This window comes from Protobothrops mucrosquamatus, unplaced genomic scaffold (assembly GCF_001527695.2).
Source record: "Protobothrops mucrosquamatus isolate PMUCROS unplaced genomic scaffold, P.Mucros_1.0 scaffold_270, whole genome shotgun sequence".
NCBI lineage: Eukaryota > Metazoa > Chordata > Lepidosauria > Squamata > Viperidae > Protobothrops > Protobothrops mucrosquamatus.
In genome coordinates, this window is record NW_015386346.1 from 233,715 (window position 1) to 302,207 (window position 68,493).

The 68,493-nt window shown below is 51.6% G+C and overlaps 4 protein-coding genes across 7 annotated transcripts in view; 2 read left to right on the plus strand and 2 right to left on the minus strand.

The window, feature by feature from the left end:
• Positions 1-2,865: 2,865 nt before the first annotated feature.
• GRIN1 (glutamate ionotropic receptor NMDA type subunit 1) lies at positions 2,866-30,638 on the minus strand. Of its 4 annotated transcripts, XM_015831646.1 has the most exons (21): positions 30,390-30,638; positions 27,092-27,226; positions 26,299-26,475; positions 23,001-23,063; positions 22,040-22,140; positions 19,831-19,952; positions 19,268-19,442; positions 18,869-19,013; positions 18,548-18,631; positions 18,122-18,257; positions 17,574-17,701; positions 16,419-16,583; positions 15,728-15,846; positions 15,168-15,280; positions 14,778-14,926; positions 14,348-14,505; positions 13,730-13,891; positions 13,033-13,142; positions 11,824-11,969; positions 9,010-9,120; positions 2,866-3,208 (listed from the first exon to the last, which is right to left on the minus strand). In XM_015831646.1, exons 1-21 carry the CDS (start codon positions 30,636-30,638, stop codon positions 3,140-3,142), a joined length of 2,817 nt encoding a protein of 938 aa, XP_015687132.1. In that variant the 3' UTR covers positions 2,866-3,139. The 4 variants fall into 4 exon arrangements, with proteins under 4 accessions (XP_015687132.1, XP_015687133.1, XP_015687134.1 ...); XM_015831647.1 differs by lacking the exon at positions 23,001-23,063; XM_015831648.1 differs by lacking the exon at positions 9,010-9,120.
• A 2,622-nt stretch (positions 30,639-33,260) lies between these two features.
• Positions 33,261-39,627, plus strand: LOC107302524 (cholesterol 7-desaturase-like; the record flags this gene model as incomplete). The annotated part of the gene is made up of 7 exons (XM_015831637.2): positions 33,261-33,510; positions 36,524-36,712; positions 36,982-37,160; positions 37,498-37,623; positions 38,214-38,333; positions 38,552-38,728; positions 39,258-39,627. Coding segments are annotated over 7 exons (1,203 nt in total), but the record flags the coding sequence as incomplete, so codon positions are not given.
• An 819-nt stretch (positions 39,628-40,446) lies between these two features.
• On the minus strand, positions 40,447-41,857 carry POLE3 (DNA polymerase epsilon 3, accessory subunit; the record flags this gene model as incomplete). Its single annotated transcript, XM_015831669.2, has 5 exons — positions 41,806-41,857; positions 41,519-41,593; positions 41,301-41,386; positions 40,825-40,943; positions 40,447-40,634 (listed from the first exon to the last, which is right to left on the minus strand). Coding segments are annotated over exons 2-5 (459 nt in total), but the record flags the coding sequence as incomplete, so codon positions are not given.
• A 24,610-nt stretch (positions 41,858-66,467) lies between these two features.
• RGS3 (regulator of G protein signaling 3) overlaps positions 66,468-68,493 on the plus strand; it is a 15,495-nt gene continuing 13,469 nt past the window's right edge. The window contains exon 1 of the mRNA XM_029287248.1: positions 66,468-66,481. Within this exon, the coding sequence (XP_029143081.1) occupies positions 66,468-66,481 (14 nt within the window). The remainder of the gene's footprint in view (positions 66,482-68,493) is intronic.

Here is a 68,493-nt window from a genome sequence, read left to right on the forward strand (position 1 = left end):
AGCCAGTCCTAGTCTGGGCTGGGGGTGAGCTGGGGGGGGGGGGTCTGACCATGCCGTGTGAAGCCCAGCTTGTCAAGGGAACCGGAGGGCCCTCCGTGCCTCCCCTCCTTGCTGGAGCCTGGCCCAACAGGTACTGACTGCCCTGGAGGGACGGGACGGCTGCCGGCCATTGGCTCGCCTACCTCGGAGTGGCTCAGGGAGCAGCCCGCCTTCTAGACTGGCAGTCAGAGAACGTCCCCCTGCCTCCCAATAAGCACTTTGGTTGGGCTGGTTGGATGGGGCTATGTGGCAGATGTTTGTGTTTGTTTTCTGAAGCCAAAAAATGGTGCCCCTTATCGGAAACAGCAAAGCTCCAGCTAGGCCACATCTTGGCATCAGCCCTTCCAGCCATGATACAGATGCTGAAATCCAGTGCCTTCCTGGTGGTCGGAGTCACGTGATCTGGGAGATCCAATCCCATCTCCTGCTTTGTCTCACCATCATTTCTTCAGGTGGGAAAAATTACCAGAGGCCCCTTTCTTGTTTTCCCCCAGAAGCAAGCGAGTAAGCAAGCCAGCCAGGCCTGCTTTCCTTCTTTCCTTCCTTCCTTCTTTCTTTCCTTCCTTCCTTCCTTCCTTCCTTCCTTCCTTCCTTCCTTCCTTCCTTCCTTCCTTCCTTCCTTCCTCCCCTCCCCTCCCCTCCCCTCCCCCTCCCTTCCCTTCCTTTCCTTTCCTTTCCTTTCCTTTCTTTCATCAGGCAACCCTTCTGCTCCTGCTGGGCCTTCAGTGGGGTGTCTTCTCCAGCCTCTGCAGGGGACTTCCAGCTCCAGCTCAGATGGCCTCTGTGCATCCAGCTACTGCAACCTGTCAGGTATTTCCAGCATTTGTTTTTGCCGAACCATCCAAGAATTCAAGAGTGGCCGTGGTAGGGGGCCCCCTTGCAGCTCACTTCTAAAAGCTCCCTAAACGGGGCTGTGTCTGGGGAATCGGGAGCCCCTCTACCAGCCAGCCTTTCCCAGTGCCTGTAAGGGGCAAAGACATTTCTGGCGAGTCTTTGTGAGGAAGGAAAATATAGGCTGCTGCCTCTTATTTTTCCTCTTTGCTGGGAATTTAAATAAAGAAGGAGTGTCCTTGCAGGTTCACATGCATATACACACAGGCAAGAGTATGTCATTTTAAATTAATTGATTTAAATTCACTATTACCAAAACCCATAGCAGAACTATACACGATAACTCTTAATTACTGAACACTGCTTCTTCAGTGCCGCTCTGGGCCCCTGTCCAAAGTCATATGCTTTATTTCAAAAAGCCTGGTTAGAAATACAGTTCCATCTCTACTTACCCAAGAGAAGGTCCCAGTGAATGCAGTGGGCCCTACTTCTGAGTAAGCATGTACAGAATCTGTGTGTGGGTGCAAGCAGGCCAGCTTCGTAAATTAGGATTCGGATTGAAGGGTACATGGCGGGGGGGGGGGAATGATCCAGTAGGAGGAGCAGGCGGTGGTTGCTTGTTGAGGTGCCTCCTCCAAGTTTGGAGTTCTTGGGATGCATCCCAAATTGGCCGCTGCTCTGCTAACCATCGTGGGGGGCCCTGGGCAGTTGCAACGTGAACCATGCAGCCTGGGTTTGCTGACTCTCGGAAGCGCTGGCAGCGTCAGAGCAACACTCTGGCCTCTCTGGCTCAGAACTGCCCAACCTCCATGCCGGCCCCTTCTGCCTGCAGCCTGCCCTGGGCTTGAGCTCTGACCTTGAGGCATGGAGGGGAGCAGGTTGAAGGTGCTTCTGCTTCTCAATAGAGAGGATAATCTTTGGGCAAGTGGGATTGTCTTCATCTGGATTGAGATTCTGCACCCACGAGTGCAAAAATGAATTTGGGGTTCTAGTTTAACATCTGAAGGGTATTTTTATAGGGTTACCTCAGTCAAACTCACAGCCATCCTAGAAGACAGGCCAGTGTTACATGGCAGGGAGCCTCCGGAGTAGCAGAATGAAAATATTGTGAGGCTCAAGGGCCAGAGATGGAAGCTCTGGAAGTAACATAACTCTCAGCTGGAGAGTCAGAAGGCCTGGCTTTCTTTCCAGAAGGCAGTGGCACATGCTGGACCGCAGGATCATTGGTTCTGAGGAGCGCCATATTGGGGCCAGGGGAGGGAAGAATCAGGACCCTCTCTGTTTAAAAGGCTGGCAGATCTTGGGCAAGTGCCTGTTTGCCAGAGGAAGCTTGTTAGAAACCTCCATGGTTGCAGCCATAAACCCTGTGAAAACAGAGGAACAGCTCTAAGGCTCCCCCTGTCCCCAGCCCAGGAGAGGAGAGGAGCAAAGGGGTTAGCGCCAGTATCCATCCGGGGCAGAGACTGGAAAGCACTTCTGCAGAGGAGGAGCAGAGCTGGAGGTTTGGATAGGCAGCCAGCAAAGAGTTGCAGAGAAGCTGGGAACTTCCCATCCTACCGGAGATGTTGCTTTACCATGTGGGAGGTGTGGAAGGAGTTGGCTAAAACTCTGTTTCACAAATGAGATAAGAAATAGTCAAAACAGAGAGACAGGGGAGATTTCCCTCCCCCCCACACACACAAACACACACCTACATCAGATAAAACCTCACACCGGCACCTTCACGGTGGCAGCCAAAAAAAGGCCACAGGGCTCTCTGGGTGGGAGGTGATGGACCGACAGGCCTTTTTTACAGAATGCTATATATAAACATAGAGAATCGTGAGCTGTGGGGCTGGGGGGCCTCTTTACGGCCCCCTGATACAGTCTGGGAACAGTCGTGTGAAGTAAGATGGGCGTGAAAGGTTCTGTGCATGCATGTAATGATGACGAGACTCTTCCCCTCAGCAAGAGACCCAGTCCACTTCACTGAATGTGCCATCCAGCCTCTCCGTGGTGGTGGTGGGGGGTCTCCCTCAGAACTACCTTCTTTGCGTGTCTCGGAGGAGAAGTAAATAGAGGCCACACTCTAGAAAGAACGGAGGTGCTCCCAGGCCTCATCTTCAGTAGTTCACGCCAAGGCCACGAGATTGGTCACCCTTGGAGAAAGCTGGGATCTACCAGGGCTGGAGGGAAGAAAGCAATGCAGACGCCGTGGGTGGATGTCAAAGGCTTCCCTTTGGTGTCTCCAGAAGGGCCCTCAGAGTCTCCATTGGTCCGTCCCGAGATCTCACACCACGGTGCTGACCGAGGGGTCAGAGAGATTGAGTTGCCCAGTGATGTCTGTGGGGTGATACTGCTGCAAGAGACAAACAGACAGACAGACGGGCCAGATGTTAGGCGGGGAGGGGTTGGCTGCGAGCAGCTGATGCAATTGAGACGCACGTCCTGGTGGGAGATCGCTCAGGGATGATGCACGGGCCGTCTCTGCCCCTCGCTTTGGGCCACAGGCTGTGCATGCTGAGTGCCGGTCGAAGGTCCCCTGCACAGGATGCAGCCCACGGAGAGAAGCTGGCCAGGGCTGGACCCAAAATCTCTCCCCAGAGCCACCGGGAATTGGTGGCACTTTCCTCTCCCTCTTAGTTTTAGCACCCTAGGATGTGGCTTCAGTGGCCAGTGAGTAAAGAACGAGGCAACTCAGTCAGCTTGGTTTATGATAAATTGGGAAGGTAATTGCTAAGGGAGAGGTCCATGTGGAGGCAAGGCCTCTGAAAGGGTCTCTGCTGTCCCTGCTGGAGGAGGGAGGGAGGGAGGGAGGGAGGCAGGGCCAGAATGGCCTAGGAAAGCCCACTCAGCTTGTTTGGTTTCTCTGAGGAAAACCTTTTGGGGAACAGTAGCAGATCCCCTCAATTTATTAGTAGGACATTTATTAGAGAGTTCAAAGCTACTTGCTTGCCCGTAGCAATAGTTTGTGGCAAAAATAAACTTCAAATTGCCTCAGAGATTTTAAAAAAATGCTGTTGTAGCCACCCTTTTTTAAAAAAGCATGATCGGCACACATGAGCTGAATGCGAAGGGAATGCCGCCCTAGCGGGAAGCCGGTGGCCTCCTTTGCCGCTCCTTGCCTGGCGGCAGAGCTGCAGTCGTTGGTCCCCCCAAGCTGGACCGCTGCTCTTCCCTCCTGGTCCTGCTTGCGCCTTCCCCACCTGCCTGCCAGGACAGCATAGACCTGCATCATCTCTCAGGGATCCCCGCCTGGGACAGGGTGGTGGGGTGGGTGGACGTGTTACATGACAGCCTCTGCGGCCCTCCGGTTCAACCACCTGGAGAGCAACTAATCCCCTCCAGGCACGTTTCAGCCATGACAGCCCTGGAGTTCCACCAACTTCCGGCCAATCAGCATCTCTTCTCTGTAGGCGGGGGACATTTCAGAGAATGCTCGTGCCCCCCCTTCCCCTTCTGCCCCCCTCCTCCTGGCGCCCCCCTCCCGGGGTCTCTGGGGCCTGCCCTTCGCCCCTGCCTGGGCCCTCACGCTCCTTGCCCGTTACAGACCCCCGTAATACAGGACGTGGGTACAGGACAAAAGTCAATCAACATTCAGGACAAGAGCCCACCCTGTGCTGAGCAGCTCCTGAAGCCGGGACTCTCTACAGGGCTATCTGCACTGCAGCTCACGGATGCTGGGCGTGGTGACATCGCGGGGCTGTCTGTAGGGAGCAGGCGCATGAATGGCACATTGTCTATTACAGAGGCATTGGCTGCAGAGTTCCAGAGTTAAAGGCAAAACCCAGCTGTGCAAAGAGCATCGACCCTCACCACGGTGCCCCACAGGATGCCACCTTGCCCACCCAACAGACTGCAGCATTTGATCTTCGAGAAGCCTGAGCAACCCATCAAGAATGTCCCTTTCCCTCATCGCACGTAGACCTGTCCATCTTCTTCGCTCAAGACTGGAGTCTAAAAGGAAGGATTTTTCACCTGCCTGGCCTTTCACGGTCCCCAAACGCAGCCACCCATCTGCCCACTCAGCTAGCTGGGGTGCCTGTTTCTTGTTGCAGAGACTGCTCCCTGGTTGATGCTGATTTTATCCCTAACGAAAGCCCTGAAGGTTCACTGGATTAGATCCAGTCCAACCTGCCCAATCCGGCCTCCGGTTCCTATCGTGGCTGGACAGAAACTTGGGAAACCTGGTGGAGTCGATGCCCCCAGCATAATCGCCACTGGGAGGGCTCTGCTTTGTGGCCTCTCTTGGTCTTTGGGCTGAAAGCGGTCTGAACTAGAGGTGGCCATGAGACCTCATGGCTGGGAAAGCTACGGGCTAATTTTGTGGCATTTTTCCCCTGCCCAGAACTGCCACACGGATCGGTGTTGATCCGCTGATCCTGCATTCTAGTAGGATGGAAGAGGGAACCCTGTTTATAAAGATGTTTACAGGCATAACCAACGGCCGTCAGCCCTTCCCTCCTTCTCAAGACCATCTCCAGCCCATCCCCTCTGGGAAGCCTAGAACTGGAAATGCCCTTTGACCCCAGGGGACAAAATCCTGCTCTCCAAGGTGGATCCTCGGATGGCAAAGCTGTCGTCCTAAGACTCCAGGAGGGAAGGGCTGCCCTGTCCTTGCTGGGACCAACGGATTGCTGATGGCAGTCTCACCCAGAGGCTGGCACTGGACGCAACTCGGACTGCCTTAAAAACTCTAGGCCGGCCTCCAGGATTGGATGGCTGGAATTGAACGGAAGGCTTGGCTGCAAAGCGTAAGGCTTTCCCCTGCTTTTATTTGTTTGCTATGAGCAGAACAGGCTTGGCCAGCTTTGGCAAGGCAAGGCCCAGATAGGCGCTGCCCTGCAGATGCCAGGCTCTCTTCTTGCAGAGGCCCTTGGCAAACAAAGCTAGCCCTGGGGGCCTGCCAAAATTGCACAGCCCTGCGCTCTGAGGAGGGGATCTGGACCTCCGCAGGGCTCATTTGCCAGAGGCCTGGCCTGCCTGGCCCCTGCCAAGTGGGGCTCACTTCCCTCAAGGAGAAGGGCACTGGGCCTTCCCCAGAGAGGCCCGGGCAGAGGAAGGGAGCGCCAGGTTATGCGCCCCGGGGCCGCATAACGCCCCTCCCAAGAGCGGGTCATGGGGGCCCTGCCTTCGGTCCCCTTGTGGGGGGTTTGATGGACATTCAGGCAGAGCCACCACCCCCTTACAGAGGGAGGGGCCCTTTTGGTTGGGCTTTACCTCCCTGGCAGGTGTAACCTTTTGCCCCCTCCCCTGACAAAGCCCCTTCAGTCCTCGTGCTAAAGACCTGGCAGGGGAAGGGAGACAATCAGGAAGGGGGGTGGCTGTGGGCTGTCTCAGTGGAAGGAAGAAGGTTTCAGGGGGGTCTTCCCAGCATCCAAAGCCCCCAGGCCTGCTTGAGGGGAAGGCCACCGCTTGGAGCCTGGCCCGGCCGTACTGATGATGCCAGGCTGTCTCTGGGTCCCCCTCAAGCCAGCCTGATTCCCTGGGCAGGAACGTCCCCTTCACTGGGGCAGCAGTGCACCTGTCTTAAAGGGCGGGGGAGGGCTACCTTGGCCAGCCGCCATTTTGCATTTTGAGCAGGGAGAGGGAGGGAGACAGCGGGAAGATGCTGTCCGTGGGGAAGCACACCGCGGGCGCCTCCTCTGGAAGCTGTCCCCCCCCCCAGCAGGGGCCATGCCGGCTTCAAGTGGAGGACAGGGACCTGCTTGCAGAGGTTTTAGCGGGGTGATGGTGGTGAGTGGTTAGGGCAAGACTGGCCTGTGATTTGGAAGAGGTGCAGGCCTCCCCCAAACTTTGGGTCAGGCAGTGTTTTCCTGGCTCCAGTTTTGACAGGAATTAATGTGCTGCCCATTTTCTCTCCCAGGAAATGTTCAGCCGGCCCCACCTTTCCTGATCTGCTGTTGCAGCTGGAGGCTACCCAAAGGGTGACTCAAAGCCCGTTTGCCAAAGTCAGCTGCTTCTGCTGGAGGAGCCCCAGGCAGGAGACTTGGGTGCCAGTGGAGCAATTGGGTGAGTTTGGCCTCTGGGCGTTGAGAACTTGATGCTGAAAGGTGCCCATGAAAGCTTTCCCCAGGGCTGAGCTGAGTGGAATTTTAACCACAGATTGGGAGGAAAATCCAGTCTCAGCCCCTCAAAAAAAAAAAAAACAATTTTCTAAGGTGCTAATAGGAAGGGGGCTGTGTGCAATGGGGAAGCCACCCTGTTAAACTATGGTCGTCTTCCCCTGTCTGTCCCACTTAGGACAGAAAGGGTTTTAGGGCTGTCTGTGAGAGGGCAGTGGATGTCTTGTGGGCCAACACAAGGTTCGGCCAAGTTGCTCAATTCCTGAAAAAGCCGCAGGAACAGTGACTGGGGCAGCTCAACTCCCAGGCGGACTGCTTTTGAAGCTGGCTTTGGTTTGAGGGAAAAAGGCTCCTTGCCCGGAGCACAGTTTTGGCTTATTTCCTGGGACGTACCTATCCATCCATTGTGAGGGAGAAATGGCCAGGAGACCTTCTGCTCCCGACTCTGCCCCAGAGTGCTGAAGGCTGCCCCAAGAGCTTTGCGGACCCTGTGGAAGGAGGCCGTTTAAAGCAACCGGGGCTAGGGACTGCTCTGAGGGGCAGGGTTGGAGCTGAAACTCTCCCTAAGGCAAAACAGGGCCAGCATCCTGGCCCCGCTCATCCTGGGGGAGCACCGACAGCACCCTAGCCCTACCTACACTGCGCTCATTTGTCCTTAGCAAAGGACAAATGGCACCCGTGAAGGAAAGAGCTTTACTTCAGGGTGTATTTGACAGAGGTAGTTTTGGGATCTGAATGTCCTTTTGCAGGTCCCGAGTTTTTCTCTTTTTCTATCGGTTCAGGTTTTTGTGTTCCACGGCCAAACCCAGCCCTGAACCTGCCAGTCTACAGAAAGCAGGGAAACATTCTCGCTCTTCCTGCCTTACCCTGGGGGGAGGGCTGGGGGGGGGGGTGTCGCCACCTTCCTAGTAGCTTCCTGCAGTTCAGAAAACACTCTTTATGAGCTATACCCTCCCTTCAAAGGAAATTTTAATTAAAAATAAATATGTATTTAAAAGTTTTATTTAAGCTCACTGCAAGAAATGGTTTCGTGAGCCAATTCCTTGTGTTGTGCTGCAGAGCAGAAAAGAGAAATTCCATTTCCTCCGTCCCAAACATTTAAACATGCAGTACGTGGGATCCAGTCCAGGTCATGCAGATGGGAGATGCCCTCTCTTGTTCCGTTTGTACATGCAACCTGGTGCCCCTACCTCACTGGGGGGGGGGAGGGGATGTTGAAAAGCAAAAAGCTTAGAACAAGCGTTCCCATGAGTCTCTCCTTTGGCAGGATATTTGGGTTTAAAACAGAGGAGCATTTTTCCTAAGTGAGCTGGATTGCTAGGGTTTGGGGGAGATACACACCAACACACAGCAACAACATTTGCTTTCTAGAGCTCTATCACTCCAAAGAATTATTTGATTGCCAGCCTGCACAACTCAGTCCAGAGTGTTACAAGCAGAAACTATTGTTGCCACTTAATTTACACAAAAAATAAAGTAAAACAAAATTTAAAAATGTCCTCTTTCTTTTGAAAAACACAAACAGAAGTTACAAGTAAAGAATATGATGAACGTATGGCTCAGCGTGAGGTGAGACATTGCCCAGATTGGTAGAATTTATAGGGGGGGGACTGTGAGTGCAGGAGGGGTCGGTAACCGCTTTTAAGCATATAGGGACAAACAGGTACAGGAACACTCAGAAAACGGGGGGCAGGGGAAGCTGATTTTTGTTGATATCAGTAAAGTGAGCAAAACTTAAACCACAATTCTAAACAGAATGAAAGAAAAGAATTCAAAATAAATAAATAAATAAGTAAGTAAATTAGAACAAGAAACTCATTGCAGTTATCTCCAAACTCTTTACAGAACACTACAAAGCATTCAAAACCTCCTTTGCCCTCTTCGGCTTTGAAAGTTGCCAAGGGACACGGGACTGACTGACTGACTGACTGACTGACTGACTGACCGACCGACCAACTGACTCTTGACGGACATGAGGCTATGGTAGGTCACACGGGCAGCTTCGGGATGGGTGTGTGGTAGTTGATGGGATGGTAGAAGAAGAAAGAGAGAGTGAGAAAAAAGAAAGAGGGACAGTTGTTTTTCTTCCTCTTACCGTGTCTTTGGATGACCTACGTCTCTTGAAGCTGGAGGCCAGGGTAGAGGTGATGGACCTAAAAGTGGCTTTCTTTTTAGGGTCTGGTTCTGCTCTACCACTTTTTCTATCCTAAAATGAATATGTATATAAGCGATTAGATCTCCATTGGGTGGCTTGGATCTCTACACCTAGATGAACACAGCCCCATGTCACGATCCTGGATATGTCTCTTGTCTGTCTTCTATGGCCAAGACAATGCCTACCATCTCCTGATGGCTCTCAGTCCCAGACATACACATGGCCCTGACACTTGGCTTGGGAATTACGCGAGGGCCGATCAGTCTGAAGGTCTCCTTTGGAACTAAGGTGAGATGTGGCGGAAAGGATCCCCTTAAGATGGGCACAGTGGGCAGAGTCAGCAGCTGGGTTTTTGCTGCATTTTATACATTCCAGAGGCCTTGGCTGCTCCACTGGCCTCCCCATGAGAAACAAGGACACGGCATCCTGGGTCCCTAGAGGAACATCTCACTCCCTGCCCCTTCCTTCCTTCCTTCCTTCCTTCCTTCCTTCCTTCCTGTCACGGCTGGTCTAACTAGAGAGAGAGAGGTGAGACACTTTCACCTACCACTAAATAAAAATGCTCGGGGCCTTTTCTGAAGGTGAATCCTACGGCCACAAGAGAGAGAGAGGACTGCATTGGAAGAGAAGGTCATTGTATGTTAAAAAAAAGGTATTCCAAAAATTTCAGTGATGCTTGGCGTAAAACTTGAACTGTTTTTCAACATAAAATAAAATAAAAAAATAAAAGAACAAAAATCTCTTGAAATTACAACTTAAGCAAGGAAAAGAAAGGGAATAAGCAAAGCATTGCAATTCTGGATGATATTTAAGGATGCCAGGAACTCAAAGAAACAGAATGAAGAGGGGGAAAAAAAGACAGCTGTTGGGTGGTAGGCAGTCAAACCTGGTCAGCACCGTGGGGAACTTGCTTTTCTTGTGGGGCAGGTGAGTGGGGCAGCCCAGCCGATCCGAATTCTTCCCATTCTTTTTCTCTTTCACCCCTTTGGGAGAGGAAAAGGTGAAACCAGGTGTGGTTCTACCAGCCCGCGGTGGGGTGACCAAAAATGTATCCCGCTGATGCATGGAGCATGCGCGGGGGATACATTTACTCCTCCTTTCCAGTGATCCTCCGTGACTCCGACAAGCATGCACAGGAAAAGAAAAGCTAGCAAGAGGAGGGGAGGGGAGGGGAGGGGAGGGGTTTCGTTTTGAGTTTTCTTTTCTTTTCTTTTCTTTTTTTTTTTTCCTTCCCATGGCATTGCCAGAAACGGCCATGGCAAAACTGTGATTTCCCCAGGTAGCAAAATAAAACCAAACAAAAGAAGTTATAGATATATTTGCTTTTTGTATTTTTTTTTTCTTGAAGAAAGAAATCTTTCCACTTGCCTACCTTCTAGCAATGTACCAGATACTAGTGGTCTGAGGAATCCTCCTGTGAAAAAGTCTTACATTGTCAAACGGATCTCTTAGCATCGTTCTCTGTTTACTTATCACCCCTGGGGTGGCATGCTTGAGTGACCGCCCCACAGGTTCTTCCCCCCCCCCACCCAAGACCCAGGGCAGGACTTTTTCTAGAAAGTTGGCAAGTGAAAAATGGCAGTGACTAAAGTGCTCTTGTTCTGGATTAACCCCTTCTGCACGGCTGCGGGGTGGGGCTGGGAAGGGAGGGAGGTGTGTGTGTGTGGGGGGGGAGCTGTGCAGGTCTCTACAATGTCTCCTTGGAAATGGGCCAGCCAGACTCTCTTCCCTTTTCCCTTCTCGGTACAGTGGGCTTCTTTGGGCTGCCTTGCAAAGAAAAGGGTATTGCTCTGAAACCGCTTCCCTTGGGCTTCTCTGTGAAATGGGGGTTGGCCTGTGGGCACACTGTTTTTAAGAAACGGTGCGGAAACCAGCGGCTGGGTGCCCTGGTCTGCTATACTGGAGGTGGCTGCTGGTGTCCCGTCCCCCCCAGTAACAGGCATTCCGATTGGATGGCCAGAACCCAGTTGGTTTTACAGGTAGGGTTGGCATGAAGAGGCTTGCAAGGGGGCTCTGGCAGATTCTGGCTTAAGCCCTGTACAGACCGTGGGGGGAAAACACCAGTGACGTGAGCCACTGATTGGATCCATTTTGCTGGAACGTGAAAGGATAGGCAAGATGTGAGTGCGCAGGTCTGTGTTTGTTTGAAAGGTTGCCTCTGGGGCCTGAATGGGGTGAATGGGGGGGTCAGGAAAGATTTCCATCTCTTCTACTCGCCTCTCCTGACAACAGGGGATGCCAGAATGGGGCCATTGGTTGTGTGAATATCTTTAGCCATGCAATTGGAGGCCGTGCACCACAAGGCTGGATTGTCTGAGGCCTTCTTCCTGGAAGTGCTCCCGATCGCAGCCTTACGGTGCCACCATCTTTCCCAGCATTGGACCTCTGAATGGGTGGAACAGAAACGGGGGGAGGGGGGAAGGGCACTGCCGGCAAGCGCAGCAGTTGGGCCACAGCCAGGGAAGAGAAGGCTGGCTGAGGGGCCCTGGCCTGTCCGATCTCTGGATGTGCAGAGTGCCCCACTGGCCTCCCCAGAAAGCAGGAGATGGGCTTGGGACGTGGTGTGTGTAACCCTCCCCCCTTCCCCCCCCGCCCGTGGAATTGCTGCTGCTGCTGCTGCTGTCAGGGGCAAGCGGGAAGGGAGGCCCCTAGGCGTCCCACGTAGCACGGTAGTCACTGATTGGGTGAAGTAATGGGAAACAAAAAAAACCGCACCTGTTTTGGAGGTGTTGCTCTAAAAACGGTCTGTCCTACCTGCAGGTTTTTCCGCCACACATTAACTGCCGCGAACGCCAGTTGCATCTGTTTCCTCCGGGCGTCTTTATGCCTTTTGTATGCTATTTCTATGAATATTAAAAATATCCCGGCCACAATACCTCCAGCCACCAGCATGAATACACCTGAAACAAGCAGGAAGGTTAACCCAAAGGAGACACCTGGGCAGAGGCTGCAGTGCCTTCTCCAGCTCCCTTCCATCCTCCTCCTTCTGCCCTTTGGGAACGCCCCTCTCGGGCCTCCGTGAGGAGGTCTGATCTTGCCCAGGTTTCCAGATCCGCGGTCCCAGCCCAGGACTCCCGCCGCTGCCTCTGGCTGGGCTGCTGCTCTGAGCGGCAGGAGGACAGGGGGGGGAGCATCCCTGGCAACGCTTCCCAGGTAGAAAAGGGGTTCGGCTTTCAGAGATTTTCTTTCCTGGCCGAAGCGTTTGGGCCTCCTCGTCGGTATAGAGCCAAACTCAAGAAACGGTTTGCTCCGTGGTGAGCGGCATTAAAGCAAAGCCGCATTTTGTCAGGTAGTTCCACGGCTCAGCTAGGGGTATTATAGCCCCCTCCTGGCTCCAGCTTCCAGGCTGCCAGGAGCTGCAGATGGCTTCAGTCAGGCAGTCTTGGAAGCTGGCCATTCTCCCACCGAGGCCGTGGCCCCCAGCCAGACTGAACCCTCCGTTCCGCTTTTCCACGTGGCCGATGGCCCGGCCAGCCTTCTATCCAAGTCTGGCTCTTGGATCTAAAGGATAACTTGAGGGTAGCGTGGGCTCGCTTCCCTTTCCCCAGGAATATGGAATTGAAAGACCAAATCTGGGCCAGTTCCACTATTGGGTCTTTGGGTGCACCACAGCGGGGTTCTGCCTCACCCCCACTGCCACCCTGTACATATAACCCTGCCAGTTGAAAACCTTGTGGCTATAGTCACACATTTGTTAATACTGCTCAGCTTTTGAATGGATAGGACTTCAATTGCGCAAATCCAGTTCAATTGGTTAGTTTGTTTTTCAGAGTATTATGCTGATGCAGGAAAAGGTTAATTCACTACAACCAGAGTCAGTATCTTGTGTGCTAACAGCTTACATGTTACTAAAGTCAAACACACATTGAATTGGAAGTAATTAAGAAGACCTTTTTGAAAAGTTTGGGGAAGTGTAAAGAAAAAATAGGGGATTGTGAAGCAGGTAGGAAGCAACCAAGTTACCTGCCATGTTTTCGAAGGTGAGTGTTGCCGGAGCATTGCTGCGGGAATCGCACTCCTGATATCTCACCCAAGTCTTGTCAAGTTCTTCCATAAAGCCATTCTCATGGAGGCTGGAAGCAGAAGAGGGGGGCGGTGATGATTCACTTCTCTGTCCCGGTTTAAGCTTTCCAATGGGGAAAGAATTAAACTGTCCCCCCCCCCGTACTCTTTTCTCTTTCTTCCCAGTAAGGACTTCTCCTCCCCCCCGCCCCCAAGAGGTCTACCACAGTGTTTTTATAGGATTGCTGAAAACTCTTCCATGTTCCTTGTATGAGGATGGATTGACTTATCCAGCCACAGGCCACGTAGTCAACAGAAGTGGGCTGGACGGAGGCAAGGGCAGAGGGTTGCAGTGAGTGAAGCAAGGAAGTACAGAAACAGTGACTCTCTGCTGCCATTTAGCCACCGCTTGGATGTTTAAACCGGTCTGAGTGAGAACCCTGAGTGAATAGCCCAGAGTGGCAGGTGCTTGGGGCTCTGACACAGGAATTTGTCAGTTACTGAACTCTAGGAAGTCTAGTGTTTTGAGGGGCATGTTGTCTTTCTATTGTCTTTCCCACAACGCTCAAAGAAGCATCCTGGCCTTTGATCCTACCCACCCCCTTCCCAAAGCCCTCCACTCTCCCCCCCCGCTCCCCCCCAGATAGAGAATACAGACTTGAGGATGGCCAGGGAGACGTTCTGCTTCCAGGGACTGTCTTTGCGCATTCCGATGCCGAAGCCGGAGCGGAAGAAAAGCTCCCCTGTAGTCACCAGGTCACACTTCTGTGAGGCTTCAAATTCCAGTACAGCCGAGTCCCAGATGAAGGCGTGGAGCTTGCTGTGGTGGAGACGGAAGAAGAGCCATAAAGTAAATATGGAAGAGATTGAAACAAGGCATCATGAAAAACTGGGCTGCCTCGCAGAGAAACTCGGCCAGTTGCCCTCCGTGTCCACCGATCAGAAGAGGGAACCGCCTGCCTGCTCGTTTCTGTGGAGGGAACCCACTGCAGCCGGCTGCCTCTGCTGTGTGGCCAAATCGGTGGGCTTAAACTGGCTGCAGAGAGCATCGGTGCCTGGCCTGGTTCCTTGAGTCGGGGGAGGGGGGGACTGGGCGAGCTTCCCTTCCCAATCCAGCAGAGCTCTTCTACTCTAAAGGCAGCTGGACGGGCCCCGTTGGAAGAGCCAGAGTGCTCTGAGCATTATGAACGCAACGGATCCATCATTTACTCCAGGAAAAAGAGCTGAGAGAAGAAGCCGTAGGAGAGACAGGAGAGCTCTGCAGGCAAACACTTACTTGTCTCGAACAGCCTGGATGGCTTCGGCGGCGCTTTCATAATTGTGTTTCTCCATGTGCCGGTACATGGTGCTCAGCTCCACCTGCCTCCGGAAATAAATGTCTACCGAGCTCTGCTTCACTGTGGCGTAGATGAACTTATCCGAAGGGTTTCGCAACTGGAAAACAAGAACAAGAAGATTTTATCCTCTTGGCTTCCCCCCCCCCCTTGGCCCTCCATCAAATCTGAACCAGGGCTATACTGGATGATCAGAGCTGTGGAGACTTCCTTACTGACCACGCCTGCTTTGCGTTTCTCTTGTAGTGATCATTAGAACCACACCCTCTCTTTCTGGAACCTCTTTCTGGTTCTATGCACTGAAGTGTTTGAGTGCCATCTCCCGAGTCACAGGCCGCCCGCCGAGCTGGATGTCTGTTTGGAGGTGATTACCCGAGGGTCGTTGATGCCAGTGATTCGTTCCTCCGGTCTGTCTAAAACCAGGAAAGCAGCCAGGTTGGCAGTGTAGGAGGCCACGATAATCATGGCGAAACCAGCCCAGACCATGCCAAGGATCCGAGCTGAGAAACTTCTTGGGGCACCTGGCAGAGCAAAGGGAGCAGAAAAAAGTCTCTGTTGAAGTTGGAGGGTGAAGGACAGAAAGTTTTTCCTGTGGTTGACATGGAACTTAACGACCCAAAAGACTCAAGATCACGGGAGGCATTCCTAGGGAGATCCTCCTACTCATGCCTCGTCTTTCCCCTCTGAGGAATGGATTCTGCCCTCTGAGGGCTCAAAGCGGCAGTTTTGAGGATCTTCCTTCCCAGGGTGTCTGGGGCTCACCTTCTCCAATGCCAGAATTCAGAAGGACCCCCCAGGAAAACCACATGGCCGATGAAAGGGTCAGGGCGTCCTCTTCCTCTTCTTCGCTGTTCACTTTAAATCGGCCAAAGGGACTGCAAAAGAGCAAGCCACAACGCTTGGCTGGGTTCTGCCCTATCTCTAGCACTATCGGCAGGGAAGTGCCTGTCCGTTCACGAGCGGGTTCTGGTTCATTTTACTGCCTGAAAGTCTGGGGATTACCAAATCCTCAGAAATGGGTACTTAGACCTTCCAACTGGGAAGATAACTCAAAGGGTTGGAGCAGAATATAAACTTCAGGATTTCCCTGCCCCTCCCTCCAACTGGATGCAGCAAAAACCATGCAAAGGAAGCATATCCTGAGATGGTTAAATGACTGCTCAGTGGATTGATTGTGATGGCTTTTGGATTTTCCATTTTGAGCAACATATTGTCAACTTTCTGGATCCCAGTATCTCCATTTGCAGAGACTTTTCATGGCCAGTCCCCTCCCCCCCCAAACACACGCTGTGTCTCCCTCCCCGTTGTGAGTATTCAGGTACCTGAAACGGTCCAGCAGATATAACATAACGGCCACCACGTGTACCGACAGCCCCACCAGGAGCCACAGAGTGCTCTGGAATGGCTGCATGAATGAATCCAGGGTGCTGCGGGGAATTTCCTGTAACACAGAAGGAAATCACGGGTGGAAAAAGCCTGGAATGAGTGGGCAGTCTCCAGTCAGAATCAGGAGATCTGCTTAAAACGGTGTGGATCAGACCAACGCGGCCTAAGCTGGTTTCCCATCACTGCCACTCCAGTGCCGTAAACAGGGCAGGAAAGTGAAAACCTTACCCTGCCACTGTTGTCCCTTCACAGAGCAAGAGAAATTCAGGGATTGGCTGCCCCCAAACATGGGGGGTCCATTTCAAGAGGCATGTTTAGCATAATCGGCTGGAAAGAAAAAGGACCTTCCTCACCCTGTCAGGGAGGTTTCTGTTGAATTTCATTTCTGCATCTCCCCTTCACTTATTGTTAGGATTACAATTAACTGTGGCTGGGTGTCATTGGACAAGGATGGCTTCCTTTCAGAGGAGGCAGCTGTTGCCTCCAGGGCAGCCAGCGGTTGACCCTTGACCCAGGCCGTTTGGCTCAGGGCTCCGTCTTTCCATCCTAACTCAGGGCCTGGGATTCGCTCCCACTGCTCTTCGTAGTCCTGGCTACCATTTTGCCCTACCGATGTTCGTGCATTACCTTCTTGACGAGGATGGTCAGTCCTTGATACTTAAAAGGCTTGGAAAACTCAATGTACTGAGCGCGCTCGTTGTTAATGGTTAATGGTGCCACGATCATGTCAGCCTGGCCACTCAGCAGCTCCCCCATCATCCCATTCCACTCCTTCTTGTTGCTGTTGTTCACCTGCAATTAGAGCCCCGGCCAAGGTCATTCCGTTGCACAGGTGTGTCCACAAAAAAGCCTTTTCAGCTCTTCAGTGAATGCCTGAGCTCCTCCCTGCGAGGTGAGTCTGGAACTCTGAGCAGAGAAGGGAACTGCAGTTGCTAGTAAGCCTTAAGAGTGTTCGATCTGTAGAGTCCTGGGTGCTGTCTGAGCTTGGTCGTTTCTCGCAGATGTCCCAACTTGGGAGTATACCAGTGAAGCTCCTGCAAGCAAACCTCCAAGCTCAGAGAGCACTCGGGATCAACAGATCAACCCAGTGCTATAGGTATTCTCTACTGCTGGTAATCTTTGATCTGGTAGAAATTTTGGGATCCCTTGGCCTTGGAGAACGGATGCAGCTAACACCCCCTTCCTCCATTCCTTTTCTGAACTTCAGATCAGTTGCTCAAGCTGGCGGCTGCAAGTTAAGTGGGATTTCAAGTCAAGACCTTCAGCTTCCTTTCTTTGGAGAATGCCGGCTGCATCACCTTCTCCAAACCAGGTAGGTTAATATCTGTATGCCAGTAATACCTTGGTAGTTCACCTAGCTGCCACCACATCCTGTTTGGAATCTATAAGGCTCTACAACACCTCACCTCCGTGCGAGCTGCTTGCTATAAACCCCTGCCTGCTCGCAGCACGGGATCCCTTGCCTTGCTTTAGGTTCTTTATCCACTTGTTCTGGAAGCTGGTCCTTCTTTGGGCTTAAACCACGTCATTTACCCCTGACCCTCTCTGTACGCTGAAACTAGTCCTGTAGCAGTCTGAACATGGTTGAATGCTGACAGGGTACAACCTCCAGATGTTGAGGCACGGTGGTTGGCCATGACGGTAACAGACTTACACCACCCCTTTTTTTAATGGAAAGAAAAATAAGCAAGAGTTATAGATTCAGAGCAAATTGAGAACTATTGCCCACTTCGAATGTTTTGGCTCACTTACATCAGACTGAGAGAAAGGCAGTATTCTTACCCGTTCTTGTGTGCCAAATTTACCGTCACCCACTAGATGTACTTCGTAGGTAAAATTCATGGTCTTTGCAAGCTTGATGAGTAAGTCGATGCAGAAGCCATAGCAACATAACATTACACTGGGGCGTCCTGTGTTGCAATGAGGAAAGAAAGAAACAAGATAAGCCCTTCACAGTCTGAAGATCCGACTCTGGGTTTAGCTACTTCCGGTTTCCCTTTGTGATGCAGCTAAGAAAAAGGTGGGAATAAAGGCAGGCAGATGTTGGCAGAACTGGGCTCCTGGGAGGATATTTGACAGCCATGTAAATATTTTGCGTGTTGGTTTAAAGCACTACAATTACCCTACTTTTAGCTCCAAAGAAAAGTGAAATACTATTGAAAATTAGTGGAAGCAAATAAAAAAAGGACCCCGGGGGTCCCTCACTATTCAACTCATTAAGTTCCTGGCAGCAACTTTTGCCAGTGCAGAGAGAGTGGGGGCCACAGGCCTCCACCCGGAAGTGGTGGATCTTTGGGGGAGAGACTTAGCTTCCGGGCGGAGGGGTTCACCTGGCATGGTCTCGTTGGGCCCCGTACAGAGCACCTGCTGCACCAGTCCCCCCGTGCTGTTGAGCAGCGGTTTGCACTTCCCATCGGCCAGGGTGGGCTTCACGTAGACAAATGGCTCCTGGTGGATGGTGACTATCTGTGGAAAGAGAGGCCAGAAAGGCTGCTTGGGAGGAGAAAGGTTCAACAGGGAAGGCGGCAGCCACAACACACACCCACACACACCCACACACATGCCCACCAACTGTCAGGGACAGCCCTTGGCTGCTCTCCCTCCGTTTCTTCCTGTTTGGTGAAGGCGGCAGAGGCAACTCCTCTAGGCGTCGGTGCTTTGTCAGAGGTGGGGCAGTCATTCCCCCTCCCCGAAGGCTCTCGATTTTAATTCTCCTATTGGAAGTGAGACAACGCACACCTTTCCCCAGAGCCTACCTTTAGTTTTGTGGACATCTCGTAGCCCTGCGGTGTTTCTGTTTCTCCTCCCGGCCAGACGATCTTTCGGTCATTGGGCAGAAACTGTGAAGGTGCAATTCAGGCAGGATGGTTAAAAACTGCTCCAGCTATACTGGGCAGAGGCTGCAGCCACTAATTACAGGCGGGCAGGACACGCTTTTTTCCTTTTAGCTGTGGCACTATACGTGTCTACGCCGCATTTTATTCTTTGGAAATTCACAGGAGGCCCCAAATTCAGGGCCTTCCTTTTCAGAGCTGAGCTGAAGGGATTGGAAGAGTCAAGACATTGGCTGCACGTACGTGGCTCCCGTTGTAGACTCCGACCTGCACCAGCTTGTTGTTCTGGAGATTCATGACACTATAGTTGGCATATTTTCTGTCCCCGTCTTCATTAAACTCCACCCTGCCAGTCACGCCTTCTGCATATTTGGTCTGCATCAGCACCCTAAGAGAAGTAGTCTCCTTTAGGCTTTGCAGGCTGCATGGCCTCAAGGCAGCAGCGTTTCAGCTCCCTTTGCTTCTCAGGAGAGTCCAGGGGAAGCACTCTGGGTGGTCTTGGGCACATAGGTGAGCACTCCGTTGGGCAAAGCCTCGGGAGCCGGCCCTCCCTCTCCTCCCGGAGCATTTGCTTGGCCCACAGCAACCAGCCTTTGCTGCTGGCCCCGGCCTGAAGAGCAGGGGCAGGAGAACCGCTGCTACCTTTTGAAGAGGGGCCCCGTCTTCCAGATGTTAGTGTTCCCCACACATCCCCGGGGAGGGTCGGTGATGTTCTCTTTCTCAAACAAGTCGTGCACAGCCTGGGCCACCACAGCAACTGCGTCTCTAATGTGAGCAGATTCATTCTTCCCGTTCATGAGCTGTAGACCAATCAGTCCTGAAATGGTCCAAGAGAAGAGATCCAGAAGAGCCCTCGGGGGGGGGGGAGCTCCGTTTCCGCTGGCCAGTAGTGCCTCTGGAGGCACCGAGGACAGCGATCCTGAGCCATTTATCCCCAGAATCCGCCTCTCGGAGTGGGGCTGCCTTCAGACTGGGAGTCTCTGAGCCTCGCCTTAATTCCTTCCCACGTGAAATTAGATGCCCTTAATTTTTACAACTATAAAAGGGGAAGACGAATCTCTCTGTGAAGTCATTCTGTCCACACTGGGCACGGCACTGCTCCGGTTTGCCACATTACTGCTGACCCCCCCCCCCCTTGTAAATTCTCTCAGAAGCGTCAGCAGAAGCGGTGTAGCTTGAGAGGATAGTCAGAACAGGATGGGTACCTTCTGGCGCGTTGCGCAAGGCGTTGCCCGAGATCTCCCTTTCTCCCACCAGCCATACGTAACCCGGACCAGTCATGTTTTCTTTGGCTGCTGCCATATATACGGTGGTGGCATCATCCTCACTGGAAGAGAAGAGAGATGGCACTGGCAAGAAGTCTCTTGCCCTTCCTTAATGCTCCCCCAACTCTATGGACTCTTCTGCCGAGCGAATCCTTTGTGGAGACCCCAGGGGGAGAGGGGAGCTCCTGAAGGCTTCCCCAGTGCAGAAGGCAGGAGGAGTCCAAGGCCGGGGCCGTCTATTTGTCTGGCCGGGGCCCACTTCAGGAGGGAGGCATTAGGGAAGAACGCTTTCACAAACCGTCTGGCCAAATGGACAAATGATCGGATGGTCAGTGACCCCAGTGAGGCAGAGCATCAGGAGCAAATGGTGCAGTTTAGGGAAATGGCCCCGTTTGGGGAGCGGGCAGCAAAGATTCCTCAAGACTCCGCATTCTCTTGGAACATTTCCTGAATTGGGGAAGGCGGGAGGCTCCCTGGAGGACCTTCCTCTTAACACTTTGTGGAAAGAAGCAAAAGACAGGTTGGAAACCCAGGAGAATTACCAGTGCAAACCCACAAATGTTTGGACCCCCCAGAGGTTTCTCTGAGGGGGAGCCCTCCAGCTGTTTGTGGGAGAGCCTTTGTGTTCCCAGCCTCCAGTTCTCCGTTCAGTCAGTGCAAAGTTGCTGGATGGGTGAAGGTGCTGCATAAATTGTGCCAATCACTGCAAAGTGTGAAATTGTGTATTTTATTTAGTAATTTATTTATTTATGTAATAATCTTAAGAGGTGATAGAAAACTTGGGTCCTCAATTTAGAATTTTAGAGTTGGAGTTAACATGCTTAAGTAACTGGAACTATACTCCTACATTTTTAGAACGTAAGCTTATTAAATACAATGGGGCTTCATTCTGAGTAAATGTGCAGAGGATTGCAATACACTTCTTCTAAATAAGTTTGGACTTTAAACAGTGGGTAACTTTAATTTTAACTCTGGTAGAAATCCAGACCTTGGAATCATAGAGTCATTGTCTACAGTTGGAAGATCCCTTGGAGGTCTTCTAGTCCATCCCCCTTCCCAGGGCAGGAATCCTCAGGCCATCCTAGACCAATGGCTGCCCAACCTTGGCTTGAAATCCTCCAGTGATGGACCACCCGTAGCTCCAGGTGGCAGACTATTCCTCCACATGATAGGTCAGGAAATTCCTCCTTATGTTGAGCTTGGTTCTCCCTCTGTAAAGCTCCCCCCACTACTGCTTCCGGCCCCGTCCTCAGGCATTGTGGAGAATGTGCGCACCCCTCTTCTCTGGGACGCCCTTCACCTATTGGAAACTTCCTCCAGGCCAACCACACCCACTTCCTTTAGCTACTCTTTGGAAGGCCCTCACCATCACCATCAGTTGCCTTGATCAGCATCCCTTCCAGGATCCTCCTGGTATTGGGATGACCAGCACTGGACAGGATATTCCAGGCGTGGTCTGAGCAGTGAAGCAGGGGGTGGGGGCTATCAGTTCCTGCGATCTTGACACCGTCCTTGGTGATGCAGCAGCTCTTTGGGCAGCCGTGACCACTGCTGGCAGAGGACTACTCTCCCTGGTCTGCCTCACGAGCCCCACTGGCACCCGTGCCATGCCTGGGCATCTGGCTGTTCCTTGCCTCAGGGCAGAGAACATCGTGGTGTCAGATCAAGACCGAACTGATGTTAGGCAGGGGGCGTCCCAGGCTGGGCTACGGGTGAGGGGAGAGAGAGAGGGCAGGGGGAATAGAAGGCCTCCCCCCCCCTCATGCTCTGCGGGGGGGGGAGTGAATCCCGAAAGGAAGCCAAAGGGTCTGCTTGCTGGAAGGATGGCGTTGCTGGTCCCGGTGGGGCTGCTCCCATTCTATAGCTCCTCGGTTGGGACGCTACGCTGTTGTCGCCTGGCCAGGTGTGCGGCTTTTTCCTGTCCTGTCTGTGGGCCTGGGGTTTCCCTTGTGACTGTGCCAGGAACCAATCTGACTTTGACTGGATTCCCATCTGGTGTTTCATTTACCTCGCGTCTACTGCTTCCCAGTGCTGTAGGACCAAAGGGCCCCCAGGAATAAGGGGCTGGGACATCGTTGGACCCACCGGTCCCAGCATCTGCGCGTGAGGCCTGAATGCTGAAAGGCAGGCAGTTAGGTTCAGGGCTTACCTTGCGGAGAGGATAATCACCCGAGCCTCCAATTCCTTGGCTTCCAGCAGCAGTGAAGTCACATTTTTTGTTCCTGGTTCGAACTGAAGCACCTTCTCAGCCTGCAATTGGTGTGAGCGAGAGGGATTAGTGCAAAGGCCGCAGAGCTGAGTCAGAACCATGCTTTTTAGGAAAGAGAATTCCATCCCTCTTTCAAAGCACTGCTAGGCATGGAAAGGAAGGGCAGAGGGAAGTTATTTTTCTTTTCTTTTCTCTTTTTTTTCTTTCTTTTCTTTTTCTCTTACGGTTTTTTCCCCTTTCTTTGATATTAATCGATACTGTTTTCTCTTTAATTTTTAAAAACTTTTGCACCGTGCATGCAGTCACTCAAGACTCAAAGAGAGGCGTGCATTTGTAGAGAAAAGAGGAAAAAAGGCATGTATAAGTATCATAGATACGTATTTGTTTATTTGCAATGCAATTGAAAACTCAAACCAGCGTTGTTTTTCAGAAAAACAAAACCAAACAATAAACCAGGGGAACTCAAAATTTTTGAAAATGCACAAGGTTCATCTTGGGAGCGTGGGGAATCAAAGTGAAAGTTTCACACCAAGGAACCATTTCTTTTTGGCAGGGGGTGGAGGGGGAAGAGGAAAGGATAGGACAGCAGGAAGGGATTGGTTCAATTTTTCAAGAAAGAAAGAAAAAAAATACTTGCAAGTTGATTATTGCTTTACATGCATGTCTCCAAAACAAATATTTCCAGGGCTGGCTTGCTACATTTCCATTCTCAGGGTCAAACAAAACTTATCCCAACATAAAATAACGTGCTACCAAAAAACATGGAGTTTGCTCGCTTGCTTGGTACATATTTTTTGATTCTGATTCTGATTTTTAATTAATTTTTCCTTGTGCCTGTGGCCAAGTTCATCATTTTGCTAGTTAGGTTGGTGGGCGGCGTGCATTGTCCATGCAAATATACCTTGGGTCCTCGCTTGCTGTCATAGGATAGTTGTTCGAGGCTGTCATAGTTCCTTTTTTTACTCTGATGAATAATGTGCACAGAAAAAATATGTAGACACAGAAGAATATTATAAACAGTTGAAAAAAATGACGTGTAGTAAAGCAATCCAATATCCAACTCTTTCTCCACTGTTTGTGAAAAGGGAATGCTATAACCCTGGAGCACGCAAAACCCAGTAGGAGGGGGGGGGGCATCTGGCCCCTCCCCAGCTGAACCTGGCTCCGTCTTGCCTCCCCTCTCGCTTGCTACATCTTTTCTCCATCTTTCTCGCTGTCAAGCTTTGGAGTATATGGCCAGTATTAGTTTCCATAATAGGCACGTACAACCTGAACTATGAGCCAACCATGATCACTTGTCCCGGACCCACATCCATTTGGAAGCCAGGAAAGCCAGAGGAGAAGATTGGATAGCTGGCTAGCTGACCTGGATAAGCAGCTTTCCAGATGGCTGTGCAGACATCCCATGAGACCTCAGGGGTCAAAAGGAGGCCAGATGCAGGCAGATGTAAGAGCGGTGGATGCATAAATGTATCAAAGATGAAATGGAACATTCCTTCTCATCACTTTCTCCAGGAGAGAGAGAGGGAAGCAGGAGAAGAGCTTTGGTGGAATAAACTGAAGGGAGTCCCCCCCCCAAAAAAATCAGGCATGTCTGAAACTCCTAAGGCAACCGTCCTGCTGTGCAGCTGGTCCCAGTGTTCACAAGGACCCTGGCTCTGAAAATGGAGCATCTACTGAACTAGGGTGACTGACCGACCCACTCACCGCGCCCCCCGCTGCATGATTGGTCTGACCCCTCTTTTATGAAGAGTACATTAAAGCCATTAAAGTGCCATGCCATGTATCATGGCCAGGGCTTCTGGTGGGACCCCTGAGCCGAGCCACATCCCATTAGAGAACAGTCAGTGTCTCAGAGCAATCACGAAGGTGGCTGGCAGTCCATTTTGGGACTGGCTAGAGGCCACTGAATTAAGCCATCCTTTTGAACAATCCTGGCTAGGACTATGAATCAAAGTAGCAAAAAAAAAGGGGGGGGGTCCCCCAGTCTTTGCAGGGCCCGCTGCTCTGGCGTTCTGTCCTGCCGCTTGAGCCTCTGGTAGAAGTTGGGAAATTCTTTAAAAATACCGTATCCTCTCAGTTCTAATCTGGAAGAGCATTTTCTAAACTTGGGGCAACTATAGGTTTAGTTTATAGCGGCTTTGGTTTGGTTAAGTTGCTTTGATCGGGTATGGAAACAAAGTTTTAAATAAGACCTTTTCATACAGATGAAAGATTCTGTGTGCCATTCAAAGTGACTTCAAGACTGAGGCTTGGTCTGAATGAACAACTTTTTCTGATCCAAGGCAGAGCCGTGTTCTGGACCCTGCCTGTCCACAGGGAGTCATTGGATCTGTCTTGTTCTTAGTTTTGCCTGGATAAAAAGTTATAGCTGTTAGCGTGATTGGTTACCAGTGCTACCGTCCTGCTTCTCTACACGATGTGGCTGCTGACGGCTGGAGAGCAGATTGGACAGAAAACACTTGGAGTGCAACTGACTCTGTTGCTGCTGCTGCTGCTGCTGCTCTTCAGAGCTGGGAGAGGGGCTTATCTGTCTGAAGCCTCTGGGTGACTCAGTGACAGAAGAGAGAGAGAGAGACCTACTCTAGAGCAGCCTCTTTCATTTTATCACATCTCCCCAAAAAACCTGCAGAATCCACTGTAGGGAGCATCTGATAAGACCCACGTCATTTGCCCAGAGGGTCTTAAGGCACTTTTTGCCAGCATTGCCAGATCAAACAGGATTCAGTGCCCAGGAATCAGACTCATCTATGTAGGTCAGCTTGTAAAGAGAGCCCTGGGTGGCTCCTGACTGGCATGTCAGAACAGGGGGTGGTGGTGGTGGCAGCCCTTAGACATTTGCAGGATTTTTGCGTTTCTGGGCGAGGGTAGGGTCTGATCATTGAGAGTCCATTTATTAAAGGGGAACCAACCAACACATAGAAAAGCAGCAATTCCTAGCTAGAGTTCTGCCTGCTCTACTAGTCGTCTGTGTGTGCAGAGAGGTCTATTTGATGATGCATAGCTCTGCCTAGGCCTGAGGGAACCTTCTGCAGAGGGAAAACGGCTCTGATTTCTCTGTCTGGTAACTATTAGCAGGGTACTCCAGTGAAGACTACGAAGCCGGTGCAGGTTAATAGCAACTAATAGAAAAAGACTATAGTACATCTGCACCATAATTTACTTTTTTTTTTTAATAGGGAACAAAACTTTTGCCTTACAAGCCATTGTGTCAGCATTGTGTCTTATGCTTTTTAGGGAGGAGGAAGGGGGTCTTTCTAAGCTTCACTGAATTTGATTAGGAAAGAGGGTGTGTCAGTCTTAGGATGCAAATTGATTGGCAGTATAAATTCTTGTAGAAAGGGATCAGAGCTTGGAAGAAAAGTACAAGAGGCTTAGGGAGAACGGGTGTGGCAGAAAGGCATGTAAGGAAGCTGGGGAGTGAAAGTCACTGGAAGTATCCCAAGGAGAGCCAAATTAACATGGCAAGGATCCTGCTGCCGTCCAAGGCCAAGCCTGACCCCAAATATTCTAACAAGACTGAGCCAGTAGGAACCAGGAGTCCACGGAAGGGTCAAGCCGTGTGAGGACCTGAGATGCTGAGCTAGCCATTTACCCTCCTCTTTCTTTCTTTCTTTCTTTCTTTCTTTCTTTCTTTCTTTCTTTTTTCTTTCTTTCTTTCTTTCTTTCTTTCTTTTTCTTTTCTCTCTCTCCCTCTCTCTCTCTCTCCCTCCCTCCCTCCCCTCCTCCCTCTCTCTCTCTCTCTCTCTCTTTCTCTCTCTCCCTCCCTCCCTCCCTCCCTCTCTGACCCCCAGCTGGCCCACAAGAGACCAGGAGGCCTTGGGGTAGCTTCCTTGCTACTCTAGAGAGCTTTTTCCTATCAGCACACTCGCCATTGAGAGACGGGGATTTGCAAAGCTCCAGGTTATGTTTCTCCTCATTTCACAGTTGTTGCCGGTTTCGTTTTCTCTCTTTTTTTTATGCAGAAGGTTTTCGACCATGGTAAAGCAAGTGAAATGAATAAGAGTACAAAGCTTCGTTAGGTACTATTCAAGAGACACCGCTGATGCTTACAGCATAATGTTAGTCGTGTTCACAATGGGAAGAAAAGAGGTGTTTTACATACGAGGAGGCTCTACGTACAGACAACACGCCTGAGACTTTTAAAGGTTCTGCTGTATCCACAGAAGTGTAGGCAGCAGAGTGTGGGGGATACTGACCTTGGATTCCTTCTCTTCCAAGAGGGTCTCCAGCTTCTTTTGGGCAGCTCGCCCTTCGTGGTCATCACTGACAATGAGGATGATGTGGTTCCACTTGTAAAAGCGCATCATCTCAAACCAAACGTTGGACTGGTGGGAGTAGGGGGGCACCGTGCGTAGGAAGGACAGGTGGATACTCTGCAAACGAAAGACAGGAGCAAACCAAAAGTCTGAAAGGAAACGGGATACATCGTTGGGTGGTTGGAAGGTGATGTAGTTTTCTTTGTAGGGAATCCAGAAAACAAACTCCAGGATTTTATTTTGTTCTCCAGGGACTAGTTTGTAAGCCTTTTACTTTGCCCTGTTAAATCTTTCTAAAGCTTAATTGCTTTTGAAAAGATCCTGTTTCCACCGAAAGTCTATAGATTATCCTCAGACACTAAGCAAGGACTGTTCTTCATTTGTCTTTCAATGGCCTGTCTTATGTACTCTGAGTTCTAGGAATAGGAAAGTCATCGGCATGTCTAGAAGACAGCAGTCAAGATGACAGAGGGCTTGGAAGGAAAAAACTTATAAAAAAAAAGTTGGTGGCACGTTTGTCGTGGAGAAGCGAAGACTACAGGGAGCCAGGGATGTTGTGTAAAAGGGGGCTCAGAATTGTTCCCAGGGGACAGACAAGAAACAAGGGACTTAAATTACAACAAACCCAAGAAGCGGGAGAATATTGTACCTCTCACCATAATATATGTGCACTACTATTGGCAGTAATAATATCAGCGGTATTAGTCGTGATAATAATGAGCGAGTCCATTACCTTATCTGAATATATGGACATGCGAGTCGTCAGCCCAAGGACAGGAATCCGATAGAACCCAGCTGTGTATGACACCGGTGTTGGGGTCAAGTGGTCATTTGGCGCTGGTGGGTGGCTCACTAGAATGGCATACACCTGGAGGACACAGCACACCAACACTGGTTTATATGTGGGGCCCCAGGAAACCCTGCCCCAGTGTCTAATGCGAGCAGCTGGACTGGTGAAATTTAACATCTGCAGGGATTCACTTAGCAAATGTGGCAAGACAAGGCAAAACTAACAAATTCTCACTTAGCAACCTAAATTCCAGGCACAATCGTGGTTGTAAGTCAAGGACTACCTGCACCCTTCTTGGTCAGCCACCCCGTGAAAGAAGAGGATCTCCTGGGTGCCTCTTTGGGGCAGGACAGGCCGCATCTCTGAAATGTGGTGAGTTGCTTTTTATTGTGGAATTACTCTTCCATTCAAAGCTTTTTTGCTTGATTGTAGAGGTATTTGGGATTTTAAAATATTGCTTCCAGCACTTTTTTGGCTAGAAACAGCAGCAAGCTGTACTTTAGTGTTTTATGCAAATTCAGAAAACTGAATTAATTCAGGGACCACATTAGGGGAAGCCAGACAGAATTGGTATTAACTGTGAAATTCAGTTTCATTAGCCCTCTAATATTAAAACAAATCAGTATTTTATTATCTCCTGGCATGATTTGGGAGATAAGTGTTATCCTTAGGATAAAATTCTGGCAGCTGATGGTAAAATCAACTTCACCAACAGGTGCCCACCGGGTGGGTTTTGGACAGTAACTCCCCCGGGGCAGGAGACTGGGGCAGCTGGTGGAGTAGATGCTTCCTAGCCCGGATTGCAAACTGCCCTGCAAGACAAGCGTCAGCTTTCCTGAGGCTGTTTTGCTTCTGCTGACTCGCATGAATCTTTCCAAGGCATTTGCAAGGTCAAAAGGAGTCCCTGTGGAACAGGCAGGCTAGATAATGTGATTTATTTAACTGTACATTTAGTATGGAAGTATAATTTCTCTCTGAGGGCTGTTTCAGGTGAAAGAGTCAGTTGAGATTCTGGAAAAGAGAGGGAGAGGGAGGGAGGGGGGAGTTGCAAGGGGAGCAGGCAGTGCAAGAATAAAAGTGAGGGCTGGCCTTTCTTCTCTGGGGGAAAAAATTGGCCCCAACCCAAAGGGAAGAAGGGCTGTTCAAATCCATGGAGCCTGTGCGTAACAACGGCTAGCATTTGCCTGACCATCGAGCATGGTCCCCTTGATCTGCAATGGGCCGAATTAACAAATGTATGCAGATTTTTTCTTTCTGTGATGTACACTATCCAGCTGCTTTGGGGAACCAATTTTGAAAATAGTCCACAATTAGCATAATACATAAATTAGGTTTAGAACTACCCGTGATCGTCGCAATGACTATTGACCAAGTTAAACCACTAGTTTACCCAGCCCACAGGCAGATTGCAGGACTATAGGAAAGCCTTTGATCTGAGTCTTCCCGTGTTGGAGGGAAGAGCAAGGGCTCTGCTCATGTCTCCAGTTCCCTGTAAAAAAGGGGAGAGGGCTGGCTGCAGGAGGCCAAACGGAGGCTCGGGAGCTGAGCGATGCTCAAGCCTTACCCAAAGGCAGTGCCTGCTGCAGTCATAAGTCCCGCTTCTTCGCCCTGCAAGCACTTCCTGGTGCTGCGTGAAAGGCAGAGCATCGCCTTCCCTGCCTGCTCCCTTCCTGGCTTTCCCATTGCCTCCATCTGCTGCTGTGGTCGTCCTTCCGCCCTTCATTTAAGGCCCACCGAATCAACCCTTCTGACTGGGTGCCTGTGAGGAGCTCAGGAGCAGAAGGGGGGGGTCTGCTGCTCCCACTTGCGTTCCCTAGCAACCGGCCTTCACAGGCATCCTGCCCAGAACATGGGCAGGCAGAGGCGGCTCTGCTGATGGCCTTTTCCTTTGGGAATTTCTCCTCCTCATCTCCTCAGGCGGGCAAACTTTGCTCTGCGGGAAGAGGTCCTTCTTTAGCCCTGCCTATATATTTTTAGAGTTTGCCCCTTTGCCGCCGTTTGGTTATTCAGCTGTGAGGCGAGGAACTTTATTTCACCAGAACTGCTTCTTTGAGCCCTTCCGTGGTATCTGGCTTGTCAGATCCTCAGTGACGGCATCTGAGTCCTCCTGGTCTTTCTGCTTCGTGTCCTTCTGTTGGATCCTGGCTCCACAGAGGGCCTCTGCTAGGTCCCTCCTGGGCTCTCTGGGAGGGCCTTTCCTGGCCTGCTGGCTGGGTGGGCTTCTTTGGCAGTTACAAGCGAATTCAGGGTCCATGGAAGCAAAGCGGCCCTTAGGTTGTGAAAAAGAAAAGAGGCAGAGTGGACCCTGGGAGAGGCGGGTTGGGATACCCTGGGATTCAAGGCAGGCAGGCAGTTGACTGTCCGGTTAATCTGCTGTTTTCGGGGTGGGGGAGCTTCAAGAATTACACCCAATTGCCTCCCCCCTCTTTTCCAGCAAAGGGGGGGGGAAGCAAGCTTGTGGAGACAGTTGGCCGGGAGGACAGTTGCCTGGAACAAGGTCCCCGTCCTCCTCTCTAAGAAGAAAGCCTATTGGCCTTGAGGGCACATTCCGTGTCCCCTAAATTTTTAATCCAGTGTTAAATTTCTGGACTAAATTTTCTAAGAGGGAAAACTGTCCACCTGAAGACCTTTAAGGGATGTGCATGTGTAATTTTTGGGTCCTCCCCGTTTGTGAGAAAGCTTGTGTTTGTGCCCACAGAAGTCCAACTGCTTTGGGTTGGGTGTGCACGCCAGGTTCAAGAATGCAGGGAGGCCTGGGGGGGAAAAGACTTTTTGATTGGGGGGAGCGCTTGCTCCCGAGTGATGCCACGAAGCAAGTGGGGGCGGCGGGCGAAGCGCTTTCCCCTTCCCATTGGGTGGTTTCCCTGCCATTTCAGCCCCCCTCAGCCCTGCAAGAGCCGCCTCCAGATGCAAGCACATTGATATGCCCGTGCCCGTCTTGGCGCATTATGTGAGCCAGATTGATCCCCCCCCCGTTTCCCCCTATTATGCCCACACAGCTCATCCTGGGGTGGGGCAGAGGAGGAGGAGGAGGAGGAGGAGGAGGAGTAGAAGGGGCTTTGGGATGCTTTCTGGAAAGGGTCCCACTGCTGCCGCCAGCACCCCCCCCCCTGCCCCTTGGCTCCTGAGGCTCCGAGGCATTGCCCCCTCTCCCTTGCTTGCCCGCCTGTGGAAGGGGAGGGAGGGTTAGGGCAAGAGGAGGGTGGCTGAGCCCTGGGTGGGGGACCGGACCCGCGCCTACCTGGCTGGAGATGAGGTCCTCGCAGACGGAGAGAGCCATCTGGATGGCGTTGGGCTTGTGGGTGACGGAGGTGGCGTTCAGCTGGATCTTCCAGGTGCCGTGCCGCTTGTTGGCCTGGCTGATGGCGTCGCGGAAGACCTGCTCGTGCTTCTTGGTGCTCAGCACGGCGCCGATGTTGATGATCTTGGGCTCGCAGCCCGCGCGGGCCACCGAGAACCAGAGCAGCACGGCCAGCAGCAGCAGCCGCATGGCGCCCCGCGCTCCAGGCCAGCCGCTCTCCGCGGTGCTGAATCCCCCCCTCGGCGGTCGGGCGGTCGGGCGCGCGGGAGAGGCGCCCGGCGGCTCCGCCAACCTGCCACTGCGGCAGCCGCGGCACGTCGACTCGGGGCGGGGGCGAGGGGGGCGAGCGAGGGAGGGAGGGAGGGGCCCCGGAAAGCCAGCCCCCGCACGGTCAAACCCCCAGCTCCTGAGGGATCCCCCACCCCCACTTTCCGCGCCAGCGGCTTCTGGAAGATAGCCCCCCCCGCGCCGCCCCCGAATCTGAATAGAAGAGAAAGGAAGTGAGGGTGGGTGGTCACCTCGGGGCTTCTGCGAGGAAAGAGCCACCTAAGGCAGCCCCCCTCTCCCCTCCCAAGGATGGAAGTCCATCCTCCCTTTCTGCAGCTTCCCTCTCCCCCCAGCTCCAAGGACACCTCCCTGGTTCTCGGCTTTCGCCAGCCAACAGTCCCGAAAGCAGGTGACCTGTTTTTAGGCGAGAGGGAGATGCTTCAGCTGGTGGGGGTGCAGCCCAACTGAAGGAAGGAGGGATGTGGAGGGAGGAGAAAAGAAGGAGGGATGAATAGACTGGCTGTGGAGGAAGGGAGAGGATCTAGTAAAGCCAAAGAGGATGGCAAACAGGTGGACAGCTCACCAGTCTGAGGGGGGGAGGGGAGAGAAACACATTGGACAGAACAGCTGGGCAATTTGGGGAGATGTGCACATGTGAGCTGGGAACCAAGTGGACAACGTAGGTCTCCTTCCTTTCCCAGGAGAGGGGACTGTGAAACCCCTTGAGGCTCTAAGCCCCCCTGCTAAGGGGGGGGAAGGAGATTTCCCTGCAGTGATAGAGTGCTGGGCAGGAATGTCTTTGTCCCTGGTGGCCAGTACAGACCGGGCAGTGGTCCAAGTGTTGCTCTACCTGGCCACTCTCCTCCAGACTGTGCAATGGGACTTTCCTGATGCTGATCCCTACAAGAGCCACTGCATAATTCTCCAAATAGCAGAGCTATTCCTGGGTGGCTGCTTAGGAACCATCCCGTGGCTGTCAAACAAAACGAGGGCAGCCTCTCCCTCCTTAGTGGAAGCAGCTAAACTGGACAGCCTCTCGCTTCTGGTGGTAACAAATGCTGGTTCCTTATTTATTCTCATTTAAAACGCCTTCAAAAAATGCACCACTTTCCTCTTAACAGCTTTTATTGCCACCAGCAAATTAAAGGTTTTGTGAAGAAGCAGAGAGGCAGGCAGGCATTCAATATAGAAAATGGCAAATGCTGCTAAAGTGACGGATCGGAATGAATTCCTACTGTATATACATCTTCACTTTGGCACCCACAAATCTCGATAAAGATTAAGCCGACCCTCCTTGTTCAGAACAAAAGAACTGAATTTTTTTCTCTCTCCAGCAGCCCCAGAATCCAGCAATGCAAACCATTCCTGGTGACGTCTTTAAAAAGTGCACGTTGCTATAGAAACACTTCATTATGTTCGTATCCCACATCTTCCAAATATGCTTTGAGAACAGGAAGGAAAATAACAATAACAACCCTAAAGCAAACGTGGGGGAGGGGGGTGTCCGTGGCACAAGCAACACCTCTTGTTGCATTGAAAGGGGGGCCAGGAAAAACGAGGGCAGTCAGGTCCCCTCAGCAAAGGAGGCAACCTCTGTCTGCCCCAGGACCTCCCGGAGAAGCAAGGCAGTTCCTCAGAGGAAGCGGGCAAAGGACCGGGCTGAAATGCCAGATGGAGTCGCTTCGCCCACCCACTTATGCCAGGGCAAGCAGGAGTCTGCAGCGGGCAGAGCTTGCTCAGAGGCTGCCTTAGTGGTCTGTGTCCTCTGAGGCCCTCTGAGAGTCTGTGCCCCAGGCAGATTCGGTGGGAGGTGTTCTCTCTTCTCCTAAGCGGGAGACCCCTTGGGGGGGGGGCAGGCATTCTCCCTTCATCTCCCCACCGTCTTCCTCCCTCCTATCTCTAGGCGGGGGGGGGGCGGGCGGCAACAGGGAATATATAGTTTACAGATTAATACTTGGACCACCTGGCTGGGGAGGGGCAGCTCCAACTTAGCCGCTGAAACTTTCTCTGCAGAAATTGGGGGTGTAGAGGGGACCCCTTCGGTGACTGACAGAAGGCAGGGCCACCTTTTCTGACATTGCCAGTCCTTCCTTGACCCGACAAGAGGGTTGATCGCCGACGGCCACCCCGTGTGCTCCTGGCCTCGTTTGGCTGGACGGCTCGACGGGGCCCCTGCTGCAAGAGGGCCTGGGCTGCGCTCTGCTACAGCTGCCGGTGGCGGAGAGTTCCACCGGCGCGTTTAGCCGCCCACTCCTTGCGGGTTGCGGGTTCGCGCCGGAGGGACAACCGAGGAGGCCGGGCCGGGGAGGAGGCGCTCGAGGGGTCATCCGCGTGCGCCTGGGATGGGCCGGCCCCGGCAGAAGTGGCTGAGACGGGCCGCCCCCGACCCGGCCCGAGCTATAAGAGGCGCGAGGACGCGCTGCAGTCGGACAAGCCAGGATGAGGCTGAGGCTGGTGGCGCTCCTGGTGGGCGTTGGGGCCGCCGCCGCCGCCCTCCTCCTCCTCCTGCCGCCGCCGCTCTTGCTGCTGCTGCTGCTGCCGCCGCCCCTGCTGCTGGTGGCCGCGGCCGGCGGCGGCGCGGCGTGGCTGGCGCTGCGGCCCAAGTGGCTGATTCGCTCGCTTGACCAGGTGGGCTACCTGACTGAGCCCGGCTGGAGCCCCGCGCAGAGCGCCGGCCGGATGCGCAAGAACCGGCGCGCCGGCCAGCTGCTGCCCTCTTACCCCAACGGCTGGTTCCGGCTCCTGGGCTCAGCCGAGCTGGCGCGCGGGGAGGTGCGCAACGTGGCCGCTCTGGGTGAGTCGCTCGGCGCTCCGACGGCGCTCGGAAGCGGGAGGGAGGGAGGCGGGCAGGCGCGGACCGGCGTGCGGTGGAGCGAGCGCCCCTCGAGTAGCCCAAACGGCGGGGGAAACCCTTTCCCGCCCAGCTGAAACGTGGGACAGGAGCCGGTGGGGTCTCGGAGCAGACGCAGAGCTCCCGACTGTCCGGCTAGGGTAGCTCCGAGGATTGGGGAGCTGCACCCCTTAATGGGCAAGACTGACTCTCCCCCCCCCCGCTTGCTCTGCCCTGTCGGCCTTCCTGCCTTGGTCCAGCTGGGCTTTTTAAACAAGGGGGGGGGGCACTCCAGAAGTGCCTGTCGGGGTGCGGGAGGGAAGGTGCTGGCCTAGAGACCAGCAGATGGGGAGAAAATCGGCAGGTGACCGTCCACTGGGCTCTCGGCCCGGAATAGAAGGCAGGGAGATTCAGTATATTTGCCACCTAATAATACTCTTAGGAAGGAACCAATAAGTGAATAAAAATACCAAATCCAGGCTAAACATCCAACTCACTGTGCAGCAAGCCAAAATGGTAATAAATTGGGCATAGCTGACGAATTGAGAAATCTTACTTTTTCCTTCCCGTCACTAATGTTCTGCGGATTTGGAAAAATGATTTGTGTCCTTGAGCTATATTTTTCAGCCTCTAGGGTGGCTGCGGCTGAACTCTGAACGCGTGGGGGTCCATGGACGTGAATGCTTAGCTGGTTGGTGGGGTGCCACTGAATGTGTGCCAACCCCCAGCGACCTAGATGGAGTTTCTCCGGGATGAGTTGTCTCCATCCTGGTTCTTCGCTGTTTTAATTCAGATGGAGATGGAATGTGCCCGTTTGGGAGTTCACTCAAGACGTGGGATTGTGGATGAAGAGTTTCTGCTTACACAAGACCGCATTCTTTCCCAAGGCCAAATTAATAATAACTACGGTTTATATTCATTTTAAAAAAAAGTTAGATCTTTTATCAGATAACACCAAACTCGGGGTAGATCCTAATCACTACCTTCTGTACATGTGCTTACTTGAGCGGAGTGAGCCTGGCCTGTGTACATGGCTGCTGTCATAAACGTCACCCCTCCCCTTTTTAACGTGCTCTCTCTTTTGGGCTTCTGTCGGGAGGCGGTTCAGTTATTTTGTGCTCCTTCGTAAAGGTGGCTATGTCCTTTGCACCAAAGTACAGGTGGTCCTTGACTTACAACAGTTCATTTAGTGACCGTTCAAGGTTACAATGGCACTGAAAAAAGTGACTTATGACTGTTTTTTAGTTACGACCTTAGAAGCAGTTCAAGCCAGTCTAAATCTTTTAATCACCCACCAACACCTCTCCAACTCGCTTTAACCTGCCTGTCAGAGGAGGAGAAACTCTCTGGTGCCTGAGGCCGCTTTAACACCTGCCTAATAACATCCCTCTTGGCAACAGGCGGGCTCTGAGAGATATTGTAATTTTTTAATTTACTTCTTTTGAGCAAGAGCTTACATGTAAGATTAATAATAATATATCCTGCCTTTGCAAATAATCCAAGGTGGCAAATACCTAATACTCCTTCCTCCCACAAAACAACCCTTTGAGGTGGTCTGGCTGAGAGAGAGGGATGGGCTCATGGTCACCCAGCCGGCTTTCGTGGCTAAGGCAGCACTAGATCTCACCATCTCCTGGTTTCTAGCCGGGGGCCTTCCCCACTTGACATAACTGGGTCATAGTCCTCCCTTCCCATGACACAATGCAAGCACCTTTTGAAGTGTTGAAAGCTTCCTTTCCCGCACCAGAACGAACCTCTCTGCAATAGCTCAAATTGGCCTGCAGTTTTTATCTCTTACCACAGTAAAGCCATCCAGAAATCTGTTGTTTCCTGATCCATCGCTTTACATGCTCTCAAATGTAATCCACAAACTGATTTGTCTAGGCAGAACCCAACATTGTTCTTCCACGAGTGTTGTTAAAGATGCTTTGGGACTCAGAAAAGGACAGTTGGTAGAGTTCATGTGATTTTGGAAATTAATCAGCCATGTTTGCAAACAGTACTTAGAATTCTTGATCCTTCACCTCTTCTGGTTGGTAAAAAAGAAGGCCAGAGGCAAAGGAGCTGACAGGTTCTCAGGGTGATTTTTTTTTTATTCTGCCCTTTGTTCTTTTTCATATACAACTCAAGGTGGTGAATACAGGAGCGCTTCTTCCCCCTCCTGTTTTGCCCACAGGAACAGCCCTGTGAACTGAGTGGGGCCAAGAGAGAGTGGCTGGCTCAAAGCCGCCCAGCCAGCTCTCCTGCCTAAGGCAGGCCTCACAGTGGTTTCCAGGCTGGCATCTTCGCTAGGACACTGAACTGGTGTAGCGACCTCTTGTGTCTCTTTCTCCAATCCCCCCCCCTTCCCCCCCCCGTGGAGCAGAACAAGAAAAGCAGGTTGGAGGCAAAACAGAACAAAGGGCCTCTCCGCTTATTCTTGTTGTTGGGTTTTGCCTGGGCCCTAGAGTAGTAGGTGTTTCCGTGGGTAGGGCAACCTGGGCTAAATGTCCTGGAACTGTCACACCCTTCCCACTTTGTATCAGGTTGCCAGCCTCTTTGGGACTCACGGACAGCTGAGCTTGCTCTGGCTGAAGAGTCTCTTTGAGAATCTCGCTCATTGTCAAGAGCACGACAACTCCCGAAGCAGATGGGTGGGCCCACAGCCAGAATTTCTCTGCTACCGGAGACTTCTGGGACCCAATCCACACCTCTAGAGGGCGATGGTTGGAGAAGGGTGGAGAACTGCTCTGTGCCACACACCTTGCAGTGTCAACTCCAATCTGGGCAGGGGCCATTGCCAACCTTTTCTGCAGTAATTGGGACCCCTGGACCATCTCTAAGCTGGTACCTACTGCGAATTTTGTAAAGGATGTGCAGGCCCATCTCAGTGATTAGTAAAACAGGTGTGATTCTAACCCGCCTTGTGGAACAGATGCTGTGTTCTTCCTAGCAAAGAGAGAAAAGCTTAATTTTATCATTCTCTTCACACACACAGGGGAACAGTTTGCCGTGTTTCGAGGTTTGGATGGGAACGTGTATGTTCTGGACGCTTACTGCCCACACCTCGGGGCCAACCTCGCAATCGGTGGCCGTGTGGTGGGCAGCTGCATCGAGTGCCCCTTCCATGGCTGGATGTTCTCTGGGAAGGACGGGAGCTGCACCAAGATCCCATATGCCAAAAAAGGTGTGTGGGCTGAGGGAAAAGCCCCAGGGAGTTCAGGCTGGACGTGGCTGGCTTAGCTTTCCCTGGTGTTGCAACCAAGAGTTTTCCTGAACATCACGGAGGGCCTTTGTCTGCTTCGGGGGGAGGAGGGGGGGCGCAGGCAGCGTCCAGCTTCTCATTTTGACTTTCCAGGGGAGACGTTAGTTTGTATGCATTGATAATGGGAAATCTGACAGTCCATAAGCAGGCCCCCTTCCCTGTCTTACTTTCTCGGGCTCTATATCTTCTAGTGCCTGAATTTGCAACAACCAAAGTTTGGCCATCGTGTGAAGTGAACAACATGATCCTGGTGTGGTATCATTGTGATAGCACAAGCCCAGCATGGCAAGTCGCCGAGCAGGAAGAGGCATCATCGCCCAGCTGGGCCTTCCGGGCTGGAACGGAGCACTTTGTCAGCGTGCACATCGAGGTAGTTTGCACCGCTGAGGAAGGGCAGCGGTGGTGCCTTTTCAAACCGAACCTGGGTATTGGGGATTCAGGATAGGGCAGAGTGGGAGAAGTGGCGGAATGCAGAGAGGGGGTTCTGGGGTTGGGACGTCCACCTTTGGTGGCCTCACACAGCAACTGGCTGGAAATAACAGCCGGCTGTAAATGGGCCTTCTCACTTGGTTCTCGGCTAGAATCGGCCATCGCTTTGCAGTCTGAGTGCCTCTTTTGGTGCTTGGGGAAAGACGTGCTTCTGCTTTGTCTCTTGCCAAGCAGGGCCCTGGCTTGGTAGGCGAATGTTTCTTTTCCCTCCCGGGCAGGAAATTCCAGAGAATGCCGCCGATGCAGCCCACCTTTCCTTTCTCCATAGTCCCTCAGTCATGAGTGGAAATGACCTGCGCTTCACAGACAACCACTGCTGGGCCTTTTTCAGGCACACCTGGGAGGTAAGGCACCCCTGCAGGAGTAGATTTGCCTGGGGCAGCTTCAGAAATGCCATCTGCCATGAGATCAGCAGCCAGCAACTGGTCCCAAATGTTGGTGGGCTGGTTCCCTCTGTGAAAGTCATGGAGGCTGCGCTGCAACTTAAACATGAACACAAGGGAGGATTGGGTAAAGCTGCGCACCTTCCTATGTTTGGAAGGCCAGCATTAAACACTTGCAAAAAGCCTTAGCTACTAAGCGAAGGAGGACAGGCGTGGAGACCCCCTCCTCTGTCCTATTGGAAGAGATTCGGTGGTGGGTAGCACTAGATCAGACCTTCGTTGTCAACAGAGGTCGCAGGAGGGAAAAAGCTCCTTTTGGCAATCCCCTCCGCCCCCACCTGGACTGTTTGCAACATGTATGAGGAGGGGAAGTTTATCTTGGTCCCCTTTGGGCTCAAAGTGTCTGTTTCCTCCTGCTGTAAACGTGGGTAATGCTGGGTAAAGAAAGGCAGGGGGGGGACTGCCCATTTGGGCTGCTTCTAAGCAGGGCTGGCCGAGGCTTTGGCGCCAAAGCAGGAGCGTTTCCAGTCAATGCAGTGCTTGCTTCCCAGGCAGAGTGGCAGCCCGAGCCGGAGCCCAACGGACACTGTTCGGTCATGATTCTGACCCACCACGTGCTGCTCTTTGGCAAGCCCATCACCTTCCTAGATCTGCATGTTTCGGCCAGGCAGGTACGAGCTCCTCTCCTTCCAGCGTTTGCCCCAAGTCAAGGACTGCATTGATTACTGTGATGCTGAGTTGGTTGCCTCTCCCCAAGAAAGTGAGAAAGGCAGCGTAATGATCACTTTGGGTTTGTTGGGTTTTTTGCTTAATCCGTATCTGGTCTGAAATCAATTTGAAGGGAAAAAAATGGACTCTTACTGGGATGGTTGCGTCTTCTGCTGTTCAGGTCGGTCCTGGGTTGGTCATCATGGCCCTCAGTCACGCTTTCCTGGGTAAGGGGCTGATCATTCAGACCGTCACACCTCTAGAGCCGCTTCTTCAGCATGTGATCCACCAGATCTACTACCCGCGCAACATACCATCCTTCCTTGCCAAGCTGGTGCTATGGGCCGAGGGGGTCCAGGTGAGAGGAGCTGCCACTCTGGTGGTCCTGGGGGAAACTCAGTCCGTGTGACCTCTTGGCCCCTCAGGGCTGCTGAGCGAGGGACAGGGGAGTGCAGCTGTTGCCCCCCCCCGACTGTTCCCAGATCCATTAAGACGTGGGGTTTTTATTAACCCGAAGGTTGCAGGGAAACGTCTCTGACTTACACAAGGTATAAAGATGTCGATGTAAAATCTGATCTTTACACCTAAACTGGGAAAACGTTTTGTACCCCCTCCCCGGGTTCAACGACGTCTAATGGAACACTGACCCTGTGACGGACATTATTAACTCAGTAAATAAAATAGATGAAATGGCTTAAAGCAGCAAACAGCAAAATTACAGCCTGTGGTGAAAGATTCATTGAAGACACCCTCTCCTTGCCCAAGGGTTGAACAAAAACACAGCGGGTATCTTATATTTTATGCTTTTTCTTATATTGTTCCATGTATTAGGCAAAAGGTTTTGTTCTTTTGTTGCCTCCTGACCCTTTGTCTTCCTCCTGAACCAGTTTGAGCGGGACATGATGATCTGGAATAACAAGAGGTTCCTCTCCAAGCCACTGCTGGTGAAGGAAGATGCCGCCATCCTGAGGCACCGGCGCTGGTTCTCCCAGTTCTACAGCCAGAACAGCTGGAAACCCAAAGCCCAGAAGGACCAGCTGGATTGGTGATGACCCCACTAGCCTTAGGGACCCCCAATACTACTTCTTCCACTTGCAGGGTCCATGAACTCTGGCGTGTGAGAGTGAAGGGTGACTCTTACTTTGGGGAGCCAAGGAGGTTCCTGCCCCAGAGGAGAGATGGGTGTGAATTTGGCTCAGATAATACTCCAGAATCAGAGGCGACGGCCTGCTGAAGCATTTGGACTGGTGCCCCCCCCCCCCCAAAAAAAAGACTCCAGCAGCTGTTTTTAATGATTCTCAAGAGGGCAATGGGCTCCTTTTGCCTCTGGACAACATGGCAAATATAAATTGTACCCTAGGCCTTGCTTTTTAGCCTCAAGTGCCTATGCTAGCTTAAGGATATTTTGCTCCACAACTGGAGTGGGGACTGCAAATGCAAGGCCAGCAGGAAGGACTGTCTGAAAAGAGATTTGCTGATGGGAGGAAGCATCCGGAAGTCAGCAAGGCAGGATTTTCTAGACTTTCGTCCTTTTTGTTGCGTGAATGGAACAGGAGCAAACTGGAACAACTTTTCTTTCTCTGCCCATTTTTTATCAGAACAAAATAGGCAAAAATAAAATGCCCAGAAATAAAATTTCTCCTGCTCAGCAGAGCATAAATCAGTCAAGAGAGAAAGCAGTTCTGCAAATATGACTTTTAATTAAACCCCATTCAACTAAACGCTGAAGAAATACACATTGAGGGTGTGGAGAAAGTCCGACTCTCTTTAAGCCAAAATCAGCATCACCAGCAGCGCAAGGAGAGATAAGCAGCGCCTCTCCCGCCCCCCCCCAGCCTCTGCATGCCAGTCATTCCTTCCACCTGGTGAGGGGAGGCAGGCAGGAGTGTCCCTGAGGTGCCCCCAGAACCAGCTGACCCGTTTTCAGCATACAAGGAGACAGTTGTGTTTCCTTCCACTGGCTTTCTCCCTTCACTGCCGCCCCCTTCTCCCCCCCCCCCCCCCCCCCCCCCCCCCCCCCCCCCCCGCAACTCAGCTCTCCCTTTCTTCCTCTTCATTTTGCCGCTGCTCTTCCTCTTCCTCCTCCTCCTCCACCTCATTTTGCTGCTGCGTTTCCTCCTCCTCCTCTTCCTCCTCCATCCTCTCTCCCTCCTCATTTTCTTCTTCCCGATTCTTGTCAGGGTCTTCAGCATCTTCCTTCTTCTCTCTGTCTTTTTTCTTGAGCTCTGATGTTCCCCTTTTGCCCTTCTGCTCATTCCTGTAAGCTAGAAGACCAACCAAAACACATAGCGTTAAACAAACTGTTGTATGCCAAAGCAGGAGACGGATGGGTGCTGTGTTGGAGCACTTAAGTTTTACTTTAAAGAAGCAAATGAAGCGAAGGGAGGAGAGTCAGGTGGAGAGTGCAGGAGGCCAAAGAGGGCCACAGATGAAAAGGCAACCAGGCGCACTTGCCTTCTAGGGATTCCCTTAGCGGTCCCACGAATCGCTGGAATTCCATTTCTTCCATAGCAGAAATAACATCTCCGGCATTCAGCGTCTTCCTCTTCCCCTTCCTTGCGAAGTTGTTGGCACTAATTTAAAAAGACAAAAGCAGATAAGCATCCCCCGTTATACGTGAAAGTTTTCCACCTATGTTTTGGTAAACTAGATGAAAGGAAATCGGACAAGCCGAGCTAGGCGGTTCCCACGCTTTCAGGCCAAGCTGGAACTCTCCACTGCACAGAATGAACGGAGGATCGAAGAAGCGGCCCTCGCCAACCAAAGTGCTTCCCGCAAGTCTCCTTACGGGAGCGCCTCCCTCTTCACTCTGCGGCAAACGCGCGACGGCTCCCCGGGAAGGAGGAAGAGGAGGAGGAGGCGGCACCCGACGAAGGGGGCCCCCGAAGGGCCACGGGGCTTCGCCCGCCCGCCCGAGGCCTCGGACTCACCACGAGGTGGCGTACAGCACGAAGACGCTGGCGGCGCGGGAGATGGCGCTGCGCGCTTCTTTGGAGACGTTCACGCCGTCCGGGAGCTGAGCGGCGGGAGCGGGGAGGAAACCGGGCCGGGTGAAAGGCCGGCCAACCCCGCCAGGCAGAGGCGCGCCGGCCTCCGCCCTCCCCTCCCCTCCCCCTCCCCGGGCCGCCCCCGGGCCCCCCTCGCTCACCGCCTCCTTGATGATCCGCGTGACGACCGCGTTGGGCAGGTTCAGGTCCTCCGGCCGCTCAGCCATCCTGCGCGCCTGCAGGGAGCGAGGGCGGCCGGTGAAAAGAGCGGCCTGCGCCCGGGGAGCGTGAACGGCCGCCCCGTCTCCCCTCGGCACCCGCCCCGCACCCCGCTCTCCCCGGGCAGCCCTCCCCGGGCCAGGATCGGGGCAGGGGGGGCGATCTGAAGCGGAAGGCCGAGCGGCTCCCCCCCCTGGCCCGGCCCGGCCCGGCCCGCCCCGCCGCTCACCGCCGGAGAGCTCGAAAGTCGCGCGGAGCCAGACCGGTGGCCGGCGCCCCCTCGCCCAGCATGCACCGCGCTCGGAGGGAGGGAGGGAGGAACCATTTGCGGGGCTGGGTTGGCTTGCCCTCCCCCACACACAATGGCTCTGCAGTAGGAAAGGAACCGGACGGGTGAGACGCCATTTGCGGGGCCATCGAAGCGCAAGGGGTCGCTCTCTCTCTCTCTCTCTCTCTCTGTGCCCTCTTTCCGGCGCAGTGCACCCTGGGAAATGAAGGCAGCTTCGCGTTGCCTAACGACGGCGCCTAGTTTACCGGAGGCAGGTGGGCCGGCAGGTGGGCTGGCGTCGCGGGAAGGGGCCCCACGCCTGCCTTCTGGGCAGGGGGTCGGCGCGGAGGGCCTAGGCGTTTCCCCCAGCCCTCGAACTCCCTTATTTTCTTCAGTCCCGGGCACGTCCCTGCGGGTTTCTTGGCCAGGTTTTTCGGAATTGGTTGCCCTTGCCGCCTTCCTGGGGCTGAGGGAGAGTGACTGGCCCAAGATTCCCAGGCTGGTTTTGTCCCGGAGGCGAAAGGATAACTCAGCCTTCTCGGTTTGTAGCCTGGTCCTCCACCGGGACCATGGCCACAACAATAATAATTGTGATAATTATCACTAAGAAGGAGGCTTCTTCCAAGAAGCTAAAGGGGAAGCGTGTTCCCCCCCCCCATGTGTGCTTGGACAACACGTGCAATAATTTAGGTCAGGGTCTAAGAAGCTACCGCGGCTCTTCATATCCTGGTGCTGCCTTTCCTATCACAGTTAAAAAGGCGCCCGCTGCAAGGGTCATCCAAGAGGTCCGATCAAAACAAAGATAAGATAACCTTTATTGTCATTTTTTTTTATTGTGGGCACAACGGCACACATCAAAAATGAAATTTAGTTGCCCGCTCTCAAAGTGAAAACCCCCTTTTTTGCTGCCTCTGCAGTAGCCTTGCAGAGAGAGATGCCAGCTGAGCATCCTCAAAGCACAAAATGAACTTTGTGAGCAGTCAGTCAACATTGGATTATATTTGGAAGGGAAAAGCAATTTTCAAAAAGATATTGGAATTTCTGAACACTAATCTCATAATCTGCCACTTTGGAGCAGTTATTTCACTTTGTTTTGTCCTTTGCACCACATTGCAGAAAGTTGCTGACAGCAATGGGGACAATCAATATAGGTGGTCAATGGGATGAAACCATTTGCAATATGATCGCTTGTCAGCATCCACCCTGCTGGGAGTCTATGCGGAGAATCGAAAGTGGACATCCTCACATTTTGCTGAAGAACATAATCATTCCTGGAAAAGATTCCCCAGCATTTGAAGGTAAGAAGCGCTCTGTAGAAATCAGGTGCCAGGTCACTAAAGTTGACTGATAGACATTTGGTTCCATTCCTGACCATGGAATAAGAAAGAGCTGTATAAAAGGGGGACTGAAGTAAGCATAAATATACCTGTGGGTGATATGGCTGGCATTTTTTCCACAGGTCTGGCATTTCGCTTTAGGCAAATTTGTTTGACTTGAGGTTTTGGGGAACATAACCCTAACATAAACAAAAAGTTTGTACAAAAATATGTTGCAACACATGCTTTATCATGTGTCCAACCTGCTAGAAATTTGCTGATCCAGCTGTCAGACCATTGTTATACTCCTAAATCTAGCTCTGGCCATAGTAGCGCACTAGGTTTCATAGCCGGTGTTGACTAAAAACCATTCCACAAAGGCTTAATTGGAACAAGCAGGTTATTAACAGTTTGAAATACAGATTGACTGCTGCCCAAATGAAAATTAATATTTTCATTTGGGCAGCGGTCAATCTGTATTTCAAACATTTTGGGGAGATTTTCTTAAGATGGATACTCTTAATGTAAGGTGTTCCTAACATCATCTTTTGATATAATTATATTAAATAATATACTTTAAGATATGTGAATGGAAAAGATTAAGAATGAAATGGAAATCTCATTTCTCTTTACTGTTATATCAATAAGCAAATGTGGCGTTGGATTCATTGTTGTTATGCTGACAGTAGATCAGCCAATGCCCATGAAAGAAAAACCCCACTCTGTTTGGTTTTTTTTTGGTTTTTTTTCAAAGTCTTCCTAGCTTTCTCCTTGTTTCAGGCAAACTGCCAACCCTGAAGATTGTTGACCTTCCCCTACATTATCCCCAGAGAGAAAAGGTTAAATGTGTTGGAAGTTTTGGTTCCAGCTCCAAGACAAATTCCAAAGAAGCTAAAAATTGCTTTTCAAATTCTACTCTGAATGATGGTTGGATACCCCCCATTTCGGTATTGAGGTCAGCAAATTTGGTTTTCCTCTACATGTGTTTCTGGGATGATAGGCATAGAACAGCATTATGTATGAAAGCTACCACCACCTCCCCCTCCCCCTTCTCCCCCTCTCTCCCCCCCCCCAGCCTATGAGAGATTTCCTTTCACAGCACCCATCTAGTCAATAGAACAGGACGGGCTGTTTCTGCACACGTCTGCAACTACAGAGAAACAAGGCAGAATTCTTGTGCAGGCTCCGTGCCTTTTGCATGGCTTCCACTGTGTGTCTCCTTCGTGTGCATTTCAGTTCAGAAAGGAATCCTTTCCCAGGTCTGAACTCCAGAATGGCATCTCAGACTCTCCACTTCCCACCAATAAGTTTCACCTGCTTGAGACAGCCTGAGAAGGCGAGTGAATTCAATGGATTGTTTGGAAGGGGGGGAGCAAGGGAGGGATATGCTTTCTTGGGCCTTGAAGAAGGCTCCACCCAGACCATACTCAGTGCCCAACTGCTTCAAGTTTCTTGCATCCTGTGTTCAGTATTGCAGCTAGGCGCTCTATGTCCTGCAATGAAATTAGAGGAAACCTTGCCAATTGTGGCCCCCCAGGGAGTCCTGTTCACTAAGGTGAGGGTTGGTAGCAACAGCACCGTCCCATATAGCCCTCTCTGGGCGGTTGACAGAGTCAGCCTATCGCCCCCAACCATCTGGGTCCTCATTTTACCGACCTTGGAAGAATGGAAGGCTGGTTCAGCCTCGAGCCCCGTCAGGGTCAAACTCCAGGCCGTGGGCAGAATTTGCCTGCAATGCTGCGTTCTGATGCATATTTCACCCTTCTGTGCTGCTGGAACTGCCAGAACTGCCATTTTAAGTTGGCATAGTCATGTGATGATGTGCTTTATGACAGCATCATTTAGAAGTGGAGTTGCGAGTCCCAGTTATTGTAATTGAGCAAAGACTACTTGTAGTAAATAAATATTTTCCTCGTGAGTCTATAGCTGTTTGTAAAGAAGAGCTTATTATCTCGGAAATCTTCTAAATCATTAGTGAAACAATGTAGACAAGTAGCAAAACCTTATTTTCACTGTTGATTAACAGTCTCCTGGGGCACTCAGCTAACCAGTTAGCCTAGAGAGCAACCAGAGGCAGAATCCTGTGTGCCTTCTGGAACCACAGCTGATCTTGGAACTGTTAACCCTTGAACAATCCAGCATTTGTTCCTGTTGGGATCCCCGGCTCTTCTTTTGCCAAGCAGTAAAGAGCTGTTCCTTTTCCCATGGCCGTGCTAGATGCAGGTGACCGATCTCGCTGAGTTTGTGGTGCACAGACTGGGTTCCCAGCCAGCCTGTGGAAACACGATTGTCCGGTGGGTTCCAGACATGCGACCCAGATTCCTGCAGTCTGAAAACGGGAGAGCGTAAGTGATGCCATAAATATAACTAACTTAGCCGTCTTGCATTGGGGATTGGGCGGGAACAGTGGCTGCGCTCTGCAGGACCTCCCTCTGCTCGCTCATCTTGGCCGCTGCATATCTGCTTCGTTCTGTTGTTCTTGCCTTGCAAAACATTTGGTAATAATTCCAAAGTATTTGGGGAGCCCTGTGTGTTCTTACGGGAAGGCGAGGTGCTTGCTAGTGAAGAGCCCAGCTTTAATTAAGGCAGCCTAGTAATTCTTCTGCTGCTCTTTTTCCTTCCTCAGAGAGAATCAGGAGGCAGGCAGGAGAGCTGGTTTTGTATTCAGTATTGCAATAGTTCTCTTTTAAACATGTGTTGAATCACTGTATAAGAAGTCAACTGGGCCTTTTTTTCTTTTTTAGAAAGGCGCCCCCACAAAGAATATGTGTGAAGGACCTTGCTTTGGAAAGCCTCCTCTCCCTGGAGGATCATCAGGGGACCGTGAGTTGCCCCTGGAGGGGGGCTGCTTTTTGTTTGCTTGATTGACTGCTCCTCCCCCATTATTTTACCCCTGGCCTGAAGGAGAGAAGTCTAGCAGGTGGAGGCATTCCTGGTCTGGGCTGAAGCTTGGAAGCTTTTGGGGGCTGCTGGTAAAGGCAGAGAGAGAGACGGGGAAGAGATCCCCCTTCCAGAAATGTCTTGATGAAGGAGATTAGCAAACACAGAGTAGACTGGCAGAGCTGAAAGAGAATACGCAGCTTGCCCCTTCAGGGTGCCTCTTCTGTGGCGTCCCTCTCAGCCGATTCCTGGATCCCAGGAGAGGCAAGCGCAGAGCTCTGGATGGGATTCAGGTGTGTTTTGGGTATTTTTTTGCTTTCTGATTTGAATGGTCTCTTTTTGCAGAAAAGAAAAAAGTCAAATAAAGTTCCTACAGGGGGTCAGCCTTACTTTCGTCATTTAAGGCGGAATCAAAAGTCTAACAATAAATCCAGGTCAGTTTTAAAAAGCAACCTTTATTTTTTTAAAAAAAATAATTTTTTTTTAATACCAGTAGAAAACGTTTGGTGTTTGTGATTCAGGTGCTGGCACGAAACCAGGAGACGGTGAGTTCTAGTCCCTCCTTGGGCATGAAAGCCGGCTGGGTGACCAGTCACTCTCTCTTAATTACTGTTATATTAAACATTACTACAACTCATTTTTAAACAACAAATTAAACTGTTATCACGTGAAATCAGGGTACAGTTTTTCCGTTATGCTGATAACCAGTTTAAAGGAAAAAGTGTAATACTTGAACGAAAATAATATTAAAAATAAGAGTCATACCTACCTGAATAGGAAAAAATCATAGGTGAACTGGATAAAAAAACTGAGTATAAAAAAGAAAAACACAGAAAGCTTTCCCTTTTAAAGGTTTAACTTAAACATTTTAAAATGCTGCTTTCCACGGGACTCCCCAAGTGCTAATCCTCTTATCCAACAAGAATTCTAGCTGGGTTGAGGAAGTGGCCTAAAACGGGATCTCTTGAAGAAGGCGGGCTGCACCCTTCCCACCTTGCTCCAAACTCTAAGAAAAAGGCAGGTGCGTCTTTGGTGCAGGGAGAAGAAAGGGCCTCGCTTCTGTGCTCCTGTTAACTGGGTTTTTCTGGGAACATTTGGGAATGAGGGGAGCTGAGCTTATACTCTGCCCTAGTTCTGCAGGCCATCAAAGAAATGCAGATGACAGCCTCCTCAGGACAAGGCAACACCCGGTGCCCGCCCTGCCTCTGTTGCTACACAATGAGGAAGGTGTGACTCGGGAGCGCAAAAGAGGAAGGGCACTGCTGGAGACCAAGGAGAAACTGGCAGCCCCCTTTATTGTGCAAAAGGCGCCCAGTTTTGACCGATCTGAAGCTAAGGTAAGCAAGACCCAGCAGTGCGGTGGCAATCGTATGTTTTCACTGCCTGGCCCGAATCTGATTTTTAAACGCTCACCTATCCTGTGGTATAGCATATCCGCAGCAAGGGGCTGCAACCATCCTAGCCCAGAGCCTGGGAGAGGAACCGAGTCTTTCTTTCGTGGTGCTTTGGGGGCCTCTTGCTGGGTGTGATCAGTGACTGCCTTTGCTCTCTGGTTTGCGTGTCTCTACCTTGATCGTGTACTTGCTTTGTTTGGGGGCTGGAGTCCAGTGAAATCCTGGAGAGAGAGAAGTAAAGAGACGGGAGGCAAGCCCTTCTGACTGGTTCTCCTGGATTTTTTCCTGCTGCAGCCTCTCCCCTTCCCACCCCCTCTCTTCTTTAGATCCCTGTGAAAGACAAAGATTCTGGAAGAAGCCGAGGCCGCCAGCCCAAGATCGTCTCAGGAGGTTTGCCTGTTTCCGTTCTGGCATTAGGGCTACCTGAATGAAACTAGAAGCCTTTACAGCCAGGACTCATTTGCCTCTTCTGACCGGCCACAGGCTCACTGGTCCTGAGGCGCCTGATGGCAGAGCAGCTGGGGGGTGCTGCTAACCCTCAAGAGAAGAAAGGAGGGGGCCTCCTTGAGCACAGCCAGATGCCCCCAGAATCTGTAAGTGCTGCTGGCCCTCCAGTGCAGGGTCACTAATTGCCCCCTCTCCGCCCCTCGCATGCCCAGGTAGGGCTCCCTCATCCCGGACTGAGTGGGAGAAGGAAGGCCTAGGCGGAGGCTGAGTGGAGGGAGAAGGGGGCCGGGCTCTGGGGCATGCTGGGAAATGCTGGGAGCAGCAAGAGTTGGTTGCCTGAAGCCCCATGGACAGGCGGTGGGGTCTGCCATGGAGACTAGTGGTGGCCTCTTTGGTGGTGGCTGATTGTGCAGGATTGAACCCCACCGTCTCAGGGGATGAAAGTGCTGCAAGGAAGGGTAGCAGAGGGGGTGGCGGAGGGCACTCTGGAAGGAATCCCTCCCCCTTCCAGGCATGTTTCCTCTGGAGATAGCCAGTCCTGGCCCAGGGGGAACCTAGGGGGTCTTTCTCCCTCTCCTGCTCTCCACATGAAAAGAGGCAGGAGACTCAGGTTGTTTAACTGCTGAGCTGTTTCTTTCTTGATTCTTTTATTCTTTTCTGTTGTTGCTTTTGGTGGCCCCCCAAAAATTTTAGGGATGATTTTGGGAAAATACCCTGTTTAGTTTTGTGGGTGTTTTTCCTCCAGGCTGCAGGGAATTGCAAGCTGCAGATGTCTCCAAGAATTTTTGCTAAGAGAAAATCTTGTGTGAAATTTATGGAATATAAGAGCAATACGGCAAGGCTGGGCATGGAGGGTGAGTGTGGTGGACTTTTATTCCAGGGGTCTGCTTTACGGTGTAGTTGAAGCCTCAGGAGCCTAAGGAGCCGAGGTTCAGCAGTTACCTTTCTGTCAGCTCCCCTTTGCTCACCCCCAGCAGAAGCCCCCATGCTGCTCTCCTTGCGTGTCCCCATCTATCTCTCTCCCCCCCCCCGCCTTGAGCCACCAAGCGCTCCTGCCAGCTTATTGGTGGGAGAGTCCCCCATGCTGGCATGTTACCTCCTCCTGCTCCTGCTCCTGCTCCTGGACAAGGTACAGCACCCTGGGGGTAAGAGGGCTGCGGGGCTGGCCTTGAGAATAGCCCGAAAGGAGTGGCGGAATGGCTGCAGGGGGTTGTGTTGTTCCCTTTGATGCGGGAGGGGAAGGGGAAGCCTTGGAGGCTGCAGGAGGAGGAAGAGCCTGTTCCTTTAGCTACCTCCTACCCTTCTCTGTTTCCCATGGAACAGCAGTGGAGCCAAATAACACAACGTTTCTCTGTTTGGTGTATGAAGACGATCAGGAGAAAAGGCCGTTGCCGGGAAGGGCCTTCACTTGGCATTTTCCATTGGACTTGGTGAAAAGGTGGCTCTGGAGCTGGCATGTTTTATGTACTAAGTAGCCACAGTAAAAAATGGCCTGATAGCCCCTAGAGGGACAAAGTAAATGGTGGCCAGGTGCAGAAGAAAGGGAGCCAGTGATCCCAAAGGTTTAAAAAGGGGCACAGTAAGCCTTTTCACCAGCAGCCAGCGTACAACCAAAGATCATGTTGCAAGCAGGGCTGGAGCCCATTGGTGTGGCTTCGCAGAGGAATTCCCCGCCTCCCTGGAGGCTCGGTGCAATGCAGCCAGTCCCTTGGCTTTTCTGTCCTCCTCTCGATCCTTCTCGGGCGGGGGGGGGGGCGGAGATGCGCAGGGACCCGTCCTGGTTTCAGGCGTGCCTCTCGTGACAAGGCAGCCGGGCTAGCGGCTCTTCTCTGCCTTGAGTTGTTGGGCTTCGCACCGGAGGAGCTTTGCAGTAAGTTCTGGCCTGCAGATGCTTCTTCTTCAGGGAAGGGCTTACCTGACTATAGACTCCCAGAGGTAACTTGGCTAGATTGGCTTCTTTACTGCAGACAAGAAGGAAGTCATACACAGCCAGTAGAGCAAAGAAGCAAAACCTTTATTCCTTTTCCTCTTGCCTCTCTGAGTAAAGGTGTTTTCTCAGGTGGCAGCAGTCATGGGGTCCCTTTTGTAAAACTTCTCTTTCCTGACGTTGCCCTGTTTTGGCTTGATTTTACCCAGGCTGCGATCCCTTTGCCTCCTGCCTGCCGAAAGCCGAGTTCAGGTACAGGCAATATTGCAAGCACCTGGCAAGCCGGAAGGAGGCCACGCTGCCGCCACCGGCTGAGAGGGACGCTTCAGACATCAGCAGGGAGGCTTGGCCCGGAGAAGAAGACTCTGAGGAAGCCTCCAAGACCTTTGCTCCGCTGCAGCCCCCCGGCCCCCCTCCCCCTCCCCCCTCCCCCTCCCTCTTTGAGAACAGCCCCAATTCTCCTCCTGGCTTCCCTTGAATCCCAAAGGGGTGGGGAGGGAGGCGGGGGCTGGGTAATCTGTAGCCAACTCCAGGGATGGCTCCTGCTATTTTAAAAAAAGGGGGGGCACGCTCTTGAGGTTGCGACCATTAAAATTCCTGCTTCCCCACTTTGTGCCTCTCTGAGCCTTGTCTCCAAAGAACAGCTTTTCCTAATGACCCAAAGGCGGGACACTGGACGGCCAGAAGGACCACATGGGCTGCAAGTGGGCCTATGCAGCGCTTGGATTCGGACGCACTGGAAGACTTTGAAGCTTTGAAAGGGAAGGTAGTTCAAAGGCCACGGCCCTCCTGTTTGCCAGAGGACGGTTAAAGGAGCAGACAGACGGGGATGTGAAAAGGAAGAGGGCTCGGCCATTTTGTGGAAACATGTGCTCCTGCGAGGCTGCATTCCCTCTCCACACCCGTCTTCCTGGGCAACGGTCCTCCCAGAGAAGTCGGATGCTGCCTCAGAAGCGAGTCTGTGGCAGATACAAACGCTTTGTCTGCCTTCCCAACATTGCCTCCGAGTCACACAAAAGCCCTGGAAGGAAGGCGCTGCTCCTCAGCTGCGAAAATGAGCAGAACCAGGTCACATCCAGCTCCAGAGGGCCTTCCGAAAGCAGCAGAGAGGGCCGCCCTTCATAAGGGTTTTTTTTTTTAAAATAATTAGTCTACTTTGAAATGAATAGATCTTGGAAATTAATATTCAGGGCTCCCTAAGCTTCAGATTCATGAACTAAATAATTTAGTGTCCCTTATAAATATGAGCACCCCTAATAAATAGGACTTCTTGGGAGAAAATAGAGCCCAGTGATTCTGCCCCTCAGCCCTCCCCCTCCCCCCAAAGGCGTTGGCCTTGTGCGCAAAAGGCAGCCTTCAAATAACAAAGCCCTGCTTCTCCACAATCCTCTGCTTTGGGTTACCTGTTGTAAATAAAACTCAGGTTGGTTCTTCCTTAATTTTCCTTCTTGGTTCATTATTGTGGTTCAGAGGTCTAGATAATTTTAGACAATGCTGTTTGTCAGTGGGTACATCTAAAGGACCCCCCTGGCTCTTGCTATGTGGAGACAAGATCCCCCGTGTTTCTGGTTTCGATAGTCTCCCTGGATGAAACAGTGGCTATTCTGCCCCAAAGGCGGCGTTTGTGGCCCCGCCAGGGAGATCTTGTCCGGAGAAGAAGGCGAGAGGGTGAGAGACTGGCGGTCCAGAATTGTCTACCCAGGAGAAGTAATTAAGCAGAGCAGAGTGGATTTCTGTTGCTACACTGGCTCTTTGGGGCAAAGTTTGTTGTTGCTTGTGGAGTTCTCTTGGCAACCCTCTACTCTGAAGGAAAAGAGAGTGTGGCTCCTCCCTCTGGAGGTTAACCTTCCTTGTGTTCTCCCCCTGCCCAGCTTTCCTCCACAGCAGCTCCCCTGGGCCCCCATGAGCAGTTTCCTCCAGACCTTCCTCAAGGTGGGTGCTCGGCTGTTCCTTTATAAAATGTTTGCCTTGTTTTCAAGTTACATGCTGGGGAGAAGGACCAGGTCAGCACCGAAATCAATTTGCCTACTTGTCTTTTAAAAAATGGGGTCAAGAAAAGTTGTAAAGATCCAATTCATGTTTTTATATGGTAAAATGGTTAATTACATCTATGAAATAGCCAAGTTTAGTTTTCCCCAACGTTTTAAATAAAATATGCACAATTTCTCCCAAGTCCTTGGGCACAAAGTTGTCAGGAGAGCCCCGTCTTTTCCTCTTTTCCTTTACAGTCCCAGCTTGTTGCATGGTTCTCCTGGGACATCTTCAGAGAAAGAAGGAAGAACAGTTTGGGAATATGTAAATCTCTCTCTAGCTGTTATTCTGCAGTGTGAACCACCCACACGATACTAGGAAATGAAAAGAATTCCAGGCTGCTCATTTAGGAGATACATAAGATCCAGGGCAGGATTTGGGCAAAGATGTTCCATTTATCAGGATTGAGCTTTAACAACTGGTGCATTTTTTTCTTTGCGGGCTGTAACAATTTGAATGAATAATTGTCTGCAACCCTGGATGCGCTCTCTTGCATTAGATCGATAGTGCTGGGCTGTCTGCTGAGAAAGTCAGAAGTTCTGTGCGTCGGGGTGCTGTCTCTCGCCCCAGGCAGGAGAAGACTGATCAAAATACAGGACAGGGATGGGACAGGGAGGGAGTTTGGTGCTTCAGTGTGTCTGTCTCTTGACTCTTCAGAAGCTCTGTTTATTCACACTTACTTGCTGAAAGCCATATACATTTTCCATCTGATATTCTAGAACAGTGAGGTTGTTCAGACCCTTGATGCAGCTTCCTCTTGTGGCTTCTGAATGTGAACAGTATTTCTTCTGTAAAACTATGCCGGAATGGCACTTCACAATAAATCTAGCTTTCTGTTCATCTCCAGTGCTGCTGGCAGCATTGTTCAAGTTAGAGAGGAGAGCTTCTCCAGCCGGGTGCCAAAGCAGGCAATGGCCACAGCTTCAGTGGATTTTGAAAGGGAGGAGGCCTGTGAGCTGAGCCAGGGAGACTGAGGCCCCCCGTGGTATTCAGAGACCACATCTGGATATGCCTGAATTTCGGGGCAGCCGTACTTTGGGGACTCCCAGAGATGGTAAGAGGGGCAGGCTCTGTTCCAGTGGAAATAGGGCTGGGGAAAAATGCCTCGCCGCCAAATCTTTGTAGAGGATAAGTTACTCATTAAATTACTGTAGGATCTTTTGCAAGATAAGCTTTGTGGCAACTGATTAACTTTGGTAGAGCCAGAGGAAGGTTTGGTTCTGTATCCTTTTGAACGGAGAGTCTTTCAAATGGAGCGGCCTCACTTTGGTCGTGCTTTTTGTGGGGTATGGTTGGAAAGGGCTTCCCTCTCACTTTATTTACCTAACATTTTATTTATATTAGCTGCCCATCTCAGCCTATGACTCCAAGCAGCAAAAAGCAATTCAAAACAATATAAAAATGTTTTTTAAAAATAGTAGTTAATCGTCCGAATCAGTTGCCGCAGTCATACTTTTGCCATGTACAAAGGAATTGCTGCCCCCTGGCCTTTGAAGTACAGGATTAGGCCAGCGTGAATTTTTCCATCTGAACCAACGTCAAACCATTTTGCCTCTTCATTAGAAATGCTGTAAGTTCAAAAGGGGCTGGAGTGACATTCCTCCCTGGACCCGACCCCAGTCTGGGATAGACCCAGGGCTTGATAGGTACCCATCTGCTTCCAGCTAGCAGATTTTTTGGGATTTCCTTTTTGTTGCAGGAATGGAATTCGGGGTCAGTGTCAAAGGCTGTGCTCCTGGGCGATTTCTGAGTGGGAACCTATCCCAAGGTCAGACTTCTCCAAAAAAGCTGCCGGCATTCCACCTAAAACGACGCAGGAAGATCAGCCAGACTTGTGTTAAAAACAGAGGTAAGTGCAGAGATGCTACATCAAGCATTCTCTCTTGGTCAAGGGAGGTAAGGTAGCTCTCTGAATAAGTCATCTCCAGATGCAGAGCAAAATAGCATTTCCCATTTCCAGAGCCTGCCTGCCTGCCTGCCTGCCTGCCTGCCTGCCTGCCTGCCTACCTACCTCCCTCCCTCCCTCCCTCTCTCCCTGGTTCAGCTCATCCACTGTCCACAAAATAATAACATTCAAAACTATGGAAACACATTCCTACAGTCCACAAAACAACAATACTAAGGAAAATGCCAAAACCAACACTTGATAATAGTCCTCACAGGCACAGAGGCATTTAAGGGAAAGAAACCTGGTTAGACTATGGATGCTGCATCTCAAATGTGAGGCAGATAAAATCAGGGCCAGGAGCCCTCAGGGAAAAGGGCCATGGCTAAAGAAGAGAACTTTGACTCCCTGTGGGGAGGGGAAGATGGGACTGTTCCTGTGCAGGATTATGGGCTTTTGAAAAGGGAAGAGAGAAAAAACTGGGTGCTTTCCTAAGCGGAGAAACAGCCTTTTCACTGGAAAGTAAAGCAGCTTACCTTCAAATAAATGTCACATGGTTCATTAGGGCTTCCCTTCCCAATGTTAAAGGTATCAAATAATCAATGTGTATCAGTCCTTTCACCCGAGGGATTGCCTTTAAGAGGGAGAGTGCCTGTTGACCTTCACTGTTCAATGAGATGTCTGACTGAAAAACCCAGAAGCAATGGATAAAATGTGTAATAAATAAATGCATAATAAACACGAGGAGAGGAGGCAGTGCTAGCAAAGAGGGAAAAACAATCTGACGTCAAAACTTCTGAGTCAGGCTGAGCTTCTGCGTCTTTTGAATTGTTAGTTTTAGCTTTAGGGTTTTAGCAAACAGGCCTTAAGGTCGGATTATGTGCCAAACCTAGGCTTACTTCTACTGGGTGCAGCACATGGATGCCTCCAGGCAAATGTCCCCCTGCGGCATCCAGGCGGAGAAAGGCCTGCAGCAGGGCATTTTCCAGCCTGGGGAGAGAGCGGCCAGGCAGCCCGGCCAGGAGAGCCTCGTGAGTGGAGTTGTTCAGGGAGGCAACCAGGCGTGTTGGGTCTGAGCCAAGGAGCGTCGTTGTTGTTGTCGTCAGGTGCAGATCCACTTTTCAAATCCACCAATGGGCTTCCAGGGCTTTAGTCCTATTCAAATAGTGGCGGTTAGAGGGCCAGGCCAGCAGCCTGGAGGAAAAACTGTTCTTGGAAGCTGCCTCCGTTGGGCTCTGGTCTCCCTGCCAGTTAAGTTGCTGAGGGAACCATGGAGCCCAGGCATTCCCACCGAGGCTCCCTCTGTGCCAACCGTTGGCAGTTTCCTTGCTGTCTGGCAACATTTGGTGAGTCTCCACGGGGTGAGGTGGGCGAGGCAGTGGTTGTGATTTAGCCCCTGTTTCGTGGTGCAGTCTTGCAAGAGCACAAGAAAGCATTTCTGTCTGTCCCTCGATATTGTGTCCTTCTCTCCCTCCACTCCTGGAGGTGGAGGCATGGGGTTCTTCTTCACGCCTTCCTCATGTGCAACAGAGCCACAGGCAGTCGTGGCAGTTCGCCCTGCCCTCGTTAGCCTTTCAGAAAACCCTGAAAATCTGGTTCTCCCAGCAACCCGGTGGAGATCCAGTTTGAAGGACCAGTCTTGCGTACCGTTGGTTCTGTCGCAACTTTGAATGGTTGCTGAACGAGTGTTTGCTAAGTTAGCTAAACTAAGTTTGCTATCAGCTGCTTAGGGCCACAAGTTGGCGTGAACAACCTAAGACATTTAAAGTAAGTGAGAGGAGAGTGTCACGGGGGAGAGGAAGAGACCCAGCTCCATTTCACAGATGGAGGAGGGAAATATTGAGAGAGACTGTGCCAAAGTAGGTCACCAAGCAACTCTGCGATTGCCTTTCTTGTCTGCTCCAGGACAGCTGAAGCTCTCCATCCATGTGCAAGGCAGACGGCTTAAACTTTATGGTAAGTCAGTGGGGTGTGTGTTCTGGACAGAAGTAATAAACCTTTGCCTGAGAAAGGCACTTAGATATGACATCGACTACCCACAGTCTGCTGGGGATTTGTGGGTAGGGGGCAGTGTGGCCCACCGTTATGCTTCTGATTTGGCCAAAGACCAGACGGCCTTGAGCTGGCCTTTATTAGTCAGAAGCCGGCGGTGCACCTTCCAAGGCTCTGTGGTGCTTCAGACACCATCTCTACATGGCAGCAGAGGCCGTCACGTCCCAAGCCGGAAAAACAGGGCTGCCGATGCTTCTTTCCTGTGGAAGTTTCCTAAGAAGAAATGTTTAATGTCCTGGCAGAAGGACAGGACGTCCAGCTTTCCTAAAAAATACAAAATACTTTGGGGGGAAGCCACCTTGCCTCATAAACAGGCATACTCGTTACCCATCTTCTTCTTCCACCCTGGTGGCTATAAGAGCAGCCAAGACCGGATTCTATAATCCAGAATGGTAGATGCAGACTTAAACATTGTGCGTTTGGGAAGTATAGTGGGATACATTAAGCGCCTGGTTTTCGCCCAAGCTCATGTCAATTGTTTTCATATATTGGGCAGTGAGAGTTGCATTAGGATGCAGGAACTGAGCGGGTGAGACAGGCAGAAAGTACTAATACGGAAGAGGTGTGTGTAATGACCACTGTGACTTTTGAGAAGTTTCCTGTTGCGGTCAGTAAATAGAAATCTTTCCATTCATTCCTGTTAAAATGCAATTTCTTCTTTTCTTTCTCCACCCGCTCAGTCGTGGAAGCCAAAGGCCTAATGGGAAAACAGTATCGGATGTGTGACTCCTTTGTCAAGGTATGCCCGTTGTCATCTAGGAAGAGGACTGTGTTGGGGAGGGGGGTCACTTAGGAGGAGGAGTCAAGTGTCATTGATGTTCTCCACTGACTTTGCTTGTGGGTGGGTCGCAAATGGCGACCTCGTGACCCTCGTGAGCCAGGCAACGATCACATGATCATGGGGGGTGGGTGCGACAGCTGGAACTGCAAGTCCCAAGTGCTACACTTTCGGCGCCATCACAACTTTGAACCAATGCTGAACAAGTGGTCACTAAGTGAGGACTACCTGTAATGACTTTCTGTGCCTCCTCTGGGCACCTTTCATGCTTGAATCCACAGGATCCCCCCACTTGATGCAACTCTGTTGGTTTGGGCGGGGTGGGTGGGTGATCTGTCCAAAAGAGGACTGACAGCATTTTTTTTCTTCCTCTCCTAACAAAGGTGTCCATTGTGCCAGATACATCACGGAAATGCAGGCAAAAATCCAAGACTGTTCTGGGCAGTAAAAACCCCATCTTTCACGAGCAATTTATCTTGTGAGTCTGGGGTGGGCTATCAGCTGCTGCCTCCCAAGCCCCACAGCTTTGGGCCCTCCGCAGGGAAGTCGTCGGTGCTTGTAGCAGCTCCAGGCTTCCATTTGGTTGCTTCTGAACAGAACTGGGAGAATGATGCCCTTTCCTTCCTTCTCCCCGTGGGGGTGGAATCGAGGGAGGGGAAGGGTCTTCCCTGCAGCTGGAGCAAGAGGGTTCTTGTGCGGCAGGCGGCCTTCTTCAGTAGCCAGAGTGCTGAGGCGGGTGTTTAATCAGTGGGCAGCTTTGTGGATGAGCAGATGTGTGCTCCCCTTTTTGAGAGCTCCATTTGAATGGCAACTCCTGCACCTGGCCTCCGTGGAAAGAGGCCTCCCTCGGAGGTACCTGTGCAGGTGTAAGGCTGCCTGAAGGCAGAGGACCTCAGGGTTTCTGCCAGTGGCAAGAGAGTGCGAGGCAGCCCTGGCCGAGCCCTCAGTCACCAGGGTCACTTTCTCTCTGCTGCATCCCAGCTGCTTGCAGGAGGAAGATGAGCAAAAGCGCCTCCTGGTCACCGTCTGGGACCGACCACCGGATTCTTCTAGGTAAAGAGAGCAGAGCAGCCGAGGAGATGACACGGTCAGCCTGCTTTCAGACATGCAGCTTGGCCAGGGCTGAGTGGCCTTGGTCTTCCAGTGCCCAGGATGAGTGTCAGTGAGGGTTAGGGTGAGAGGGCGGAGCAGGGCAGCAGCAAGATGACGGAGAGAGGGGCTCTTGCTGGTGATCGCAGAAGCCTTTCCCTTGTCCCCCACCCCCACCCTGGGCTCCTTTCTGCACCGTCTCTTACTTTTCCCCTGTTCCCTGCCCAGGCAGAGCAGACTCCTTGGCTGCATGAGCTTTGGCGTGAAGACCTTGCTGGGTCCAGACAAGGTAGGGATGGTGCCTGGGGCTGAGAGTGGTGGGGACCCAGCCAGAACCGGTTGCCTTGTGGAGAAAGGAATGGCTTTGCTCTCGACCATCTTCAGAAGACATAGCTCCATCTGCCGGAAATGCTCAGTAGAGACTTACTTTTCCAGAGGGCTTCATATTATCGTGTTAGGGAGGCCTTGAGAGAAATATTATGATCCCTGTAGGACGGGTGAGAACATGGGGTGGGGCCTCTCTACCTGCCGGGCAGGGCTGGATTCAAACTGTGGTCCCTTGCAGCATCCAGAAGATGACACCCCTGTTGGTAAAAATGAAGCCACTGATTTAACGGCCATTTGCAAGTTCATATTGTAAGTTAAAGAATACTGTGTTCTCCTTTAAAATTCTCAAGGCTAACACCAGTCTTAATAGATATATTTTTTTTAAAAAAAATTCTAGATAGAGATCTTCAGAGAAGCAAATGGGATTTGTTTGAGGCACTTTAATTTTCTTTCCTGTTTGCTTACAGTATAATTACTGTATAATTTGGAGGAAATGAGGCTGGTAGACAAATGCTGCCCTCTGCTGCCTGTTTGGAAAGCCAAGCCTGTAAAAGGTGTAAGCAAGATGGGCAGAATTTGGGTGGCCGAAGCCCCCATGCAAGGTCGTCCATGGGGATTTCTGTTTTTAGTAGTACATTAACAGCAAACAGGAGGGAGTGTAAATCCTACAGCTGTTGTCTCTTTTCACTTTCCTTCCTTCCTTCAGAAGATTTGTGGCTGGTATTACTTGCTGGCAGAAGATCTGGGCAGAACGAAGCACCTGAAAGTGGGCACACGGCAGCTCAAGCAAGGCCAAGGTGGGCCTGTCCAGAAGAGACGACTTGGAGAGCTCTCTCTTTCTCCAGAGAAGATCTGGGACCTGCCTGTCTTGGGCCCGTCTGGACCTCAGGCCAGACAGGACACAGGCAGTTTCAGCCCTCGCATGGGGGGGGGGCAGTCTCTCTTACGTGGGGTTGGACCATTCTCCCCCCTCCCTCCCTCCCCGTCCGGTAGTTCACATCTAGGAAAGGCCTTCAGAACTTGCTCTGCTCTACTTCCTAGTTTTTCATGAGATTAAAGAAAAGAGACAGAGAGGAGAGAACGTTTATTGGTGGCACAGACAACCTGAAAGTCTGCCTTGGGCCCTTTCTCTGTTTCAAGACAGAACTCAGAAGACTGTCAGGGAGAAAAACAACAGTAAAACATTACTGTAAACTATATGGGGATTAATAGATTTGCATAAGATGTAAATCTAATTTTAAGAGTATAGTATAACCATTTTAGTTTTGTTGCTTAATCCGTTTTAGTATTAGCATTATTCTTCTGATTTCCGTTGTAGTGGATGCTTTCAGATTGGTAAGCCATTAACAGGTGCATGACTCACGGGGCAGCAGCGGGACAAAGAGGAGGCCCTCAGGTACCCCTCCCCATTGGGAGGGCGGGACACAACGAGCCCCCCCAGAAGGGCCTGTCCTTCCTTCCTTCCTGCCCTTCCCTTTCTCTTTTTCCTCCAGAGATGACGTTAGCCAAGCCGGCTGCCTTATTGGGGAAGCAGCAGCTACAGCAGGACACGGAGCAGCAGATCCAGGTGTGTGGAGGCAGGCTGGCTGGCTGGCTGGAGGAGCCGAGCCGAGCCCCGTCCTGGCTCCTCGTGGGCGCCAGTTTCTTTAGCCAAATTGCAGACTGTGCCTCCAGTCGCCCAGGAGGGCCAAAGAAGGAGGAAGGAGGCAGACGGGCAGGAGGCCCATTTCCTGGGGGGGGGGACGAGCCCTAGGGGCAAAGGAGCTGCCCAACTGGAAACGCGGGTAAACTCAGCGTGTCGGAGGGATTTGGAGGGGACCCTCGGCCTCCGGAGGCCACGGCTCACACCCAGCGCCCGAAAGAGGGTCCTCGGTGGTGCTGCTGCTGCTTCAGGGGGAAAGATCTCCCCCACTCCTCTTGGTTGAGGTGGCCTGGCCTACCTTGGACCGGAGAAGGACCCAGCAGCACTGGGAGCTCTAAACTCTTCTCACCCCCAAAATCAGCTTGCATCACAACGGCAGGTTGTGGCTCTTCAGTTCCCAGACGAAAGGAAGGCAGCCCTGGGGAAGGTTTAAGCGGCCATGAAAAGTACAGGGAGACAGGCTGGCTTCCCCTCTCTGTCCCACCCAAAGAGAGGGAGGCACCCGTGCCTCAGCCACACTGATGGGATGAGGTGTGTTAGGGAGGCCTTTGCATTTTTATTGAACAATGCGCCCAAGAGGCAGAGAGGAGTCGATGTGAAATTGTGCGCTTTCATTATTTCCAGTCCTTTTCCTTCCTCACGAATGAACGTGAAAGTGTGGCCCCCCCTCCCCTTCCCTGGTGCTGGGAAAGGCCTGCTGGGGCTTCTCCAAGGACTGGTGTGTGGCAGGGACAGAACGAGGGCTGCTGGCAGGAATCTGACTCTGAACTCTCTCGCCTTCCTTCTCCCTCCGAGTTCTCAGGAAACCTCCGGGCTTATCACAAAGGCGCACATGGCTGCAGCTGCCTGGGAGGTGAGGGGTGGCTTCCTGCCATTCTTCTGTGAGCTCCTGAGTTCCCAGGGCAGCCGTGGGGCCACCGAGGCTGGGTCCTCCTCTCACTGGTCAGGCAGAGTGGGAAATATCTCTGCCTTGATGGGCTGCTCATAAGCCCCGAGGCGTCGGACATGAGCCGTTTCCATGGACTGTGCAGAGGGTGCTTGGAGCGGCGCTACCAGCAGGTCGGTTGCAACCGGGGCACCAGGCCCCCTTCTCTGGGCTCTGCCGAGGCTTCAGAATTCTGGAGAGCATTTCTGGGGGAGGAAACCAGCGAACCTGATTCCCCTTGGGCCTCTACTGCCTTTCACCCGGCAGAGTTTCCACATCCTTGTGAGGTGGGAGAAGCTTACTCTCCTTGCTCTGTGATCTGGAAGAGCCCACTTCTGATTTCCACGAGGAAATCGGGGCCAAGCGAGTGCTGGGACAGAGCGATGAGCTAGGCAGCCTTCCGCCACCGTTAGGTCGGCTTTGCGGTGGTGGTGCAGCTACACCCCTGTAACCCTTCCCGTCCTCAGCCTGGTCGCCTCTCTTTGTCTCTCTTAATCTCCTCTCCTGGAAATGCCTCCCCACCCTCTGGCCCCATTCCCTTCTCAGGAGCTGGTCTCCGGGACAAGGCTCCTTGGGGGCCCCTCTGCGAGCAGGGCTGGAAGGCACACGCTCCCTGCGGAGAGGGGCAGCCTTGGGCAGGTGCTGATCTGCCTGGTCTTCCTGACGCTGTCGCTGTCCCATTAAGAGGGCGGCTGTCTGTGCAGGAGGTGTGGGTTTTTCTGCTTCCGTGGTCTCAGTGCGAGGGGCATTCGAGCCGCTGGCTTTTTGGGGGGGCTGAAGGAGGAGCTCAGTACCAGAGGTGGGCTGCGGGCCTAGCTGTGGAGATGGCGGGGGGTCTAAACTATCCAGAAAGAAAAAGAGACACAACGTACAGTACACACCTAAATAAAATCTGATGCGTTTAGCCGGACTAAACACAAGTAAGTGTTTAGTAAATGTACATAGGATTGCAACATTTATCCAGCTACAGATTTCCAGTTGTTCATAGTTCACTGGCTGTATTTACACAGGCGAGTATCCTCTGAATTTGTGCATTAATAGATAAGGAGTCCGTTGAATCTGTCATGCCTCTCTACCCTGCCTTTAGCTGGTCCATAAAAGCTACAGCCCGGAAGGAAGGTGGGAGGCGCCCGTGCTTGTTTCTTCCTCAGGAAAGACCTTCCTGGAAGCACTGCAGGGATCCTCCTTCAGGCTGCCTTTCTCCGAAACGAAACCGGAAGGGCGGTTCTTTCCCTTTCGTGGGTGTCTCTGGAGTCAGGAGGGCCTGGCGTGGAATAGGCTCCCGGGTTGCTTCTGTGGGAAAAAGAGAAAGGCCTCAGCGTTTCTTCCGTTCCTGTTGGCAATCTGAGCAAACACTGTGATTTTTTTCATTAAAGTAGTTTTATATTCCTTTTTGAAGTAGAAGATACCTAGCTACCAATAATTCGTACAGCTTGAAAATTTAATCTTTAATAATGTTTTTATACCAATTTGCCTAGAACAAATAAAGATACCTAGGCTCTTAATGATTTCTTTGTCCATTTCCTTTTTTTTTTTTTTTTTTTAAATGCTGTTACCTTCGCTGCCTATCATTCTCCTTTGGTAATAGTTTTAAAGAGGGTGTTACGATTTTTGTTAGAAGTTCAGTGATATCATATTTAAGTCCTGTGGCCCTAGTATAGTTTTGTTGTTTTCAACCCTACTGTGAGATTCAGAAGTAATAATTGTTTTAATAATATTGATTTGAGTTTTAAAAAGTTACAATTAACATTCTTAATAGACATAACATATTGATACGTAAAGGTTTATGTAAAGTGGGTAAGCATATATTATTTTTGTAGAAAAGATAATATACTTCAGAAAAAATCCACCTAACTAATAATATAAAGTTTCCTTAAAAACAGAAAAAAGTCATGTACTACACTAAAATTAAAAAAAAGGGGAGAACAAAGTCCTAAAAAAGGATTTTAAATAGCAATCGTATTCCTGAATAAAACTTAGAAAAAGAGGGGGGAAAGGAAAAGAAAGATCATTAATAAAAAGGTCAAGCTATTCAAATACTGAAATTTTTATATTTTTGAATTTTCATTGTTATGATTCGGTTTTAACCACTTTTTAAAAGCGTGTAAATCTGTTATTTTGTTTCAGATTACAATCCCACGTGGGAAGAATGGCTTCGGCTTCACCATCTGCTGTGACTCCCCTGTTCGGGTCCAAGCTGTCGATTCTGGTAAGGCTTCATTGGCAGAGGAGGCTGACTGGCCCCCATCAGTTACTGGTTTGTGTTCTTACAAGATGGCCATCCAGACAGCACGTAGATCCCAAACCAGGGGGGCTCCATCCACCTTACCCCGAGACCTGGGAGAAGAGCCAGGTTTTCTGGCCTTCCTGAATACCATTAAGGTGGAAATCATCCAGTTCTCAGGGGTGACTTCATTCCGGGGGGGGGAGGGGGGGGAGCACTATGACAGGAGGCACACTTCCTGGGTCTCGATTTGGGGACCTGGACCGTGACTATTCCGTCAGATCATCCTAGCCCTACAGAAACCAGGAGAGATGGATCACCCCTCAAATAACTGGGCCCATGCCATGCCTGTAACTTATATCAGTGTTTTTGCCTGGGAAAGACAAGATTAAGCTCAAAGGCATTGGTGTGTGTGTGTGTGTGTGTGTGAGAGAGAGAGAGAGAGAGAGAGAGAAAGAGATCTCGCCCTCTTGTGTTTCCATAAGGAGTCCAGGCTAATTGCCGGCTTTGGACGGTTGCTGTCCAGCACCTGCCATGTAGAAGGAGGCAATGGGTGCTTGCTCCTCAGGAAGGGCAGATCTCCTTTTCCACATCTTCTGATCCTGGGAAGAGCCGTTAGCTCCCTCTCCTCTCTTTCCAGGCGGCCCAGCAGATAAAGCTGGCTTGCAGCAACTGGATACGGTCCTTCGGCTCAATCAGCAGCCTGTCGAAGCCTGGAAATGCGTAGAATTGGCTCATGAGATTCGGTGACTATGAATTGTGTGTGGAGAAGGGATGGCAGGGAGGAAGGGTCCAAGTCAGGCCGTGGGGTTTGTTTTGTATTGCTGTCCGTGCATTTTCCCCTGCTGGCTGCCTTCAAGCAGTCACTTCAGAAAAGAGCGGGGATAGTAGCTCAAGCCCCTTGCCTTCCCTTCTAGGAACTGTCCCCAGGAGATCATCCTGCTTGTTTGGCGCATTGTGCCGCAGGTTAAACCCAGCCTACCAGGGGTCACCCGCCACCCCTCTTGCAAATCCACGTATGATTTGCAGTCTCCACCCACCTGGCGGGAGAAGAGCAGCACCGGGCGATCACGGCCCCCCGAGCAACGGCAGAGCTGTCATGTCTTGTACGATGGGAACCACGAGTTTGCGCTCAACGGCTGGGAGCGATACACTGAGCTTGGCAAGGCTCCCCAGCAGCACACCATGCCTCCGCCTTCCCGGCCTCCTTCCTCCAGTGGTACAGACAAGAATTACATCATCCTTACCCCACTTAATCCAGGGGGCCAGGTATGGGCATTTGGAAAGCGGGAGATTGATAGTCTGCTGGCCACAGCAATTTTTCTACTCGTGGTAGACCCATTTCTCTCACACGTTGGCACTTATGGAAAAGAACGAGAGTTGTTCAGCTGACCCTTAAGAGCCATGTTCATCCTTTGAACTGCCTTAGGGGCATCAAAAGGAGGACCCCCTCCCTCTAAGGAAAAGTTCAGCAATGAAGAAAACTCTTTCTGGAAAGGCTCAGCTCAGACTGAACGTTCTCCAGTGAGATAGTAGGCAGAAAACTAGAGATAGGGGGGAAAATCTAGCTCAGTCATCTCCCCGACTGGCTGGGCATAGAAGGGAGTCATTCTGTGCCATAGAACGGCAGAGGGGGTGAAATGGCTCTGTGCTTGTGTCTTCCAGCTTCTGAGGCGAGTCTGCCAGGAGAATAAAGCTGCCGGAGGTGAGTGGCTTTCCGTGTTCCTGCTTGGTCTTCGTGGACGAGCCAGAGGGAGGCAGACAGGGCTGAGGAGAAGATGGCAAAGTTTGCTCTGGTGTCTTTCTCACGATGGGTGTATGATAGGAAACAGGGTTTTGCACTGGACGCATAAAGCTCACACAAGAATTGCAGCTGGTTTATTTCTGTATGAGTAATGTGTTGTGTTTTACAACATTGAGAGGAGCACGCGTGGCTCTGTTTCCCCATTCTGTTCTGCTAGCCAGAGAGCGGGCAGGTACTTCGTGAACTGGGCTACTCCCAGGCAGGCTGAACGTACCTGGCGTTACCAGGAAGGGGCCGTCCTGGAGAGGCAGGGCAGCAAGAGACCAAGGCTGGCGCAGGCATGGCATTTCTTGTGCTCCGAGTTGGTACCGGAAGTGGCCACTGATTTCTGGCAGGCCAAACAAGCCTTCTCTTGTGGTCCCGTGTCCTGACTGTGGCTGCCCGTGTCTTATAGCCAGGTTGGTTTATAGGCTCAGTGTTGCTGACTATTGTCCGGTCTCTCGGAATGGAGCTTCTGGTCGATCCAGAGGAAGGGCAGCCTTGCCGGCCCCTGTTGCAAAGGGACCAAAGCGATGGTGTTTGCCCTCTCGTTCTGTCAAGGCAAGCAGGAAAACAGTGAGCAGTGGAAACAGTGCCAGCCGTGCTATGTGTCTCTGCGGCTTCCCTGGGGCGAGAATGTCTGCGAAGGGAATTCACTACAGCAGGACTGACTCAACGCTTCCATTAGGCATCGCTTCCTCTGCCGCAGGCGCTAGGAAAAACCTTGTCCTGCAGCCACGCAAAGGGATACATAAATTAATGCCTCCTTGATAATTGTGCACAAAGCTACTCTGAAATATTTCACAGTCTATTTCGCAGATTTTCCCTCTGCTCTAATGGGGTAAGCAATTAAGGAACCGCTGCGTTCTTTATCCTGGAAGCTTCGGTGCTTCTTGGAAACCTTTGCCTCTAGCAGGGCCTACTGAAAACAGATCCACGCCAGCATCCCCGCTTCTGGGGAATGCTGCACGGGAACGCCCCTCCCTCTCGAGGCAGTTGCAACGAGCCGAGGGCCGTCCCGATCCATCAGTTCTTCTCAGTGTTTTATGTTTCTTCGTATCCAACCCGAAGAAGGAACCTAATGGCTCTGTGACGCCTAGGACCAAACTGAACTGATATGGGTTGGACTTTCAGATGTCTTTTGTTTCGTAAAATGCCACATAGGATCTGCGGAATTTGTAATTCTGGCTCCATTCGAGTGTGTCCTAACGAGACTGCTAGTCTTGAGAACACAATTCCCACAGAATTCCTCCCCCTTTTTTGTTCCTGACATCCAGGCAATGTGTGCAAAGGAGAATCTTGTGGGAAGAAATCCCGGCTCATGAAGACGGTGCAGACCATCAAGAGCCACGGAAGCAGCCCCCGGAGCTGCCCTCTGATGGGGTCCCACATCCCACCCTCCAGTTACGGCACATACGTGACACTCGCTCCCAAAGTGCTGGTGTTCCCCATCTTCGTACAGGTGAGTTTCAGAAGGCTCCGTACCTGGGAAGTTACTCCTCTCTGAGATGGGCATTTCTCTCTGGCCCAGCTGTCCTGGGTCAGGGCTCACTTGCCTTCAGTCCCCTGTCGCCCTTCTAGACCTCTGATTCAGAGCCCAGGTCTCCTGCAGGATCTGCTTGCCTGAGGACTGCTAGATGCAAAGAGCCATCTCCTCCCCTATCGCAGTGCTCTTTCCTGGGAGCAGTGAAGATCGTGGTACTTCACGTCCCTTGGAAAGACAGGGCACAAAGCATTACCCAGGCAGAGGGCCTGGGCAGGGCAGAGCAAGGCAAGAAGTCACGGCCTACCCAGCCAAGCCTTCTCTCTCCCCTAATGCCCTCCTGTGTGCCCCGGGAAACTCACCAGCTGGGCTTTGAAAGCAGGATTCTCACTGGTTTTTCATTCTCCAGTGAGGACCCTGCTTTGTATGTGCTGCGATGCATGCAGCAAAAAAAGTAGCGAATAGACCTAGCCTTGGGGCAGCCTCCAGTAGCATGGTATTCAGTGGCATGCAGACTTTGGATGTACCATGTGATTACCATGGTTAATGCCAGTTGATTGGGCCTCTGCCAAAGCAGCAGAGTTTGCACATGGGAGTAGAAACAGCCAGGGAGAGAGAAGCACCGTGGCAGAAGGTAGCTGGGAAAATGTGATATGCGGAGCAACCGATGTTGCCTCTGTGAACGGACGCTGCTCCTGCCTCTTTCAGAAACCTTTGGGAAGAGGCTGGACTCTCTTCCGTGCCACAAGAGTCCAGTTCAGTTCCCTTGTAGCTCTCCCAGGCAGCTTCCCCCTGGAGCCGGGCCCCGAGGGCGGCCTTGGTGGAGCTACGGCAGGGAGAATGAAGGCTGCGTTGGGGTCTCTGGGCAGATGGAGTCCCCTTGCCTCAGACAGAGAAGCCCGGTCGGGTATGTAAGCTCTGTGCCTCCCTTCTCCTGCCGCCTTGCCAACGTTTGCTCCTCAGCCACACACCAGGATGGTTGAAACTGCTCCTTGCACTATTTTGTCAAAGAGCAAAACAAGGATAATTCTTTTTATAGTTATTGTGTGACCTGCCGGCTCTCCCCCTCATTTTGTTTTTGATTTCCTGGACTCTGGACTTTCCATTGGTTATCAGGGGCTTGCAGCTGTGAAGGAAGAGATTGATGGAGCCCTCCAGATAGTTTTCCCTTCATCAGAGTCTCTGAATGGTGTGTCTGTGTGTGTTTCTCTTACTCCATTAGCCTCTGGACCTTTGCAGCCCAGCTCGGACACTGCTTTTATCAGAAGAGCTGCTTCTTCACGAGACTCGAAACAAACCAACTGAGGTGAGCCTCCAGGTGCATCCCAGGAAATAATATTTATTCATACTGACTCCCTGGCGAGGAAGAAGAATCGAACAGGAGCGGTCATAGTCTCAGAGGGCAGAAGGTGTTCAGGATCGTTAGGGGAATCCTGTGAGATGTTCACAGTTGATATTCACAAGACTTTTATTCAAAGTTACAATGTTGAGATGAGGGGAGGCATAGAAATCTTTTAATTTAGCCAAATAATGTATTTAATTTACAGATAAACATGTATTTAAATAAATACATGCTTTATGCCTGGCTTCCCTTGAGGCCTTTCTTGGCCTTAGAGACTAGGCTGACCTAACCCTAACCCTAGCCCCCCTTCCTCCCCCCTGGCCCCATGGATGATTTCTGCTAGCAGCTGATGGATGAGATTTCTTCTTTCGAATGGGGAGTTTTCCTTTTGACTGGCTAACTAGTATGTTGAGATGCTGTTTGCATTGCTGCCTCACTGCATTATTGCGGTGGCAAGGGGTGCCCTGACTCAGTTGGGGCTTGCTGCCCCAGGCGGCCCCCTGCCCACGCCTCTCCCTCTGGAGTCAGCTCTTTTTTTTTAAAGCCCTGTGTGACCTTTGGAGGCACGCATGGATCTGGTCACCAGCTCACTTTGCCTTAAGGCCGCCGCCGATGGCTGCCTCAATCTGTGGCCTACCCATAGATTCTGGTGGGGCTTTTTCTTGGGGAGAAGATGCAAGCGGGCACCCTGCCTCCGCCCGCAAACGGGATCAGTGCCAGAAGAGGCTAGAGTGCCACAGATTTCGACCCCGACACCTGGGCTGAGGGAACAAGTTCAGATGTCTCAAGGAGGTCTGGCCACCTGAAGTAACTTTAGGATCTGGAAGGGGAACTTTTCTCCTCATTTTTAAGAGCCTGCTTGGACACTTTTCCCCTTTTCCCTCCAACAACGGCTTTTGTCTTTTTCGTCTCGGCTATTATTGCTGAAACAAAAATGGTCGTTCTTTTGCTGCTACTGTAATTCCTGCATTTGGCTGAAATGAGTCTGCACGGTTGTCAAGTATTATTGTGTTGCAGGTTGTAGGGAAGCTGCTTCCAGAATTTTGCTCGGAATTTTGATAACATCGTACTTTGTTTTCGCTAAAAGGAGGGGGCAGTTGGCTGTGCTCTGTATGGCGCTTTGC

Bases quoted from the DNA above. Each gene is read 5' to 3' on its own strand.
- GRIN1 (XM_015831646.1), bottom strand. From the start codon at position 30,638: ATGCGGCTGCTGCTGCTGGCCGTGCTGCTCTGGTTCTCGGTGGCCCGC. The intron at 17,702-18,121 runs GTGAACCCCTCC...ATTGCAACACAG, and splicing joins GCCCAACGAGACCATGCCAG to GACGCCCCAGTGTAATGTTA. The intron at 15,281-15,727 runs GTACCTGAATAC...GCTCTTTTGCAG, and splicing joins TATCTGCTGGACCGTTTCAG to TCCCTTTGGCCGATTTAAAG.